The sequence below is a fragment of the Homalodisca vitripennis genome, chromosome X, assembly GCF_021130785.1.
Source record: "Homalodisca vitripennis isolate AUS2020 chromosome X, UT_GWSS_2.1, whole genome shotgun sequence".
NCBI classification, from domain to species: Eukaryota; Metazoa; Arthropoda; class Insecta; order Hemiptera; family Cicadellidae; genus Homalodisca; species Homalodisca vitripennis.
In genome coordinates, this window is record NC_060215.1 from 45,424,043 (window position 1) to 45,496,131 (window position 72,089).

The window sequence follows — 72,089 nt, forward strand, 5'->3', positions numbered from 1 at the left end:
AATACTTACTTGAAAAACATGTTATTCCAAGTTGCTATGCACCATTTTATAACTCACTTTAAATTTTTGCAGTAACGTTTGTGTTTAGCAACAATGTTATGTTTGTGTTAATGATTTTTATTTCCATTAGAAAATACTTCTTTAAATATTAAAAAGTGCTGCATTAGTTACTTTATATAAGACCAAACTATTGGTAGTAACTAGTGGTAGTAAATGAATGTATTTTGTTATTAATATTTGAAAACACTATTTTTCTAAACATCTAAAATAGGTCCAATGATGTTTGGAGGTTTAGTTCTAAGTAACTAACTGATTTTTTTGTTTCAATTAAAGTTAACTGTCATTAAAAACCCGTTGACTTATTTTTGTGTCATTACCATCTTCAAAGTTAACCTTTTAATGAAAAGCGGTTTTACAGGAAAATTGACACAACTCAAATTAAATTAATAAATAATTAAAAAAATAATAAACACAAACTTCATGGTTTATATTAAGCTAATTTAAATGCCCTATATTTAACTGATATAAATAATAAAATGACTTTTGGATTAAAGGTTGCAGTTCTGTTAAACGAAAAACTAATTACAAAAAGCACAATTTTCAAATCGCTCTCCTGTAAAATTTACTTTTTTTGAGTTGTGTCACTTTTCTTCTGAATGAACGATATTAGTATTGTAATGCACTGTATGTAATTATCTTGCAATCACCATTTATATGATGTAGTTATTTATTTTACATGTTACGTTGACGTTTTCCTTGCAATATTTTAGTTATTTCAAGCAAGAGTATTATATGTATATTTTTTATTGTTTTGATAAATTAATGAAGTTTGCAATTTCTTACGCTATTTGTACCTATCTTACCGTGTTGCTAGATTTGTAAAGAGAATAAACTGAATTACATAATTCAATGCTGAATATCGATACATTTTCTATGTAGAATTACTTATAGTTGTTTGCTCATTTGAATGTTAAATTGGATTAGTTTTGATCAATTATAAGTGATAAATAAGTAGATTAAAAAGTATGTCTTACTTATTGATAAGGCTTAAATTTTTAAATTAACCTGCAACACAGAAGAAGAATGTGAACTGTTGTGATTCGTAATACAATTTATGAACAGTCTCGATTTAATTAAATAAGTACAATACACGAAGTAGAGTAATTGGGCAAACATTCAATCACTCTTTTATAATAAATCATAAAAGTTATGTTCAAATTGTTAAAATTATAATCAAGTAATGAGAAGTCAAACAATAAAAAACATAGCAACTATCATTCTTCCCCCATCAGTAATTTCTATCAAGAATACAAAAAAAGAGCAAATATCTGAACTAAAAGCACAGTTACTTTATTGTTTGTTTACTTTACTAAAGTTTTTAAGTAGTTTTATGATTTTTCTACGTAATAGTTTTAGAAATACGCACATAGACTATAATAGTAAAACAAACTAGATATTCGTATTACTCTCACCATTAACACGTTTTACGAAAATACTACGATTTATTTAATTTCTATATTTTACTAAGATTATACATGCTGTATTACATTAAATGATCTTTGAAACAAATATAGGACCAGTATGATGATAAAAACATTAAAGCTATATTTAAAATTACATATTTTAATCTGCACCTCTTAAGATTTCATCAGTAAATACGCAGTTTTTCTCTTCAATCTGCAGAATTGTTTGTAATGTATGGTCTTTGTCCCCTTAGACCATGCTTTCAATATAATTTTTAATTCTTTTCTGAGATAATGCCTAATTTAAGCATGTTGAGATAAGGCTGTTGCTATCTTGGACAACAGGTTGTGCTTTCCCCTGCCCTGTTTAACTGTAGAATCTGGATCAATGATAGCCTTCCCCTTTTCAAAGTAACATGGCTTAGATATAGTGTGCGCGCTATCTTTCTTCATGAGATTTCAACAGGAGGCGGCCCATACCAAACACTTACCAATCCTGAATATCCTATCACTCCGATAGAAAGTGCCAAGGTGGTAATTTTAGGACTAGGAGCAATGAGAAGTTTCTCAATTTTTTGCACTATTGAGATAAATGTATTTTAGATTACCCTAAAGAAAAAAAATACGATTTTAGACGTTTTTCATATAAAATTTCAAATTAGAATCGGTTAAAGATGTACAAATACTATTATATCCGTCTACGTTTGGCTTTATTTATATTAAGGGTTAAAATAACTCTACAGAATCTAGCTGTATCAAAATTTTTGAAAATCACAATGATAAATAGTATCACATAATTGAAGCTTTTTAATTTTTGTAAACACTTAAATGTTAAAAGGGAATATGGGAAGGAACAGATCATTGTTAACAAATTAAGTAAATAACTAATCTATTGGAACCTAGTGGAACATTTTCAGCTTAAGCGGGCTTCACTGTTGTCTGCTGCTGTTTAATCTGTTCTTTCTGTCATGTAATAATAGGTGGGCAAAAGATTAATTCAATTTTTATACAATTAAAACATTGAAATTACTCACTACGATTCACACAAGGTCTAACAAGATATTATTAAAACGGTAGCTAAATTTATTCAGCATTTACAGTACTGCTATAGATTGCCTTTATTTATTAAAATATTATTAAAGAATAAGGTCAATCCAAAAATGCTCCCATGAATAGGTTATACAACAAGTTTATAACATAAGATTACCCTACTAGGTAATAGTTTAGCGCACCAAACAAATTATTTGAATATTAATAAATATTATTTTAATACGGAAGATTTGAGTAAAAACAGTTTCTGGCCAATGTTACGTTGCTATGTAGAATAGTATTATTTATTATAATAATACTATGGTACACAGGTATCGTTGACTTATATAGTTTCAAATTTTACTGAACCCAAATTTAATTGCTTGTTATACAGAGTATTAGTTCAATAATATTTTTATTAAAAATAAAATTGACCATCGACTGTCAGTATTCTATCAATCATAGCTGCAAGGTAATCTTGCCGGTTTCTTGAAATGTGTTGTCCATCACCTTTTTTTAACAAGCAGGGGTTTCATCAGGACAATGCTCCGTCATTTCAGTAGGGAGGGCTTACCGGTTTCATGAAATATTTATAAATATTATAATTGAGTTAGAGAATTAGAGATTCCAATAAAACCGTTTTACCTCAAAAAATTGGCTGTTATAGTTTTTCTTATAAAGCCGCATTGTATCTACATATGTCTCATTGTTGTATGCATACGGGGGTCTCACCAGAAACACTCCCTTAGTCATGTGTGAATTGGACGGTTTTATGCAGTATAATTTCTGTAATCGTTATAAACTTACTGGGGTTTCTTTATCAACTCATTCTCAGCCATTTCTGCTACAAAGTAAATGTAGTTTTCATAACATATATTATCTCCCATCGTTGCAAACACATTGCCAATTTATAAGAAACACTGCCTCAGTTATTATTTTACGGGTGGTACATCGGGTTCGTGAAATATATTTTCTCGCATTGATGTTGACATAATGAGGTTTTATTAGAAACCAAATTTATTAATGTTTGTGTGAAAAACACCGAGTTCATTAGAAGCTGTAACTCAATCATAATATTTAAAATTATTTCATTTTATACTTGTAAATAATAAACCGATCTCACAAGAATCTATGATTCATTTACACTTCTATACAAACACTTTTGAGTTTTATCAAAACACTATCTCAATATTTTCTGTATAGGTGATATATGGGTTTCATTAAAACTCCAAGACCGTTATACCTGTAGAAGAATACACCTATTTTACGAGATTTTATGAATCACTATACCCCTGTACATAAAAAACACTTGGGTTTTACATACACACTGGATTAGTCATCGCTAAAGAGCAAAACACTGGATTCCTGGAAATATGCGACTCGTCCTACACATTTAGGAAACACAATAATTTACTTCTCACAGTCCTTAATTAACAATACTTAGCATTATATTTAAGCCTCTTGCAGTATTACAGTACTCACCAAGAGGGTGTGTGAATGGTGCTGTAAGATATGTTTCAACTCTGGATGGCCGTGGTTTTGACATAATTTTTTGATTTTATGCCAGTTGGAAATATACAAGGTGTTTGAAAAGTCTGGGTACGGCTTAATATTTTACAAACCATAGCAGATAACATCTATAAACTTTGCACAGTGTAATATGGCTATGTAAACTGTTTTTCCTTGCTATTACCATGACATGCCAACCATGGGAGGACGGCCCCCTGAGGAAAACATGGAAATCTTAAATTAAAGCATAGGTCAAGTGAGTTTTAGGTACACATCGTGAAGTACATTATGCGCTGCCATTTCTGACTGGACCGTCTTATTCCGATGCGGTAGGCGGCGTTTCACTCTACTAACCAATGGTTTCATTGATTAGTATTTATAAAAAATAACAAACAAATTTTATTAAAAACAAGTGGTAAGTTAACTATTTCACCAACATAGACCAATGGTAGAACTTAAGTATTGATATTAGCCACTTTAACATTTTTAAATGTTTAAACTAATTTATTTAAGAGGAACTTGGATGTTTACTAATGTAAAAGTTTCCATTCATGGATGCTGTCACTTTCTAATGTTAGACAAAATGACCTGGGTTTTCCCTCCTTATTATTTCAGATTGTTATCAACAACAGACAAAGTCCTACATCTATTAATTCCTGTACAGGAAATCACATTGTCAGTTATCTGTTGATTCAGACTTTTTGTGAGTGCGCGTACAGTGTTAGTTGTTTCTAGTTTAAAATTGTAAAATTTCAAGTCATTACCGAAAGAGAAATGGACTTATCAGAATTGACAGAATTAATATACTCATTATGAGGGGATATGGTGACCTCAAGCGCTCTTACCAAACCGTAGCAGATTTATTTCATGAAAGATTTCCGAACAGACCACCTATTTAAAAAAATGGTATTGTCACCACCGTCCGCCGTTTCGAAGAAAATGCAACTGTAAAAGATCTTCGTCGCAGTGGCAGACCTAAAACAGCGACTAATGAGGACATGGCTACCGACGTTCTTGTAACAGTCATTGAAGAGCCACATTCGACTACCAGGAATCTTGCTAGTATAACATTAGTATATATTCTGTATGGAAAATTTTAAATTCTAACAATTACCACCCTTACAAGGTACATCTTGTACATGAACTATCCGAGGACGATTTTGATAGACGTATCGAATACTGCGATATACCGATGCAAAAGTTAGATATAGACCCGAATTTTGTTAACAACATTGTTTTTTCAGACGAAGCAAGTTTTTGTTAAATGGAAATCACAACCGACATAACTGACGGTACTGGTCAAAAAAAACCCTCACTGAATGATAGAAGCTCATACCCAACATCCACTAAAAGTGAATGTTTGGTCAGGCCTGATAGGATCCAATGTAATCGGTCCTTTTATTATCGATGGAAATCTAAATGGGGATACTTACCGCAACTTGTTGGTTGACAGAATTATTCCAGCTATCCAAAATTTGGGATTGGGATTCTGTTTGGTTCCGAAAAGATGGAGCGCCCCCTCATTATGCTGTAAACGTACGTGATCTTTTGGACCAAACATTTCCAGAACGGTGGATAGGTCGGAGAGGAAAAATAGAATGGCCTGCTAGAATACCAGACCTGTCACCTTTAGATTAATTCTTTTGGGGATATTTAAAAAATAAAGTTTATCAAACCTAGCCTTATGACATAAAATGTTTCAGGCAAGTTAAGGAACTTTTTCCAATACTGTGTGTATTTATTATTTCCAACATAATGCTGGTGACATGAAGATGTTCACAAACAGATATATCCTGACCACATTAATGCACAAGACTACATTTCTCACAAGGCGGTCAAGACAGTAGAGAATATCTTCGTCAGGTATTAGTTTGTGAAACATACTCGTGAATAATTTATTGGAAGATTGTTTTGACGATGGAAGGATTGTGAATGAAACAGGATTTTCCGGTCATTTTCTATCGTTCATTAATAAAAAAAATATTTTTTTTATCACTTAAATATGGAACATGTCAGGAAAAATCCTGTTTCTTTCACATACTCCTGACATATGTGTGTCACCCTAAAACTACATTTGAAGCAGTGTTTCTGATTAATTCCAAGTGTGTTCCTTTGATAGATTAGTGAGTTAGCGGTTATCACGATATCGAGGTGTTCCTAAATGATATAAGCAACTATTTTAGAATGGCGTGTGCCTCCACAAAATCAATAACTAAGACGTATTTTATTTAAAATTAAAACTTTAAAATAAATCATTTTAAATCTTGTATTCTAATTAGGTTAGCTTATTAAGTTTATATCACATCGCATGTGTTATAGCAACTACACCCGGAGGCCTTAGCACATTCAAACTAAAATGAAAGCTCTTTTATGTTTTTGTTTTGTTTTGTCATGAGGACAACTATAAATCGTGAAGAAAATGTGTCTGTCACAAGCAGATGAGTCTGTATTTACTTGACCCACGCCAGCAATCAGTTGAACTGTGAACACATACAGTTAATACCAACGGTGTTAGTCACGTGACAACTATGTTTCGTGACACTTCAACGGGAACAGTGTTGGTCATACGATAATCCTACGTCCTCAGTATTCTAGTGGTTTCTACTTTTTTTAGATTTTTTCACTTAAAACTTCTAACTATAATTTTGGAAATAAATAAATACATGTATAAATTTATGTTTTATTATTTAATATTTTGAAAACTAATACAATTTAAACACCTAACTAATAATTATGAGTAAATCTGAAATATAAAATTTAAGCTGTTACTTGAAGTCAGGATTGTAGAACAATAAAACATAATATCATCTGAAGCAGACTTTAAACTCTATAGTCTACTTTACATTTGCTTTATTACTTAATAGTGATAACAATGAACGTATCACTTGCTTTTTTGTTTACTAGGCGGTCAGTCAAGTGAATAGGATTAACATTTATAGAGGGACTGTTTCATCAAAGGACTAATTAGATTTAAGACTCACACTTTCTAATCTAATATTTGGTTTTATGGATAGATTTAACAATTAAGAAGCCATTTTTTTACCACTGAATGTAAAGAATGTATAAGAAACTGCCAAAAATTTCGTATAGTAACAATATTATTCCACAAAATAGGTTTGATTTCTAATTTGGAATTTTTAGAAAAGTTAGTTAACGCTGAAGAATACAAATTTTAAAACATTTTTGTTAAAAATTATCATAATTAGTGTTAACCACAACATTTTTATGCCTCAATAAATCCAATAAGAGCAGAAAAAGCAATTATCTACTAAAAGTATGTTTCACAATTTCCAATTTTGGTTCGTAATGTGAGTTATCCAATGGCCAATGTGAATGTAGTATCCCGTTTAGTTCCTTGAAGCACATGATCGACACATGCATCATCAAGGACAGCCGAATTATCTATCGTTGTGTAGGCTGGCTGGTCGTATGAACAATGCTATGTTATGTTTCTAAGGTATTTTAAGAGTTTATTTGTTATTTTCATATATTTTTTCAATAATATATTATCACATACAGTATTGGAAGTCAGTGAGTTGGGAGGAGTGCTTGTACATGGTAGCATTTTAAGTCATGGTAAAAAGATGAACAGGTCCCCAAGCGAGTAAAATACTTTGATCCATGCAAACGAAACACAAAAAATATAATGTGCAGTACAATTGAGCCAAATAGTGTCAAAGAAACCATGATAAACTGTGTCAAGTCTCTGATAAAATACTAAAAACGGTGGCTCTGAATAAGTGGGCTTGGATTAGTATACTGAAGAAAAATATTGAATTATCAAATGATATAGGAGTGCCTTCAGTAATGGGAGGAAGAGTTCTTCATAATATTATAAGCAATTAACATTTCTCGCACCCCAGTAATGTTAAATAGACTTATTTCTTTTCTAAATTTGTAAAGCAGGACAAAAGTAACACAATTTTAGCAATACATTTATTAAAAAACGCGTGGTATTTATTGCCAAAGTTAACTATGCCCTTATCTAATGAGACAAAACGAGTTTTGTACAATCAATTCGTTCTTAAAGTGCATTCTCCTAATTATAAAATCATTTCTAAGCAGTAATACAAAATGCCAACAACACTTTAAATCATACTAACTGTGAGACTAATTTGGATTTAACTTTATCGGCATCTAAAACTACGAGTATTTAAAACAGTTGTTTTTTTTAAGAGCGTTTGTGCCTGTGACGAATTACATTTTGATTGTCACTACTAAGCTTGCAATCACGGTAATGTATGTTCTGCTTTTGATCAATCGTTATTTTGGTTTAACTCTGTTCCACCTTTTTTCATCTTTTACAAAATTTTGTGATAAAACAATATTTTACCAAGAAGCTTTTACTGAGTTTCTGCGTCAGGAGAGTTACATAAAAAGTTACTTAAACATAAATAATCATAAAATTACATACTGAGTGATATTATGTAGAGATTTAGTGTAAATATGTGTGGCCTTTTTATATATGTGTATAAGTAAATTTAAGTCCGAAAAATACTTTTTATGCGACTATTTTCAACATGTTTACTTTGATACCAATAATTTTACTGAAAAGTTTGGCAAATTCCGTTCGTTGCCACTAATATTCTGCAGGTGACGTGCCGTTGGCACTCTTCATATTGTTTCCTGCAAAATCTGGTATGGAAATATACTCTTGATCCACTCACTACTTAATACAAATCTGTAGTTCTTATGCTGTTAACAATAACTATGTTTTCTAAAATTGACTCGGATATTTTACATGGGATCCTAATAAAGAATTTTCAACAAATTTACGATTTTTAAATCGTTATAACGTGAAGTACTTGAAGTTACGGTGTGATGAATATACCATATCCGTGCTTGTAACACAATTAAAACATTTTAAGTATAAACATCTTCACGCAACTGTATATCGACCGCTTCTCGAGAGTCATTTAATAATGACATTTTGTTTATGAGTGAACACTTGCCTGGCTAAACCTAATGGTTCTTTCAAGAAACAGTTAGTACTAAGTATGGCAAGGGAAGCCAACAATACTGAAAGTAATGTTAAAAGAGGTATATCGAGTACTAGTACTGCTTTACACTGCATATATGTACTGCTATCAACCCCAAGTGCTGTATTAAGGTGCAGCACATCCTCACACGTTACCTGAATCTCATGAGAAGTGTCCTCTCGGCCTACGGCAATAAATGTAGGTTACGTTTGGAGGTAACCATTAGGATGTAGGATGTAGATAACCGTTAGGATTAACGTGATATCGTGTAAACAGGTCCCAATGTTATGATACCTGATTTGTAAAAGGATTTCTCCTGCACCTTAAGCTCTATCGTTATTCTGCTCGTATTTTATAAATAAACTTTGGACTTGATATATATATATATATATATATATATATATATATTGAGATATATATATATATATATATATATATATATATATATATATATATATATTGATATATGTATACCACTATTACTTTATCATATTATTTTTGGGTTTGCCATACTATAAGGCACCGTTGGATGGGGTAAACTCGTCTGAAGTAATATGGAATACAGGTATATTCCGTTCATTCTTTCACGCTCAACTTCCCTAAACGAATACACATGTAATTTCTGCCTAGCTCACTCAAATGATCTATTTTCCACCCTTAGATAGCGCAAAACTGTTAATTCTATTCAATTCATAGAACAAAGATTTTACATAATTAATGTTGATGAAGCCTACCATAATTAATGTATATGTAGGCTGTGCAATGTATTGACTCTAAACGACATTGGATGATGTGGGAGAGTAGATCTCTTGCTGCTTTCATGTCCTGAGTCGGCAAAGGTTTCCATACATGTCTGTAAGTCTAAGTTCCTCATTTCGTCAAGGTGAAAGAACACGAAGGGATTCAATAAGGTGTTTATTACAAATTCAAACACCTCCTTTGCCCTAAAACGTAAATCTCCCAGTGTCTATATTTACTTTCGGCAGGAATCTCTTAGTAATTATCACTTAGTCTTATTCTTAAAATTATTATCGGTTTGGTCGCTAGGCAGTTAAAATAAAACTCTTTAAGAAACCGAGGAAGCAGAGTTTAGTTACAAGTGTATTTTCATGGCAGATTATATTTTAAGTTCCACTTAAGTTAGGTAAAATTATACCCAGGAAGTGTATGTTTTATAAGATGTTTCATAATTAGACAATGAAAAAATTTTATCATGGTTGAATTTCAATATTTTGTAATTAAAATTAATTATGAAATGTAATAAGGCATACATCGTTTTATGAAGGTAAAATTGAAAAAAGAAAATCGAACACGTACAAGTTCGACACGACAAATTGTGTAGTAAAAATGGAAAAGGTTGTAAGTGCCAAAAATAAAAAAAATGTCTTTTTCGGTGAAAAGCGAAGTAAAAGCCAAGCGTAATAAGATAGACAAAGTAGTAAGTGCCAGAAAAATTGCCCCTAGTTTGTAGAGCAATCGGAAGATGTCAGCACCGTGTAAGAGCCGTGCGGAGTTGAAGTGGAGAACGATGTAAGTCCACCCGCCATGATGTATGTTCCTTGTCTATTCCGTAGTTATTTGCTGTTGCCGGGCGGGCAGTGACGCTACGCATGCTCGCCGCTTTTACGTTTTGTGTTGTTTTACGTAGTGATTATTTTATTTAAGTGTGTTGCGTGTAACAGGCGTTGAAGTATTTATTAGTGCAGTGTTCTATCTTACTAAAAATGGAAGCACCTCCTGTTCGTAAGAAAGTTCTAGTGGAGAGAAGACGAAGGGCTCGGGAAAAAGGAGACAGTTATGTTACTTGTAAAGGAAAGACTATCCCCGCAAAAAATCCCCCACCTCCTGAACGAAGCTGTTCATGTAAGTACCAATGCAAAAACTTGAGTAACGAACAAAAACTGATATTGTTTATGGAATTCTACAAAGTTGACGAAAAAAGCCAGGGAACATATTTACTCAACCACATGCAGATGCTACCTATTGCCCGTAGAAGACACGGGAATTACGATGATCCCAGTGAGAGTAGACGCACCTGCTCGTTTGCATACAACATTCCTGATGGTTCTGGCAAAAACATACAAATTTGCAAAAAAACTTTTGCTATTTCTGAAAGGAAGTTGATTGGTATACAAACTAAAAAAAAAACAGGATGCTTGATTTTCGAAGACAAAAGAGGGAAAACCCCTGGATCAAATGAACACAAGGTGAAGTATACAGAAAATGACCGTAATCTGGTTAGGTGTCATATAAATTCTTTCCCAAGATACGAAAGCCATTATTGCCGAAAAGTATCAAGCAATGAGTTTTTGTCCCCAGACCTGAACAAACACAGAATGTTTATGGCATTTAAAACCCAATACCCTACAAGTCCAGTCAACTATAGTTTTTATACAGAAGTATTAAAAAAAGATTTCCCAAAACTCAAGTTCAAGGCTCTTGCAGCTGATACTTGCAAAAAATGTGATCTTTTTAAAGTGCAGATTTCATCAACTACCAATGAAAGGGCAAAACGGGAAGTTAAAACTAAACAAGAAATTCACCATCGAAAAGCTGAAAAGGCCCATGTCTGCATGAAAGAGGATATTACTTTGTCCCAACTTCCAACTGGTACCGCTACAACATTATGTATGGACTTGCAACAGGTGATGTTCGTGCCCATGCTTACCCATAGCACCATGTTTTACTGCAGACAACTTTCTTGCTATAATCTAGGAATACATGTGGGGGATAATGACTCAGCGTTTATGTGTATGTGGCATGAGGGCATCGGAGGTCGGGGAGCCAATGAAATAGCTTCTTGTCTCTTTAAAGTTGCTACTGTTCAAGGCCATTTTTCTCGGAGAAGACTTGTAATATGGTGCGACAACTGTGGTGCTCAAAATAAAAACAGGATGCTCTTAATGGCAATTATTTACCTAGTTCACAAAGGGTTTTATCGCTCTATTAACTTGAAGTATCTTGTAAGTGGGCACAGTTATATGAACTGTGACAGAGACTTTGGCATTATTGAAAAACGCCGCAAAAATGCAAAAGCAATGGTTCCTAAAGACCTGGAAGATGTAGTTGCAAGTGCAAAATTTAAATCCCCCTTCACAGTTGTTTCTATGAAGACAGAAGACTTTATAGATTTTAAAGGTCTTGCAAATCAGTTCATTAACACAAAAGATCTAGCTATCAGCAAAATTTCCCACTTCCGAGTTTCTCATAAGAATCCAAGCACAGTGAAGGTAGCGTCAGTTTTGGCACTTCAAGATGATGGTATGGTAACATGGAACAAAGTTGACGTCTTAAAGAAAAAGGCCGACCTTGGCAATCTTCCCGACTTAAAGGACTTGCCAAAAATCCAGTTTAAATAAAAAATCTCACAAGAAAAGAAGAACGATCTGATAGGAATGATAGACTACATAGAAAAGGCAGAAGACAAGCAGTTTTATAGAGATCTTCTGGCAGCAGACACCGTTCCTGATGGTGTCATGGAGGTGGATGCAGACATTGAAGACAAGGACTACTAGTTGTATTAAAAGTAAGGTATTTTAATGTACAAGGTCCTAGAGTTAATAATATTAATAATATTACGTATATTATGTAACTTTTTTCAGAAAGTCAAGACTATGACTAAAAGTGTTTTATCTTTTGTACGTATTATCATGTATCCTTGTAACATATTTTGATCTTATGGTGTACATTAAACGCTTCTAAACAATACTGGACTTACATCCTTTTTTTAAACTAACCCTTCACTTACATCATTTATTAAATAAAGAAAGGCACATACATCCTTTTCCACAAAAAAAACCGATTGCTCTTATATCTTTTTCCATATTTTTTTGGTTTCCGCTTATATATTTATAGCAGAAATTGTATTATATGTTATTCCTATTGATTTTATATTTTTATAAATATAAAAAATATTTTATTAGTAAATATTCAATGTTTTAGACATATTTTATTGAATACTGAAAATTTAAGTTTCTGGCACTTACAACCTTTTCCATTTTTACTACACAATTGAGCTTGAAGGATTATACTGAAGTATTTAATTGCAAGAATGATAATATCGATAAGGAAAGATTCCAATTTAATGCTGACAATGTCACTATCAGTTGGTAAACTCTCACATCTTTTTATATATGACTTCAGTTGTCATCATACGTCTAAAGGGCGAGTCTGTAGAGTTTTATTGACTGGTAAATGTAATGGGCCTGTTTCAGATATATATATATATATATATATATATATATATATATATATATATATATTGTATGTGTGTTTTGCAGTGCAACATGTTAAGTTGTTGGCGTATTTCTAAAAAAAATAGCCTGCGTACTATATATAATATTATTAAATATATGGTTAGAAAACTCAACCCATTAACACGTAAACTGCGGCAGACTGTTTACGGCACACACAGGTAGTGGGAGCAGTTGGTACCGCTCCGTATGGACATGTGTTATGCTAGACAGTTATTTTACAGTAATGTAGTAGTAAAGTATCGTAAAGCAGTCAAGTACTTCTTTCGCTTGTCTAAGTTATAAACTAAATTTTTTAAACATACAATTAAAAGTCCTGTAAGCCAATACAGGATCACATTTTTCTCTCGAAGGATAACCTAATTTACGATAGTAATGTTCAAGCTTGACCACTTAAAACCCATTTGAGGTTTATTAGCATTATTTACACTTTTAATACATAAAATAATGAATATAATTATATGTTTTAAATCAATACTCACTTTAGAGGAACCCATTAAGCTGTTTGAAATTTAACTTTATTGCTAGATATTGGCTGATTAAAAAAAAATTATAAATAACTATTATAATGAAATAAAATGCATTTTTATGCATCCATAACATTATACATTTAAATATTTTTAGTTCTACTTTTTTAAATATAAAAAACGTGCAACCACAATCATAACACATATTACCAACTGCCTTCACTTATAAGTATATAAGTGATTTAACACTATGAGACAAACAAACCGATAGACAGACAACCCTCCTTTCAGCCCACATCCTGGTGTCAGCGGAGAAGTAGACGGATGACCAGTTATACAGCAAACGAAGTGAATTCAAACACTACCGCGCTTTGTGACGAGTGTTGAGTCGCAAATGGATGTTCTTGTTATACAAAAATAAAAATACACATTTATATATTGTAAATCTTTTCATAAAGCTTTACTGATTCAACTAGGGCCTAAGATGAACAAATTAATATGGAGTGATTTAAATAAAATCAATAAGCTACGGAATTTACATTCATTATTAACAGTCACTATTTTTACTACTGTGTTTTAATACGAAATGTAAGTATTAACGGACGGATTAAACAAGTAATGTACATAATGTATTTTGATTGCAACAAACTATTTACATACAGAAACCTAATAGCATTTTAGCACCTAATTATTCCTTAAAATCTTTTTTATACGGTACTTATTTGAATGATAATTGAGCTTCATATTGATTTTAAAGTTACTCTAACTATGGCATGAATTTACAAAAGCAAAAGAAGATTGGAACATCTGTATGTGAATATTTCTATGCAAGGACTGTTTATAGTGTCATTTAAAAAGACTATGGTGTCCCGTTTTAAGGAGAAAATTACGCAAAAAGCCACGGGTAACTGATAATGTTTTGTATATGCATTTATTTCAAACTTTTTTGTCTACAGTAATTATTAATTATCTATTTACATTTAATTAACGACATCCACGACTTTGCCTAAGGTAAATTCTTCTGCTTTCTTCCAAAGCGTTAATGCACTTTAAGGAAACTGCATATATATGTGGATTATCTTTTAGCCTTATAATAGCTTGGCACAAAATTATTATAACAGTATAGCATAATTTAAAGGATCTTGATAGGTTTCAACATAAAACAAGTCGAAACCAGTGTATCTTAACTTTAAAAAGCAACGCCTAATAAACATAATTATTGCAGTTAAAAACATTGACACGTGTACAGTAAATATCAATATTACAAAATATTTCTGATGGACCTCTGAAGTTTGAGAGTTAAAGATTTTTAGTAAGAATCTGTCAAGTATTTATAGTTCTAGATGTGTTTAATGACTTGTGTGACTTTTTGAAACCTTAGAATACGGAGGTCTGAAATCGTTGTACACATTGTTTATAAACCAGAACTATGCTATATAATTAATTACTACATAATTTAATGACTCATAATGTTACTAGTTAGTTTTTATTAAAAATCTTCAAGGAATAAGCTTTGTGGATAAAATTCAGGTGTGCGTTTTTAAGTTATTTTAGTGGTTTGTTTAAGGAGTTAGCTTAATAAGTCACTTGTTCAGCCCAATTCTAGCACTGAGCTATGAGTTAATTAGTAGTGATATAGTATTTTGCAGGTTTCATAGCTAGTGTATTATAATTAGAATGTACCGTTATTATGTACTTAAGTATAATATTTAATTTTTATTGTATATTTTTTTTCAAAACCCTGTTATTGGTCACTTGTTATTGGTTAATATTATTATTTGTTCTGATCTTATTTAAACTAATTTTTTGGCGCAATAAAAAAGGAATTGGCACACGTATTATTCTTTTTTCTCCTGAAATCTGTATCTGATCACGCCCCAACCGTGAAGAAGATAATTAAAATTAAAAATTAACGTATTAAAAATTAGCCTTGTGGTATATTTTTAAATATTAAAATAAATTACCAGTTGAAAAGAATGAATTTTGGTTATGAGAACCGTGAGATAATATTTTAGAGGCTCGATTAAGAAGGACCACTTCACACTAGGCAGTGAAGACGCCGAACACACTTATTTCAACAAGAGTTCACTAGGTTACACATAATGAGTTTATGAACAGTGCATATTCAAATAAAGTGCAGAAAATAAACAGTTACCTTTGTTTTCATGAGAGGTACCTAACCGTAGACTGTTGTTGTTGAGGGTAAGGTTGTGATCAGTAAGTGTGGAAATAGGCTGCTGTCTTGTAGGCAGGCGTGAAGTCGGAAGATGTCCTTCACGAATTCACTCACGCACAATACGACCGCAAACGGATAGTTCATAACACTGTGGCCAGTCCTGTAGAGCACGGTAGACGCGGGTGTCCGGGAGCAGAGACGTTCTGGTAGAGATTGCTAATCCAGAGCACTGACTTTAATGTTAAGGTAAATGTACAACAAATAGAGATAAACGAATATTTAAATGAGAGAGTAACACATGGGGGAGAGAGGAAGTATGGTAAGCAGTGCCTAGAGTGTACACAAGTGCCCCAGGCGGGACCGAGAGTATAATGAGCAAGCGTGCCTACGCTTGCAAGGTGGGCAATTGATAAGTCAATCGTTGTGATTGGTTGGTGAGTGTACAGTAAACAGCTGATTCGTGAAACAATGGTTCATTGGTCTGTCGCTGTACGTGAATATTTTAATCCAGTAAGGAATGGTATTGTAGGCACTAGGCCGCAGAAAGAGATATAGAATTAATGCAGTATATACAGTTTAGTAAAATAAAGGCAAATATAGAGTATAAATTGCCCAAAAAATATATACATAATTACTGTTCAATAAAAGTAGTCTTTTCATATTAGGCAATAAAAAACAAGTTATTTCATGCAATAATACTTAACACCAGTGATTATGTATTATTTACCAGATGGTAAAGAATATGTTATGATGAAGTTATTCTGACGATAACACGTTGTAGTGATAAATGGCTAGTCCCGTCACGAATTTGTTTTTGGCTAGTTTCAGCCCTACTTTAAATCATACCTCAAATCCTTCTCATATTCTTAAATTCTTCTATTTTTCCTTCTTTATTTCTGCAACTGCAGCTGCAATATTGAAAATGTCATCGCCGTGATGTGTGACTTCAAGGTTTAAGGGAAGTTAAATATTGGTATAATAAATTGTAAAAGTTTGTACGCAATATTCCAAAGAACATTTGAACCACTAGACGAATTAAAATTTAAGTAATTATTACTATTACTATTTATTAACAGCAACCTGGGAGTCATATTATTATTTAGTAGGAGATGAAGAAATGGCTGTAAGATTCTTCACACACTAAACGTGCATGACACCTTTGCAGTCACAATTATTTATTATTACTACCTAAGACATCTAATTTACTGCTTATCTACATCACAAAATAAATGTAATTTGCAGAACTTTCTTCATTATAGATACTGTCACTCAAAATGCAGTGCAAAATTTGTGACGTATCAGGTCAAATATGTACCGTTTTAGAATGTAAGCGTACATTAAACTTTATTATATTATACTCAGTAAGATGTTTTTTTCCAAGCGTACGTTTAGTCTTCTACACATAAATGTTTATATAGGCCTGTAACTTAAATTGGAATTAAAGATATCAACCTATGAATATTACTGCAACTTTGCAATTTTAGTATTTGTTATATAATGTGTATTGATTTAGGAATTAAAGTTTGTTATCGGTTACTGACTGGTATTTGGCTGAATGTTGACAATTTCTATAAAAAAAGTTATTAGTTTTTTTCCTAATATTTATACTGTTATCTTTAATTAAAACAAGGCGATATCCTCTATGTCGCTCGTATAGGGAAAGTAAGACCTTAGGCCCTATTGTTTAATCAGTTTCTACTTTGAGAAAGTTAGTGGTCATTCTATGGTAATAAAATCACAGCTACAATATTAATACTTCCTAATTGCAATATAAGCTGCCATTAGTCATATCAGCATATGGTTTATAAGAGAAATATACAATTTCTGTAATTCATTTAATAAGAGATTTAGGAGAATTATACTCGACTTAGTTAACTAAAGAATTCACTGGCTTTAAAAACTTGCACAGTGAATTAATCAGTTTGTGTTAACTGCTCTGCGTTAGTTAAATTCATTATCAAATTAAAACTTCAACAGAAAACCATTTCCTAGAAAGTTAATCACTACTGTTGCAGGTACTTGAAGGACATTCTGCATTTACCACACTGCTGAGGTTTGAGTGTCATGGATTGAGTGGTTGAACCTGACATATCGAGTTCTATATTTGACTTCCTGCTTAGATAGTTAGAGGGTACCTTTAAGTTTAAGACTGGTAATAATCTCTTTTACTGCTACTACATCATCTACCCTACTCATTGTTGACTAGATACCTCACAGTGACTGACGAAGAAAGAGAAGTTCGTCACAAGAGAGCATTATGCGAGTAACTGCCATGTGTGATTCTCAATACCAAAGTGAACTTCTTTTAGTACCGTTTAAGGAACAATATCAACAATAAGGTAAAACTGAATCAGTGGCCACTTTACCTTCTTTAGTCCCATTTCCCACTCGGTTGTCACATGTCATTTGCTTGTTCCGCCAAAAAGGATTAAACACCATTTTTATGTTTGCCGTGTAATATTGAAACGAATGCGTCATCATACCTAAGTCATAATGTTGGAAATCTAAGTGTAGTTCAAAGTCTTAGCAAAATTCAAATTGTGTTCACGATAACACTAGTACAATCGCTGTTTTATATCTTTCGAATAAACAAGTTTTTCACTTTTTTCGCAGGTAAATTCCTTCTACTAACTAAAATTTTGTTAAGAAAGGAAATGTTCACAAAATTCTATTCTTGATTGAATAGAAAGGCCTAATAGTTTAAATACTACCTTATACTATTAATTAGGGTTTCCTATTCAGTTGTGTACTACAGTAATTTATTGTTGATTGAAGCCTCTTGACAAATAAACAAATGCAATATTAGCGTTACATGTTAAGCACTTCTCACACCTCTGTTCAAAATCTTTCCTGTTTAGCGTTATGCTCACGTATAATCTCTTTGCGTAAACATTTGCTGTAAAATAAGCTGGGGAATAACATACATTCCGTCGGAGCTAAATAGTCTGATCCAGTTGCAAACAATTTATCTTCTAATTTTCTACATCCACATATAAACTAATCGGAAATCCCTACAAACTTAACCTGGAGTTTCCAAAGATAGTCAGTGTATACGTACAAATATTCTTTGTAACGACCCTCATTCATCCCCATCCTTAATCCTTGTCCCTTTCTAAATGAAACCCTGTTTGCTGGGGTTCGGATTCCCTTATTGAATAAAGAATAAGAATAAAGAATAAAGAATGATTTATTTTCTCATTTTCTTACAGGCTACATACATACATCAGTACGTAACGGTAAATTAATATAATGGGGTTATAATTTCCTAAATCTTGCCAGGTCTGACTGCACCATTACAAAAGACTGGAAATAAAAAATTACTTCTTCAAAATACCTATAAACTAAATTTATAGTTAAAATATAACCTACATCTAAATGCGCTTAGGCCTATACTATACAATAAATGAGAAAATATAGGGCCTCCAAGGCTAAGCCTGTTTGGAGGTTCCTTATTATATTTTAACACATAAAAAAACATCAGCAAACAACTTAATTTAACAATTTAGATCTCTCTTGAGGATATAAATTAATATATTATTTAATCAAAACATAATATAATAATAGTTATAATCAACCTGCTTGTTTGAGTTAGATTAGATTTTTCAAATTATTTGAAAATATATATAAATATGGGCCGTGAGGTAAAAAAACCAGTTACTATGTCTGAATATATAAAATTGAATTTATATCCTCTAGTTCAAACAACCACCTTCCCAATTTTTTTAAAAATACTAATTTGTTATTTGAGTTTTTTATATTGTTAGGTAATTTATTAAAAATCCACGGTGACATAAAAATGAATGATTTAGTAAAAAAAGTATTGTTTGGTTTTGGAACTCTTATATTTCCTGAATTTCTTAGTTTTAAGCTGTATTCATTTGCTTCTAAGTTGGTAGTATTTATCAAATCATAGTATTGTTTTAATACTTTATATATAAATAACATCTTGATAGGGAAAATCCTAAGCTGATTAAATAATGGTCGTGAGTGTTCAAATATATGACTGTGGGTTATTAATCTGACAAAGTGCTTTTGCTGCATAAGTAATGAGTTTAAATTTGAATCATACGCACTTCCCCAAAGAAATATGCCGTATTCAATTCGACTTTGTACAAGCGCAAAATATAACATTCTAAGTATTTTTAAATTGCAAATGTTTCTTAAAAAATAAAAAATTCTTATAATATTATTGAGTTTTTTTGTAATTTTCGATATGTGAATTTTCCAATTAAATTCACTATCCATATGAATTCCCAAATATTTTATAATATCCGATTTTTGTATCGTTGAACAATCCATTGTTAAGCAATTATTGATTTGGCTTGATTTCAAAATACAGTCAGCACATCTATAGAAAACAGGTTCAAATATAATGTCATTTTTTCTGAGACTGAAATTGACATATTTTGTTTTTTCCGTACTTAAAAGCATATGGTTCATTGTGAACCACCACTGAATTATTTCTAGATCTTTGCTCATAGCAACGTGGATATCAGTCCAGCTATCTTTGACATAGCTAAGGGCTGTATCATCAGCAAATGATGTTAGTGTTCCTTGAAATCTGGCATCGCATAGATCATTTATATATATAATGAAAAGGATTGCTCCCAATACTGACCCTTGGGGCACGCCATATAAGATTTTACCCATTTCACTATATGTGGAGTGCATTCTGACACACTGATACCTATCCCGTAAATAACTTTCAAACCAAGAATAAGCTATTCCTCGAATACCACACCTATAAAGTTTTTTTAATAAAAATTGTATGATCTACAGTGTCGAATGCTTTTTTTATATCTAAGAATAAACCACTTATACATTTACTTGAATTTAGGCCATTGTATACATTTTTGGTAAAATTAAATAGAGCGCTTTCGGTATTCATATTTTCTCTGAAGCCAAATTGATTTTTACTAAAAAAATCGGTCTTATTTAAAAAAATTAACAATTTTCTTTTTCATGAGTTTTTCATAGATTTTTGAGAAACAAGAAAGCAATGAGATTGGGCGATAGCTATTACACGTACTGCTTAGTCCACCTTTATATATAGGAATTACAACGGCTGTTTTTAACTGTGTTGGAAAAATTCCTTTTTGAAAACTAAAATTGATCAAATATGAGAGAATAGTGACTATTTCTGGTGCGACAGTTTTTATAGTGTATGAACTAATTTCATCTATACCTGGAGAAGTATTATTTTTCAATAAATTAATTATACCAAGGATTTCTTCCTCATATACAGTTTCTAAAAATATAGTTCTTTGTTGGTGTTTATCTATAAAGTAATTTCTTATGTTTAATTTAGAAAAATCAGATGGAACATTATCGGACAATTTTAATCCACTTACTACATTAAGAAAATACTGATTAAATTCATTTGCTACATACTCTGAATCATATTCAAGTTTGCCATTTACATCTAAGACTATGGTTTTGCTATTTTTTGTTCTTTGGTTTGTAATGTCATTCAAAACTTTCCAAGTGTTTTTAGTATTGCCTTCACACCTTTCTAATTTATTTTTATAATAATCATTTTTCAATATCCTAATTTCCTCTAATAGCTTATTTCTAAAACGTATATAATGATTTTTCAATTGAATGTTTTGAGGATGATTTTTGACTAATTTGAATAATGAATTTCTTTTTTTAATCTTGTAACAGATTGTATCATTAATCCAAGGTTTTAGTTTCTTGAATTTATTTTTTTGTAATATTGATTCTCTGCTACAACTTATACAATTTTTAAATGTTTTAATAAACGAATCAAAAGCTGACGACGGATCAAGTTTATTGTAAACACAAGACCAATCCTCAGCGGCTAACAGCTGCTTTAGATTCACATAATTGATACGCTGGCCGTCCCGGTGGGGCGGAGGAGGGGGCCGGGTCTCCCCCTCCGCCACCCCACCAAGAGCAATGCATACCAGAGAGTGGTCTGTGATACCAGCGTGTATTGTTGTGGCATCGATTGTTACCGAGCGCTTATCATATAAACGCGCATAGACATGATCAATACATGTTGCTGAATCTACTGTAATTCTTGTAGGTTCATTAACAAGACTTTCTAAACCATTTACTGCCATTAACCTTTGATAATTATCTACAAGATAATGATTTTCCAAAATATTTATGTTAATGTCGCCTACAACTAAAAAACTTTTTTCCTTCTTAAAACCATCTAAAATATTAGTAAACTCTTTAATAAACGAATCTATTGTATATGAATATAATCTATATAGAGCCAAAATACAAAGGTCAAAGTTACATAATTTTAATGATATTTTTAATGCGTCAGCTGTTTGCATTTCTACTATTGTTGAATTTATAACAGTTATTGAATTTTTAACATAAATGATAACGCCACCAGCTCTGTAGGTATCATTACAGTTTGAATATAAAACATAATTTGGTATTTCATAAAAATTTATTTCATTACTGTTGATCCATATTTCAGATAAAATAATTATATCGGGAAAAGTATTTCTCTGTTCAATTTCAAGTATAAAAAGATCAAAGTTTTTACGAAGGCTTCTTATGTTTTGATAGATTATTTTTACAGAATGTTGATTAGTCATAATTAAAGATTTTATGTTTATATTTACTTAATACTGAATACAAAATAACTAGTATACTTTTTATTCAAAGTTGACCTACATAATATAATAATAAAATAAAAAAATAACACTTAATGTATTAACATACAAAAGAAATAGATACTGGTACTGAGTTTAACCTTCATACATAAGCTATTTATTTACATTTACCTTTGGCAGGTCAGCCTGGCAAGTTACATGAATAACTTTAGAAGTCTCCTCTTTTCGTAAAAAGATCCTTCCATCCCGCACCCAAACGAACTGATAATTGTTCTCACGCTTAAACTTCCGTGCCTCTGCCATGAGCTTCCTCTTCATCGGTGTCAGGGACTCGTTGATATAGACCGGCTTGTCCATTTCCAGGTTCATGTGCCGCGTCGAGAAGTTACTTTTGACACGTCTTTTTCTTAGCAGCTCTTCTTTATCTAGTCGGCTTACAAACTTCAGCACTATTCCAGGCGGAGGACTGTTGGGCTCAGATCTTTTTCCCAGACGATGGCAGGCATCAATCATTGTATTGGATATATTGAAGTCCAACGCTTTTCCCACCTCCTTTACGACAGACACCACGTCTTCATTTTTTTCCTGTGGGATACCATGGATTTCAACAGTGTTCCTTCTTGAATACTGCTCCTGCTCCTCGATGCGTGCTTCCAGAGAACTGATTTTCTCCCTGAGTATTTTATTCTCATTTACTAGGCCATCAACTATTGCGAGGCATTTTTCCACTTCCTCAGTTTGTATCTTGACGGCTTCGGTACTCTCGTCGATTTTACTGTAGAGTGTTTCATACGACTTATTGAAGTTTTTCTCCATTTCTTTTTGGCTTTCTGCCACTTCAATAATCTTCTTCATAACGTCTTCTATGGTGAGTTTCCCCTCCGTTGCTTGAGACTCGAACCTCATACTCTTTCGCCGTTCTGAAGCACAAGGTTGGCATCTCCACACTAGGTTATCCGCTGTCACACACTCTACATCAGCCTTGCTCATTTTTAGACAACTTGCGTGAAAATCCTTAACACAGTCTTTGCACGACAACCTTATCTGCTTAACCGTAATTGTTTTCAGGCACATCCCACACATAGACATTTTAAAAAATTTAATTATGTGGCAGTCACCAAAATAAAACTCTCCAAAAACCACTAGTATTAACACCGCGCGGCAGGTTGACAATTGATTCACTCGCGAATTTAAGACTCCCAAGAGAGACGTGAGCTCTTATCAGACACAACCTTCCTCAACGAGCGCTGACTCATTACTGACTTATTGCCCTTGACCTTTTTATTTTCCGCCTTCCGCTATTGCCGATGTCCCGTTGTTCCTAACCTATCTTATTTAAGCGCCCCTTCCACGGTCCTACGTGTAGCTCTACACCCTTCATTTTCTTTCCGCCAATAAATCCCTACGTCCCCTTCACCTAATACGTCTCCTCTACTCCCCTCCTATCCTTAAACAACCAGCGACGTCCTAATTCCCCCTGTGTCGTGTTCTAGTTCCACCTACCTCTTTTACTATTTTACCCTGACCTTTGCCTGTACCCTGGCGGTTATCTGTTTCCGCTCATCATTATATATTTCCTCTCCTCGTGTCCTAATAATCCACTTTGAACGACGTCTTCAAGTAGTCGGAGTCGTCATAATCACACTTCCTCTTACAGTTCTTTTCGTCCTGCGCTATAGAAATCCGAGCACCCTTATCCCCTCGCCCGCCAGAGCAATCCAAGCGGAACCTTTTACCCTGCGTTAGAGCAATCCGAGCGCCTCTTTCGCTTTCCTCCCCTAGATAAATCCGATCGGAACCGTTTGTCTTCCTATCCCCCCGTCTGCACTCCTAGTCGTACCCTACTTTGAGCCTTGGCTGTGATGATACTGGGAGTTTGTATTTACTACACATAGGTTAACTCTGCTCTTAACCTGAGCCTTTGGTTTGTCCATTCTAACTACCTTATCACGACCCGTGGGATACTTTACTCCACTTTACGACTGAAGCTTTCTGGATCTGTAAACGACCAGTCACGAAACTCAGGACAATATTCGTTATAATTCTAGTTCATAAAAACTTAACCGTTACGTAATATAAGCAACATAAATTTCTTTTAAGTCTTCAGAGAACACAATTCCTTCCCATATTCATAATATGAGATTTAAAATGTTAGTTAGTCCAAATTTTCGACTAAGTGAATTCCTATCAGTGCCGTACTGAGTTGAGACAATCGAGACTTGTCTGGTAACCACTATGAGAAGTTTTGTAACTTGAGAATAACTGTCTGAAGTATACTTGAAATTTCTGTGTTTCAATTATTAAACTGATTTTACAAAATGTAATATTCTCAGGCCTGAGGGGGGTTTGGAATTTAAATAACATTTTAAAAGGTTCAGTAAAGCTTACGAGATCGATAAGTGAAGAACATAGCCGACTCACGCAATCACAAAACTGTACCCATGGTAACAGCTCCCCTAAATTACTATACTCATGTTTGTATAAACCGCACTTTAGTAATTGTTACGTGATTGAGACACCGTGTTTTCATTAACACAATTTAGTAATAAATTCTAGTAAAGAGCATATTTACATTAAACGTTTTATATTAAACACTGTAAAACTTTCATTTGCTTAAAAACAATCATGATCCACACTCGTGCAACTAGTTTCATATATGTGTAAAATTATGCAAATGTGTAACGTTTGGAAATGAGATTGAAAAATTCAATGATATATTTTTCCCAAAGTAGTCAGACTTATTCAACTTTATTTTAAAGTTGGCCTACCACCTAAGTTGGAAGAATGTTTAAAATAAATCATATAAAGAGTATAAAAAAAAGAGTTATTGAAAAAACGGATATTTGTCTAAATTACCCATATAACAGTTTCATATGGATATAACAAATGACTGCTTACTCAAATACATACTCACATAAATAATTTAAGAAATATATAACTCATCGTGTAGGATATTTTATTGCAAAATTAGAAATTTATTCGGATAAGAACAACCAAGAGTATTATACAAAACTCAAAGACGACTAAATTAGTGAAACCTATATACTTCATGGACGTGGGAACATTATAATTTAGATAGTAAAAATGAATAAATAAAAAGAATAACAAAATAACTCATTAACTCACAAAGGTGACAGCTTACAAATAGTTTATGCAGTGTGTTCTATGCTAATTATATTTCCCTGCTAGCATGCTCTAGTGAAGTGAACGTGATATATATATATATATATATATATATATATATATATATATATATATATTTGCACGCAGTATAAGATTAAAGTACTTTTTTACTGTCCAAAATACGGGAAATCAAAATATAACTGAAAAAATTCCTGGCTGTTTATCAATATTCTAAACTTATCCAGATTGGGAACCTCCATCTTTACCAAATAATCATCCCGTTTTTAGAATTCATAAACTTTGTCCTAGCCAATCTATCAAATTCCTCGTTTCCTAAAAACTTAAATACTACCAAAAACGAATCTGAAAATTAATTTAGAGCAATTAAATCACTACGTGGAAACAAGGACAGAATTATTTTACCCACCTAAAAAGGTAACTCTATCGTTTTGATGAATTCTTTAGATTATATTGCTGAATCACGAAGACAACTGAATGACACATCAACGTATGAGAAGTTAGATGAAGATCATTTTCCTCAACATAATAGAAAAATCCAAAATTACCTTATGAACAACGGTCCTCAAGACGGATTGTCTCAGAAAGCCATTGAACTACTAACACCTAGATACCCTCGAACTCCGGCGTTTTACACTTTACCGAAAACACACAAGCCTACCAGACCACCTCCTGGAAGACCTATCATCTCCAGCTATGGATGCCCTACGGAAAGGGTATCTGCTTATGTTGACGACATCTTGCAGCCGTTCAAAGATCAATTCTTTCTTATATGAAGGACACTAATGACTTTTTAACTAAATTACCTCAAATTAATCAACCCTTGCCTGACGACGTTTTATTGTGTACTGTCGATGTAGAATCATTGTAGGCAAATATTCCTACAGATGATGGTCTCGGCGCTGCCCAAAATTACCGTGATTCACGCCCAAACGATTCCAAACCTAGTACTAATTTCATTCTCAAACTTATGACCATGATTTTAAATTTAAATAATTTTAAATATCAAGACCAAAATTACCTTCAAACTAAAGGAACTGCTATGCGTACACGGATGGTTCCTTCTTACGCCAATCTTTTTATGGGACTATTGGAAAAGAAGTTTTTAACTAGTCAAAATTATAAACCTCTAATTTGGTTCAGGTACATAGATGATATTTTGATAATATGGCAGCATGGTATCAAAGAACTTAACGACATTCTTTTTAATCTCAATAAATTTAGCATTTTAAATTTTACATGGTCTATCTCACCAGATTCAGTAACATTCTTGGATACTGATGTATTTATTGAAAATCGTAATTTGGAAACAAACATTTATGTCAACAACAGTTTGCCCCAAAGACTATATCGGAAAAACCATCACTCCATTAAGAGATGTTGTTCATCAAAATTATGAGAGACCTTTATCTGCTCATGCGATTCAACGCAATCAAAATAAATTAGAAAATTGCTCCTGCGTAAAAGGAACTTACCATTTAGAGCCCAATACCAACCACAATACTAATCTCATAAATTTAAGAAATGTTAAAATCGCACATCAATTAATTTTAAAAATCAAAGTAACCAGATAGGTTGAACCTAAGATGATTCTCTTTTCCTTCTTATAAAAAAATTTTTAGTTCTATGTAAACATTTACAAACATTCTACACACAGCTGATTGGAATCTTGTTGTTTATGGTATTTATTTGTTAAAATTTTATTTTGGTTATTTCTTGTGTTTTTGGTTTGTGTTCTGTTTGTATATATTTAATTCAGTGTGGTTCTGATGAAGGGTTGTGTGAACCCAAAAATTAAACATGAGCACTGAATATTCTGGTCTTGTGTAAACTTAAAGTACTTAGAACAGTATAGACTAAATATCCTTTTCTCCGACTCATGCCAAAATCATTAAAATATGAAAATTCTAGGTTACATGGAGGTAGAATATAATTATGTATAGAGATATATACGCGTGTGTGAGTGCGTGTGTGTGTGTATGTGTGTGCGTACGTTTGGGTATGCGTGTACGTGCGTGTGATAACAGCGAGGAGAGTTAAGCCTTTTTGAAGGTTTTCTGATTCTAAATGTTATAAATAAGTTTCAATGTTCTAATAAGATTCAATACTTTATATTGAATATTGTTTTCGTATGAAAAAGGTGTTTTATATTCCTGAAAAATCTGTAAGTTTTCTTTTCAACTGACTTAAAGCAGTAGAGTAATAATATTTCACCAATTTTAGTCGTACACTACGCTATAAACGTTTTAAAAGATTTTGGAGTTTCAGGATATTTTATAAATTAAATATTTTTTTCATTTATCAAGCATACTTTAGTAGTGTGTAGCGCATAATTTTATATTTGAGGAAGTTACCGTTCTGATATTGAGAGATTATTAAAAAAAATACTATTGATATTAGGAAGTAATAAAAATATATACTAAATTGTGTTTAGAAAAATAAATTTTTCCATGGTTCTTAAGGGACACAGATAACAACACTATCATAATTGAGCATTCTTTTCTGTAGGGTTTTTTTACATTTTATTTATATTCACATTGATTGTGTGGATATTTTAGGGAACGATAAACAAGTGCTAAAATGTGATATGTCACATCATATATTTACTGTGGAAGGTAAAGTCAGGGTAAAGTAAATATACATGTCTATGATTCGCAACTTAGCAATTCGCGGTAGGTCCCCAGCGGTATCGACCCTGCAGGTGTCAACAGAGTTCATTTAGGGATTATATAGCATTCTATTTTTAATTATTTGAATTAATTTATAAATTTTTAATACTTGATCTAAATATACGTTATGTATGTTTAATTCTTATTTATGTTATTATGTGCCTGTTGTGTATTTTCGTACCTCACATATGCCTTGTGATCATAGGTGAAACTTTATTCCGCTGTTATAATTAGAATAAAGAATAATCACTTAACGTTCCCTTAAAAAAGAATAAAATATAAGAGTAGACTTACGAAAGAAACGTTACGAAACACTTCATTTGTGCTAAAGCACAAAACGAGCCCAACACATATAATGAACTGAAACAGTTTAACGTTCATCAACCCATATTATTTCTTGCAGTTTTAAGTTTAGATTACGTAACAATAAATACCACATATATAAGACATGTAGTAATGAATATTACGTCATCAAGATGGCTACCATGGTGTAATTGGGTGTATTGGCTCCTTACAGTATTAGTATTTTTCACGGGTATTTCTTACAATATTTTGTTGAAGTGTTTATTATTGTGCTGTGGTAAATATAACATTTGTAGTTAATAAAAGTTTATTGAGGACCAACACTATTTATGCCCAGAAATAATTGATTTTAAGTTGTACGCTGTGAACCGCCATTTCTCCATATTGCGCTATCATGCCTGATAACACTGAGAAGACATCAAACGTGAAAACTAGAAATATGTCCAAGTCCAGTGAAGATAACGAGCCAACTTTACAATCACTTGATAAGAAACTCAATACTGTACGATAATTAGTGCTATTGAGGCAAACAGTACTGTTATCAAGGTTATTCAGCAGGAACAAGTTGATTTGGCCTCGTCAGTCGAGCTCTGTCATAATAACATTAAGGATCTATCGGAGTCTATTAAGAAGCAAGACGCGAGATTTGATATGTGTGTTAGTGAGGTTGATGGTGTTAAAAACGAGAACATTAAATTAAAGTCTAAGGTTCGTGATTTAGAACGGAAGTTAAATGATCTTGAACAATACTCACACCGGAACAATTTAGTAGTGTACGGTATACCAGAAGTAAAAAACGAAGTAGTATTAAACGTGATTAAACGATTGGCGATGGCAATAAACTTCAAGGACTGGTCCACAAATCTTGTGGATGGTGCTCATCGGATGGGTACATTAGGCGAAGATGGTGAAAGGCCTATTATAATTAAGTTTATCAGCCGACTGGACAAAGATGAATTTTTACAGAAGAGAAAGGCTAAGAAGCACTTACGTGCGGCTGACTTGGGTTATGCCAGTGAATCTAGTATCTATGTTAATGAATCGCTCACATCACCAAATAGGAAGCTACTGCAGAAAACTAGAGAAGCTGCTAGGAAGAAAGGCTACCAATACGTATGGACCCTTAATTGTTCCATCTACGTGAGAAAGGCTACTAACGATAAAGCTGTGAAAATTCTTACTGAAGCCAGCCTAGATGGGCTTTGAGTGGAGGACCCTAGTGTTAGTGTCATGTCATTTTGGTTTGGTGTTTATTGTGTATTTTTATATCGAGAGTGAAATATGTTATTACAAAAAAGGTAGGCCTCCTTATTTGTATTATTCACTGCATGGTGCTAGTTATATTTATACTAGGTTTGTTTACAAGGCTATTAGGTTAGACACTTTAAGCTTAAGCTTGGAACACATATTTAGAAGCTTGAACAATGATAGTTGTAATGTTTATTATTATTATTATTTATGTATGCCTATCATGAGCAGTATTATATTAATGTACAATATTTATACTAAAGTTAGTTGCCTGGTTGATATAGGCCTAGTAGGCCTGTTATATGGTAGTATTATGTGGTTATTACTGAATGAGCCTTATACTGTTATATTATATTTTCTATTCATTTTCTCCAAATGTGCTCTATGTCTAATATGAATAAGTGTAATAAAGTACTTAATATATACTACCAGAATGTAAGAGGGCTTAGGTCAAAAACTACTACTTTTAGAACTAATGTTTTGGCTTGTGATTATCACATAATTGCATTGATAGAAACCTGGTTACTTCCTGAAATAAATAATGGAGAAATGTTTAATAATGAGTTTAGTATTTTTCGTAGAGATAGGGATAGGCTAGTGAGTGGAATGGGCAAGGGGGAGGAGTTTTATTAGCTGTTAGGAATAATTGTTTACAGTCTGAGCATGTGTTAGTTGATCGGTCAGAAGAGATTATATGGGTTAACGTTAGGGATGGGAAGGTGTTTACTTTATTGATTGGAGTAGTATACTTTAGGTGTAATTCTAATTTAGATGCTTACATTAGGTTTTTTGAATTTCTAGAAAGGTTATGTAGTACCCATAAATGTAGAATTTGCATTCTTGGGGATTTTAACTTAAGAATACTTCCTCATGAAGATTTAGAAAAAGGTGACAGCATTTTTAATGAGTTAAGTAATTTTATGAATTTGGGAATTTGTCTATGCATAATTTTATACCTAATCACCAGGGCAGAACATTGGATCTTGTTATTTCAAATTGGCTGGAACTGGGTTTGGCCTATCATTGTGACAGCCCCATTGTTAATGAGGACAATTACCACCCTGCTTTATATTTGGAAGCTAGAATGGTGCATTATGGTTGGAATAAGTCAGGAAATAGTAATAACAACAGCATTAGTAGTTATAATTTAAAAAAAAAAACTAATTTTATAGAGTTGTATCATGGTCTTAGGAGCATTGATTGGTCCTTTTTGTATAATTTTAATGATCCTAATTTGGCTGTGGACTTGTGTAATGTAATTTTTAAAATTTGTTTAATTAATTGTTGTTTTCCTGATTTATTTAAATTAACTCGAGTAACACCTATTTTTAAAAGTGGAAATTCCAAGCTTGTACAGAGTTATCGCCCAGTTGCAATTTTATCAACTCCTGCAAAAATATTTGAGATTATTATTTGTAAAAAAATTGTAAGTTTTATGACACCATTCATGTCTGATAGGCAGCATGGGTTTGAAGCTAAGAAATCAATTGTTACAAATTTGTTGAATTTTACGGAATATGTCTTATTTCAAATGGATAATAACTCTCAGGTAGATGTAATATTTACAGATTTAACTAAGGCGTTTGATAGAGTAGATCACAGTTTAATTGTAAGTAAAATGCATAATTTAGGTTTCTCGTCTAAGTTGGTAATTTTTTTTTCTTCTTACCTTTCTAATAGGTTACAATATGTTTCTTATATGGGGCACAATTCTAGTCAATATTTAGTAACTTCAGGGGTTCCTCAGGGGTCAAACTTGGGCCCAGTACTTTTTAATTTGTTTATCAATGATATTGTTAACTGCACAAAAAATTCACAAATTTTACTGTACGCAGATGACCTTAAACTTTATAAAGTAGTCAATAGCCCTCAGGATTCCAACGCATTACAGGGGGATTTGGATGGATTTTTTAATATTAGTAAGTGCAAAGTAATGTCATTCACAAGGAAAAAGATATCAATTTCTAATAACTATGCCATAAATGGTAGTAATCTTGAAAGGGTATTTGAATTTAAGGATTTAGGCGTAATTTTGGATCCTACTTTAACTTTCAATCCTCATATCTCACCTATTGTAAATAAGGCCTACAAAAACTTGGGATTTATTATTAGACAGTCTTCAAATTTTCATTCAATTTCAACCTTAAAACATTGTATATATCACTTGTCCGATGAAATTTAGAATTTGCTAATATAATATGGAATCCTTCTTTTGCTAATCGCATTAATTTAATTGAAAAGGTACAAAAAAGGTTTTTACGATATTTATATTTTAAAGAAACTGGTCACTTTACCTTCGATATTTCATACAATCAACTTTTAAGCATTTTTGAAATGGAAAGTCTTCAAAAACGTAGAAAATTAGCGAATTTACTTTTTCTTTTTAAATTGCTGAGATGTGAAGTAATGGATTCAATTTGCTTGTCAAAAATTAATTTTTACACTCCATCATTTTATAATAGATCCCAAAATTTGTTTCACATTAATTTTTCTCGTACAATGGCACATTTTTCATCGTAATAGAATATGTATTATTTAGTATTTACTTAGGAGAAAATTATCCATGAGTGACATGCTCAAAGCTTATGGCATTTTTTAAGACAGTTTCGAGTGTTTTATTTAGCAACTGGATGAAAATATGCACGTTGGAAAACCAATTATAAGATGTAAATTGCACTATTTTACAGCATGAGAAAATGTACATATTGCCTGCAATATATTACAAGATCTTACTAACATGACACCTTGTCCATAGCAAAAAAATTAAGGTAAATTAAAAAATTTTATTGCCCGAGAAATAGGGTAATCTTTTATTTAAAATAATAGTGATGATTCTGGAAGAATGTTTGATCTAAAACACAATTCACAACGTGGTTGAAACCTTTTAGCTCCTTAATAAAAGCAATATAGCTTATGGATTTAGAAATGTGTTAATACGAGTTATAAAGATGCGGTGAGCCTAATACTACACATTTTGTTTCCAAATTATTTTATATACATGAATTAATGTGAATTAATCTTTCAAATGTTGGTTTAAACAATTATAGTACTTGGAAAGTTATTATTGGATAGATAATACATAATAAAAATAATTATCTAGTGAAATTTTTTACTATTCGTGCTTTTCTAAGCGTAATATGTGATTTAAGGTTATGTTACAAAACTTATTGAAATTTTTTATTACATGTAATGAAAGGAAATTTCAAACCTTATGGAAATTGTTAGTAAAAATATGTATTTATGTATATAAATTGACTATTTGTTGCAAGTCCTTTAAAATAGTTAATAATTTTACACATATAGAGCCAGTGGATTCAAACAGTCTATATTTCAATTTACATGACCAGAGTCTAGTCTATTGTGTAAGACCACGGGCTTATTTGCAGATTGTTGTGGTTTGACGTTGAATTCTGCAACTGATTGTTTGATAAGCCGCTTGTCTGCGTAAGTGGTCCCAAGTAGATAGATCTCAACTCCCTAGTTAATTAGTTATAGATTATTGAGACTGTGAATTAATTTTGGGTTTTAAGTACACGTAAACATTATTAGATATCACAAATAGTTACGGTATTGGCGTTAAGTATTTTTAAAGTTAAAATTATAGGTTTCAAAATCAAGTAATTGCCATCAACGTAAAACATTAGACATACCTTTGTAGTTATAAGTATTTCCCTGGTGAAATAATGTGTAATTGAAGTTAATTAAGTTAGAGAAGCGTGTATTAAATCAAATAATGTAGTAATATTATATACAAGATTATTACGTCTATTTACAAACAAACACAACCACAGACAAAACAACATAGTATTTGCTGTTTTGAACTCGGAACACATACGAATTGCTGAATACCAAATGTATGTTTGTTAATCAGCTTTATTATCTAATTTCTACTATTTATATACATGTTTATGTAAAATATTCAAAGGAGGTCCAAAATATAATGTTGTTAAAGCCTCATCTCCACCCTGTATTATTGAAGATTTATTTTTTTATAGCTCCGCAATCGTTTATAAAATGTGGAAGAACTTATTAATAGAATTTTAAATAATACGAATTTTGCACATATAACTGGTTTAGTTTTTTAAGCTTCCTTGAATTATTTATAGTATACTTATAATGATACCGACAATAAGTAATACAAATAACATGTATTAAATAAAAAAAAGTCAACATGTCTCAAACATTGCATGACAGCATACGGTTAGTTTAAATTTGTTAAATAGTTCTTTGTGTACGTAATAGTTCATAACATTAGATTAGTGTGACACTAACTTAATCTTAAATTTTATAAATATTTGCAGGATTTATTACTTGTGAAAGCAATATAATTCACTATTATGATAATTAAAACCTTTTTAATTTGTATTTTCATTACAGATCAATCGGTTATCTAACAAAAAACTGTATTTATTTTATGATAACATGTAGAAACGTAAACTCATAGAAAAAAAATCTGTAAAAAGTTCGATATATAGAATAATATCGTTATAATAAAATATTTTATACCCTACCATGTAACAACCTAGATTATAGAGAAATTATATTTTTCGAACTTTATTTTGACTACTATTTTAAAATTGAACATGTTTATAAGATATATTTATATTTCTTTTTGAACTTTAGCTATTCTAAACGAAGAAAGAAGAAAGTATTAATTGAAACGCATACCAAATTATCAGAGTTTATTCATCTTATAATCACGTACCTAACCACTAACAACATATGTGGATATTGATTTGGCCCTCGTTCTCCATAATTTAAAGATTAAATTAAAGTTATATATAAATTAACATACTTGGGAATAATATGAACTTTTTGTAAAGCGATGTGAAAATAGTACTGGAAAATGGCCAAACCTAATCACTAGTCTATTGCTATGGTTATAGAAATGGTCTTCATATTCATTCTTCTAACATGCAGAACACACTTTAGAGTTATCACAGGAAGTGTTCATTTGTGTAAACTGTATAATTCATAATATTCGCATAACAAATCAATGTAATAGTGACTAGATTACCCTATCTACAGTCATGACGGCGAATTTGCAGTTAGTTGCCTGGGTGCCCAGTAGACAATTGAAGAAAAAATCTTGAAAGCGTAAAGTTAAAGGTTGATAGGATTAAATCGACAATCCAGTTTTATAGCCAATATATAACCCTAAGTTCACAGTGGTTGTAGCTCTACTACTATTAACGGATTAAATGAAGGTTATGAAGAAAAGAAACTGAAGTGTACTATGTCTTTGATTCATCATTACAGTTAAAGCTGTTTATTTTCAAATGTGCAAACAAAGTGTCGTAAGGAAAGGAAAATCATATCCAACAAAACTTAATTTTACAGTGTAGCTGGTACTCTATACAATGTATAACATATCCAGATAAGCCGATATACTCTCATTAGAAATTTTATTCCTTAGTTAGACTGCGTGTTTTTTTTTTTTTTAAATGTCCGGCGGTTTCTATTTCCAAAGTTTTTCTAATTATCTATTTATATTTCTGGCTTTCCATGTAACTTTCCCGTGTTACACTTTTTTCACTGTTTCTAAATATTTCCCAAGTTCACCATTTGACGAAGGATGATTTAAGTATTAATACGTTTATGGTGATCTGTTGACAAGGTTCAACAGTCTAAAAAGAAACAGGTGCCATTGTCAGGCACGATAGTTATAGCAATTCCGTATGGACTGATCAGGAGTTTTATTTATTTCATCGAAGCTGCTTTAGTGATGGCTCGTATTTCTGTAGTTGCTGAAAAAGCTTCAATGACAAGCTGAAATTATATGCCCAGAAAAAAGGCAGGCATACTCAAATGTATTCGGGTCCAAGGTGAATGCACTGTGGCGAAGTAGCAAGGAAATTTCTTCGTGGTTGTCGAGCTGCGTAAATTTTTTATAGAGAGCAAGAATGATTCTGTTGGAAAATACCTGCACTTCGATGCCTGCTGAAACCTACGAGTACAATAGATAGGGTGTTGTTAAATGGTACTACCACTGCGGCAGTTAATAATCATTCTATGATTGTTTTCATTGCGTCTGAACATACCACATTCCAAATAATATTTACACCTGTTTTCGACTTGCGTTGAGAGGAGCTACAGATATCAACAAATTATTAAATGAATCGAGAAAAAAATTACTCATGGCGGCAAAAGCTTTATATTTTATATATTTGTTTGGTTCGGGCAAGCATTGGATCTACTTTAAAAAACCACAATTTGTATATATATATATATATATATATATATATATATATATATATATATATATATATATATGTCTTATTTGGATAAGCATAGACCAAATTAATCTGTTACCCGGCATATATGTGCATTTAGAGTAATTTAAAATAAACCTGTATTCTGTTTTGTATTTTAACACTTCTTCCAATATTTTGATATGCTCTTCATAATATTTCCTAATGACAAAACGTCCATTTAATTTAGGCTACTTTCTATTTTGAAAAATAGCAGTCGCAGGTACAAAATTAAAGCAAGGTATGGCGTTACGCATTATATCAAAGAGTTTACTAAGTACAAAAATGTTCTTACTCTCCTCTTCGATAGGTTCTAAACATAAGAATTAGTCAAATCTAAAGTGGAAAATTGAAACAGCCTCCTAAATTTGTTTTTACCTCGGTAGGAATAAGAAGATGGTATATTTCCACTCTTAATGCTTGATATAGCCCAGTGGGGAAATCTTCACATCTTCGTAAATTACTATTAGGATTTCTGACAAATACGCATAGAGGTGTCTACTCCACGGGACAGATCTCTACTAGACGGTCAAGTTCCTCCCTACCTTTCCCTAAAAGGACAACGGGACTGGTATTGCATTTATTAAACTGGTACTGCATAGCCCTTTATGTATAAATGAACTGGTGCTTTAAAAGTTTTACTTTCAAAGGACGAAGGAATTTCTGCATATGTATTACATAATCAACTGAGAGCTGATGATTCTCTATCTGTAGTTACTCCCACGAATCTTTTGGACCACTTTAACTGGATTTTAAATAAACTGAAATCTCGTCAACAACTAAAAGTTATTATACTATTAAATAGCCATAAAATTACAAACATTTTATTTTCAAATAAATAAACAAATAATACAAAAACAGAACATAATGTAAACAAAAAATAAGTTTTTAGTTATATCTTATAAACTATACGCCAGGAACTTTTTCTTAAATTTGGCCGATTTAACCCACGAAGAATGTCCGTTCATTCTAAAGAGATATGGTTTGAAGGGGGTTTGTGCTTATAAGGAGGGACATCTTCTTAACGTACTTCAAAATTTATCAGCATAGGGTCTCAGACGGTGAATAGGTGTATTGTCCTTGGGATATGACAAACAGAAAGCCTTCCCCAGTAGTTTTAGTTTGGTAGCAAATAAAAATGGCAAGTAAAAATGTAATAGTTGTACATCAAACAGGGGAACTTCCAGATAAAGTTATAGTGGTATTTTATAGTCGTTACCATCCGAATATGTCTTGCCTTAAATCCTCAAAATAGATATTTGGCCAGTTAGAATCGGTTCAAGGGATCCGTTGGTCTATTTGCTTCGGTAGAACTCGGAGCATCATACAATGATCTGCTCAGGGGCCAAAGCCAATGGCCGCGTCAGGTGACTTACGTATTTAATACACCTAATAGGGAATTACAGAATGGTGAAGTCAGAAAAGTAGTAGTTGACCGGATCTAACTTGTTTGATCCAAGAGTAATTGTTTTATGACAGGTCCTCATTCATGTTCTCCATATGTTAGCGGTAATATTTTGGTACATGTTTTAACTAATGTGAAAGGTTGTTACTCCTTGGCGTTAATAGGATCAGGAATAACTGATACCGAATCCCTCATGCAAGAATAAAAGTCTAGGTTGAAGATAAAGTTTAGTCAATTTATTTCGTAACTCAACATCTGTGAAAAAGCATGTCTACTAAATGACTAAAAGGAACATGCAGAGCCAAACAAGCCTAAATAGATTGAACTGGTCAAGACTCAATTCGTAATCCTACTATCACTGAAAGTTTCGTATATCAGAAATAATTCTCTCTCAATAGTAATGACTGTATACCTAACACAAAGATAATGTAAAACATGAGCCTTTAAACTGGAAACATCGCTAACGCTACAGAAACCCATGATCAAAAAAAGTTCTATTAAGCTGTTAAGAAAAGGCTGTCACTGATTTAAACAAGTCAAAGCTGAATTTACAATTAATCAAATAATAACTAAAGGACATATATAAATCTGAAGGAGACGCAGATAATTATAAATAGAGTGCAGGAGGACGATAATATTAAGATGAAAAAAAATGGTTTGGGTTTAAATTAAGTTTTGCTTGATTCTCGAAAAAAATAAATTAATTCCTTACAACATTTCTGTAGAACTGTTCTAAATACTTTGTTAAGCGTAAACCATACGTTAATTTCTTTTATATTTAGTTCGCAACACAGAAACTGTTTAATGTCAATAAGTAAAAATACTTAACTAAAAAAAATTATTGGTGTTTTTAAAAATATCACATTTACAAACATTGTTAGTATAAATAAAAATCTTGTGAATTGAGCTAGTAACTGTACAATAAAAAAAAACATCATGGACTTAGGCTATTTAAACTTTTGTAATATATCCTATTGTTAAAATTGAGTTTAAATGTAATTTAGAGTTTCCGTAAAGAACATATATCTGAAATGGTGTCAACTTTGCTGACCTCAGCGTAGAGTAAAATTTCAGTATTAAACTGAAATTAACAGCTAGTAGCCTCCCATAAAGATGTACTATACTGCAAAACCAGGAATAGCAGTAAAATAGTTTTTTCCATTTTATACAGATAAGAGTAGACGGTATTAAAGTAATACCACCCTTTCATGCGCCAAAAAATTAAAACTCTACGCTATACTTAGACGCAACTAAAGCCTATTTTAGCCAGTAGTGAGGCAAATAATACACACTGGTTGAAAAACAAGAATTGGATATTTTCTATACTCTAGACATTTGTAATCTGGGAAAACTACGAATGCCAGAGTCCGTCTTAAAATCTCTGAGAATGTATTGCAAGTATTGGTGGGAAACATCAGCTGCCCGTGATTCATGATGCTGCGCTTACAACAAGATTATTGGATTTCGCTTATAGCTTTGGACTATATCCGGATTCTTGAATGTTATAATTCCTCTGGACATAAAATATAAGATTAATCAGGTTTTTGTCTACAGCGATCCTTGCTTTAAGACTAGCAGGAATATTACTTTCACAAACTCTAGTACCAGAAAAAACTAACCACGACATTTGAACAGTTCCAATATAAATCTTTGACTGATGATACCACATACATTTATTTAACACATAATTGTACCACTACAGTTAACTCCGACATAGTGTCAGGTTCTATTCTATTGGTATACAATGTGTGACTACAAATTAGTGGCATGTTTGTAAATAGTGGGAGATTTCTAGTTGCTAAACTTTACTAGTGACTTTGACTTTGACCTAATCTGTTGATCACATGATCTTTATAATAGAAATCTTTCACTGATACAACCACGTACATGTATTTAACACATTAATTGTACCATTATAGTTAACTCCGACCTAATTTCAGGTTCAATTATATTAGTATGCAATGTGTGAAGACAATTGGTGGGATTGTATTAAGGGTGGAGGATATCTAGTCACGAACCTGTGCTACCCAATTACCTTAATCTGCTGATATCTGATGATCATTGAATTGACACTCTAATGAGAGAGAAATGGCGTACAGAAATTTAATGATTAGTAAATACTTTTGTATTTCTTTCTACATTTGTATAATATATATTCTATGAATATCAATGTAGTTAATTAATGTATCACAAATAAACATTTCATTATAGGAGATGTATGGCATAGTCATATTAAAATAAGTTAATTCTCGAGGTTGTATCGGGGAATTTTAATTAGTGTTCTTCGTTTATTGAAATTATCTATTGCTTTTTGAAAAATTAATTATATGTTATTAACACTGTCATAAGTACTAGATATATCAACCTCATCACAATAGAACTAGAAATCATTAAAACTAATGTAGGGTGTACCGTTTGTTCACAGACTGAGAGTGATACGTAGTGGAGTCAAAGGATATGATATTTTCCAGTTATCAACATTGAAATAAATAATTTTTAAACAAAATACTAGTTAAACCAAAAACTTTTTCAAATATTAAAAATCAAGGTCACTATATAAAAACCACAGTTTTAATGAAAAAAACAGGTCCAGTTATAAAAATGTCTTACGATATTAATTATAATCGATCAAAGTTAGCACTTAAGATGCTGTGGAATACGTAGAATTATTTACGTACGTTTCCAACACTCACCTGTATTGGAAACATTGTGCCTTCATCACCTACACAGTAATGTTTACTCCAATGAATATTGTTTTGGCGATAATTTGGTAAATCAGTTTAGTGCGTGTTTTTAAACTCCAATTGAAGCCACTGCTTTCCAAGCAGTGATAACAGTCCAATAAATATGATCACCTGCAGGAGTTTCTCTGTTACACAGTAAATATTTGAGGTGAGCTATACAACTATGGTATGTAATATTCGGCTTTGGACAAAATGTGTATGTGGGGATTAAAAGTACTCCCGAACCGTACATCACTTTGTAACATCCAGGGAAAATATCAAAATCTACTCGCATGGTAGGACTTCCTTTTTCTTTTCCCGCAGGTTACGATATTCTTAGTTTTTGGAGGAAACAGGGGTAGAGGTTTAGAAAAATTAAATAAGGGATCCCATGACCTAAATGGCATTTTGTAAATTTTCCTGTTTGTTACAACCTCCTTTAGGTGATTTTTTGCCATAGTGGAATGTATTTCTGGATGTTTCCAAATAAATAAATAAAAAAATGAAGTTGTTTTTAAATTTCAATATTTTAAAGTTCCTAACTCATATGGTAATTTCCTTAGCTATAAATGTTTTACCTTTCACTTGTAATTCGGTTAAAAAGGAAGAAATAAAGAACAAAAGAAATATAATTTTTGATTTATAATTTTTTAATATTCACTCCGAGCACAATCAGTACTAAATATGATTAAATTAAAAAAGAATTATAAACTACCAAAACTGGAGATTAAATTTCCATAAATAAGAAAATAATAACTGTTTGAAACAAAACAAACATTTAAGAAAGGGTTTTTCCAAGTTATAGTTTTCATCTGTAATTCCAAGTGTATATGTGTTTGGTAATATTTTCAATCAATTAAAAATGGCTGTTGCTTTTTGGAATTAATACAATTTCATTGAAATATATCGTCAGTGCTAAACGTATTTCTAAAGTAGCGCAATCTAAATAATGTTACGTTTAAAAGTTAAAAACACTTTTCTAAATTGGGAATCTAATTATAATAAAACTTAATGAGCGATATAGTTTGTCGAAGTTAATAACAGTCCTTAGATTTCTATTAGAGTTACAGGACCGTGCGTCTAGGAAAATATCAAATTGGGTGCCAGGAAACATGATCATGGTTATTTATGGTTTTAACATGGTTTTTGATTATATAAAAAAAAACACGTTTTCAACAAGCTAAATAACCAACACAGATTTGTCAATATGATCTACATTATATTCTTAAATTAATTCGAAGCATTTACAATTATGTCTCTTTTTCACCAGTGAATTCACTTTTACAAGTCATTCTTGTTCTATATCATATGAAACAATGAGATGAAAAAATAAGTACATGATTTGTTGCAGTATGTGTCCCTTTAGCTACAGTTACATTACATTTTTACTTAAATTAGGATATAATAAGTATATTTGTAATTCTATTTAACCTGATTTTTTATTATATGTATATATATATATATATATATATATATATTTGTATTACTTTTGGACATTTTACCTAATAAAATTACAGTTTTAGTCATTGAATTTTGCTCCTATACTCTTAATAAATACATAAATTTGAACAACATTATCTTTAAAATGTGTCTATAAAATGTTATACTTATAAATTGATTTTATAATTAATTATTATAATATAATAGTTATATTATTAAATAAAAATAACTTTAGTTCTATAATTTCAGTTGTTTATTTTGGTTAAAATGAAACTACTAAACATTTCATGTTTTGCATTGCCTTGTTTAGTCCTCCCTGTTTAGGAATTATAAAATCTTTTATAATTAGGATATACGCTTAACATATAAAATTACTAAATATTAAGTATAATATTATAGTTTATAGTTATTAATTATATTGGTAAAACAGGACTTGGCCAATAAGCATGATCCTAAGTGGGGCCTAAATTATTGTATGATCTATATTGATAACAAAATTAAATTCAACGTACTATTGTACTTGATGCCGAAGTGAGGAGGTGCTTCATCTTCCTGATATGAGACTGAAGGAAAGTTATGGCCAGATACATTTTCAATAGCTGGGAATATTTCATCGTGATCCATACGAAGATAAATTTTGTAATTCAAATGGCAATCCACATAGAAAAGATTATCACTTCCCGGTAAAAATAGCTACATATCATAACAGTTTTACCCTTTAAATGCTACATCAATTAGATACAGTGTAAGCCAACGTGTGAGTTTTCTTCTATGCAACTAACTTTTGTGATGAGTCATGAAGTAAATCTCCCGACATAGTAATTGCAGCAAAATGGGTATTTTAAGACCTGCAAAGACAGCGTGTTTTAGTTTTAGGTCTGCAGGCTTATGTAGTATGGGTGAAAACATACTGGAACTTTAAAAATGTAGATTAATTCCTTTTTTATAAATTCGGGGAGCGAGGTGGCCATTCAATTGACCCTGCGCAGGCATGAATAATTTGGGAAGTAATTATATATTACATAAACCCTAAACCGTCGTTAAAAATAATGTGGGCCGTTTTGCTGTTAGTATAAAGCTATATCTTGCTTCTCATTTTCAGTCAATTAATTTTAACAGTTTTGAAACACAATATTGTGATACCATTATGTGAATTTGTCTATAAAATTTTAAGTGTATTCATGAGTGAAAACATAATACATGGAGGATCTTTTCAATAATAATAACTCATAAACCTGTAAGTCTCCTATCTTTAATGCAGGTTTATACATGAGTTCAGTATTTAGTGTTAATTATTGGAAGCAAATATTTAATCATACAGTTTTAGGCCACCGGTTCTAGGCTCCATATTGATTGTTATAAGCACATGTCACAATCACTTGCAGTGGCCAGCTGCCGTCGGGCTCGTCTTCTTCTTATAAATGCCTTATAGCTCGGTTCTCTAACTTTGTATTCTCTTCATTCTTAACAGTTTTAGAGGCTACAGTTTAATTCTTTCTTGTGGTATCGCGGTGGAAGGTTCGTGGTTATCGTGCTGCGATTATCTCTCGACCGATAATGTGAAGAATTATCAAGTCTATATATCATTCTTTTCTCCAGTCAAAACCTCAAATCGCTTTTAGGTTTGAGTGTATGAATCCCTATTTTACTCTGTACAATGTTCCAACAAAGACTCTAATCATCTGGGGTCGTGTAAATGTTTCTCAACTGGTAATTATCTTTGAAGTGTAAAGTTTGTCACCAGTCAGAATATCAGTTCCACGAACTGTGCGTGATCCGTATTATTTAATACTTTAATTAACATAGAAGTCTATCGTTCACCACCGCGCAACCACAATCTACATGATTTCTACCGCATTGTCACTGAAAAGGCCCATTCTTTATGTAGAACCTCACTTGAATGATTAAGAGTTAGAATAGATCACTTTAGTTTCAGATATTCCATCTTGATTCTTTATCAACTATTCCAGAAGTAATATAGCCTACCGTGATTTTTTTAAAGATAAAAATGGGATGAAATTCAGTGAATGAGTTGATTTTATTTAGTAACTAGGTAAGTAATACAAGAATATAACAATAAATTGCCTCCAATACTTAGGTGGTCTAATGTTATTTTCGATGAAGTACATATATTATAAATCGATAACCGATATAAAGTTGTATTCCATTAAATTATAAATTTAATGTATTACGTATGAATGCGTGGGATAGTTCATTTGCAATGTCGTGAGATGTATTTATATGGTTTTATTTATTTTGAAAAGTTTTATATTATAGACAAATGTAAAGATATATTTAATATTTTGTATTGAATAAACTAAGCAATTGACTGACAATCTTTCAATAACGCTATATGTTTGTAATTGTACCGATTCATTTACATGGTAAATATTTTCGTCAAATTTATGAGAAACTCTCTATACAAGTTAAATTGTAACCTAACTCTGAGTTATTAATTATGTATTTCTTTCAAGGCAGTACGTATTTACGATTATCATTTATTACAAATTTACAATAATAATAATTTCATAGAAAAATTCAATTATACACATTTCCATGGAAATGTGTATTATTTCTTCAACTTATACTTTTCAGATGACGAAGTTATCTTCAACAAAGTACCTCAATTTTCAGAGGCTTACCTGGATTTAACACTCTCTTTCATCCCTAATGTTTTACAAGGTAGAATTCCTCCAAATCGTCGTTGTATCAAACTTCAACATTCATCGATCCTTTATAACTTTACTATTAGAGTAAGTAGAAATAAGTGTAATATACTTGTAAATAGTTAGAGTATAAAAGTAAGGAAATCTGGTGATTTTATTTAATTTAAATTAAAGCTTTATATTATTTTGATACAAAAAACTTCTGATAGGTAAATGATAAACCTTAATAGTTATGTAAGATGTTATTCTATTTGTAGCTATAATTTGTTGCTATTTAACTATATATATATATATATATATATATATATATATATATATATATATATAAAACTAAAATATAATATATATATATATATATATATTATATTTTAGTTATACTTTACTGATTAATGTTTAAAATTTATAATAAAAACACGAATTCATGGTTTGATAATTTAAATTTACATTTAATTACTCAAAAGAATGAAAATAAAGAAATTTCTCTAACTTAAAAGATCGGTGGGATATTTAGAGTAGGTAGCGAGACAAAATTACACTAAACTAAGAAAGTGTATACTTTAAAGTCAATTTATACATGGCTATGAGAAATTCAAAAGTATGATATAGATTTATCAATTCTTAATAAATTTAAAATTATTAATATCAATGGATATATTTTACAAATTTATTATCCCTATGAAAAAACTATGAATAAAAACCTTTAAGTTAATTATAATAGCTTATGTAATTACTTCTTTTCTAAATAGTTTCATTTCAATCTATGCTATAAGTATCTAAAAGCGAAGGATATACATTTTATAGTGTTTATAAGATAACCCCGTCCTCTGATTACAGTAGCAATCAGCGATCAGAATATATATATATATATATATATATATATATATATATATATATACTTATATATATAATTTAGAAACAAAGGATCTCCTTTTTCCGACAAGTGACGGATGATTTTTTTAATACTTGTAATGTTCTTTAAATAGAATTTAAATATACTCACTTAGCATGAGAAACTTCAGTTTAATTTAGACCGAACAAATTCATGATACAGTTTTAGTAATATATCATCTTAACAAAGTTGTTTAATAACATACAATTTTATAGTAGAAATTTTCAAATTAATTTTACGTGTACTTTTCAAAGAAAGTTTTCATCAATTTTGAGTTACAAATACTTTATAGTTTTGCTCTGAGTAAACGTGACACAATCACATTTGGTCTGTTGACAACTCATATTATAGTACTTCAAAGATTCAACATAATTGATAGTTTGAAGTCATCAAAAATATATACATAATGATTTCTTTGCATTCAATGTTAGCCCTTTATTTAATAAACCATAATCTTAGATAGTATAGATCTTTATGTATTTAGTTTCACATAAGATGTTTAGTATGGATGCTAGTAAGGGGACTCTATAAAGATCATTAATATAAATTTAAAATAATGTGGGGCCCAAAAAAATTCCCCGTAACAAACCACACAGAATTGTGATAGTCAAGCTTTCCAAGCTATCAATGCAAACATACTGTTTTCGCTCACGAGATATTATTTGAACCATTCATGAGCTATACCACGAACTCCCGCCCAATCCAGCTTGTTTAGTGACAGGTAATGACTAACCGTGTCAAAAGGCCTTCCAGGTGTTTTAATTATTCAAATTTAGTTCAACTTTTTATTACAAATAATATGGATCGATTTCCGTTTTCATTCCCTCTCTAAAACAAATTTGTTTTGAAGCAATAACTTATAATGGCATAAGAATTAAGTGACTCTAGTTTTAATGATTTTTACAATAATTTTAAGAAAACTGAAATGTGAGATATTGGCTTGTACTTTTATACAGATTTACTTTGTCCTTTCCTAAATACAGGCACAATTTAGAAAGTTTTAGTTTCCCAGGAAAAACTCCCTCAGTTATGAGGAACTGAGCACTCAGAATACGAATTTACATGCAAAGTCGCGATAAATAGAACATATTATTACGATATATATATACACGTATATATATATATATATATATATATATATATATATATATATATATATATTATGATAACAATTTTTTACTGGTTATTATATTTTGTCCAAGAAATTATTCTTTCTGAGAATGATATCGTTTATCTAAATGGTTGTAAGATTAAAATTAGTTGAATACTTTATGAATATATATATCGATTATGAGTTGTTAACCTTTCAACAATTACGTAGGTTATACAAGAAACATATGTCTAGAAAGTAGTAAAACCCTACTAAACATATAACACACTCATACAGATATAACATTTAAAAAGCTAAGTACAAAGTAAATAATTACTTTATTTCTCAAGAATTTACAATTTATTATTTTCTTTTAACTATTAATTTTCTTTACATACTATTTTCAGTATATTGCAGACAAACGTATTTTCTAATTTTAATATAATATTTTTCCCTTATAAAAGTACACAAACAACTGTACATGGAAGAACCATTACACATTAAGAAAATGTAGTTTATTAAAACCCTCAATGACATAGCAATGCAAAACAATTTCTTCTAATTACTAAACAAATTAAGTAAAGTTACTTCAGTATTCCAGAGAGCGAAAAGCTAAGCCTCAGCGGAAAATTAAACAGTCATTTATCTTGGTAAAACAGATTTCACTTGAAATTTAATAAAATACGTTTCAAAATCCATTTGTTTTGTTCTGCTTTATTGCAGGGCTGTACTGCGCATATTAATGTGTAATCTTTAAAAATAATAATTTGGAATATTACATTCCTAATTTTTCTAGCCGCAGTATCAGAACTAAGGACCGTTTTAGTAAAAGAAAGACTGCTTACATTGCAGAATTTATCATTTTATGCCCCAGCGGAATGTATGCAGCGGGCAGTAAGGTACCACATTCATGTTATTCATTTTGCACAGGTCACCTGTTAGCTTTCCGTAACTGCTTGTAATATATTCCGTCATTACCTAGTATAACATTTTTTTTAATCTGTATAAAAATGAGTTATTTTATATTGCTTAAATAACTATATTCTAACCAATATGTATTGCTACATATTTGTATAGATAAAAATATAACGCTCAGTATATTATGCATATATTTACGAGTACTTAGATGACTGTTTCAAATATACTAAGGCATAGTAACCTATTTCTAAGAAAGGGTATTTGTTTTATAACATATCCATTTAACAAAGATTCAATAGTTATTTACCAAAATACCAATCATTGTACATGCAATTCAAAAACGGCCAATGTTTTTGAATTGCTTAACCATTTTTACATACAACGTAGTATTTCATCAATTTAGTTGTAATTTCTACCAAATAAGAATTTTCTTTGAAAATTTCTAAATTTTTATTTTATGAAAACAGAGTCAATGAGAAAATTGCATTAAAAAGAATCCATATAATAAAAGGAATTGATGAAGCACTCCATCTATCTGAATATACTACATGAAAAATATTCTTGCTGAATATAATGCAAGCGCAGTCTTTAAGTTTAAGAAAATGCTATGTTATGTTTGTTTTAACAACGTTAACTAGTAAAAATGGTGACGTAAATATGTGTATAGAAATTAAAAGAGTACATCGTGAGTCTTCTCTTAACCTATACTTCTTATACGTCATATGAGGTGTCAATTGATACTAAATATTGAAAAAAATAAGATCTCGAACGTTTTATAAAAATATTCCATTGGTCTTTGTTCGTAAATTCGAGTAGTTATAAAGGTAATTTAACATTGGATAATTTAGTAGAAGATAGGCCATTCACCACAAATCTACAATAAGCAATAATTTTAATTTTTTAATTTATATTCTATATATGACAAAATATAGAACTTTACAATAAATGAGCATTGCGTGAGAAGACCATACACGGACGTAATGACTTTAGGTGGGGCTGGGTTATTATTTAAGGTCGGCATAAATGGAGGGATAGTAATTAAAAACAATGTATCAATACTATTTTGTTCAAAAGAATATTGCATTATACAAAACAAAAAATAACTAAAAATATAGTTAGTAAGTGTGAGGATGACAAATCAAAAAGATAAAATAAAGATAAGTATAGAATGAAACTTTGCAGGATGATAAAAACAACAACAATCAATACAATGATTAATATAAACATGGAAATATTGAAATAAAAATAGTTATAATACTCTATCCCATAAAAAATAAGGTAAATTGACTCACATGCGCCCAATTACACACACACACACACACACACACACACACACACACACACACACACACACACACACACACACACACACACACACACGCTCGCGCTCACACACGTACAAAAAACAAATTTATGTACTTATTACATAAGAAAAATAAAATTTGATTGATGTCCACAGTAATATGATTGGCCTATTCCAGTCGTTCATCAGAAGTTTACAGACATTATCATGACTTTGAGGGAATGCTTACCAGCAGAGAATAGCCAGTCAGTAATAACGTTTTATGCACAGCAATGCTGCAGGAGCCCACCTTACTAATTTATGGGTGCATATTTTGATACAAGATGTGTGACAGATAATAAGCGTTTGTTTTATTAATTTTTACACCCTTTTAAAGGAAAAATACTGCAATAGTTATTATCTTAGATTTATAATACTTTTCCTTCGATATAAAAACATTTTACAGATCATGTAAGTTAAATTATTTCAAATAGAGAAAATTGTTTACTTTCTTATGTTAAGTTTATCTGAAATCGACCAAATTAGAATTGCCAACAAGTTGGAAAAGCCGTTGGCAGCACGGTCACTATACTTTGAGTATATGAGAGAGATTGTCAGGTTAAAATCCGGCTTATGATAGTAAAAGTTTTTATCAGTACTGTCCACTTCGCCCTGTACCAATTTACTCTTTTATAAGATCATCGCACAAACTTGAGGCCTAGGAGGATTTACAGTCACTGCACACAAAATCTAGCAAACAAGCGTTGACTCAAAACAGAAAAATTTAGCTATAACTAATGAATTTGTTTCAACCTTGCTATGAATAATTAAAATAAATGTTATCTTTAGGCGTAAATTTCTTATTTTCCTATTATATATTAAATAGCGTATCTTTCTGTGTTTATTTATACATATTTTCGGCCCATTTCGTCCACTGTATTGATGAGGTGAGAGAGGTCATCACTCCAAGCCAGATATCTGCGGGTGATCTTCTTGCCAAGGCTCCTGGTGCTGCAACTCAATTCAAGTGGTCTCCTGTGTTATGTGAGGAGGTGCTGTGTGTGGTGAAAAAAATGAAAGCATCCAAAAGTAAAGATGCGTATGGTGTATCTAGTGAGCTCTTAAAGAAAATTATTTTTTCAATTGTGCTACCTATTACAATTTGTATAAACCAATGTTTGTTTACTGGTATATTTCCGAAGTGTTTTAAAACGGCCTAGGTTGTGCCTATTTACAAGAAGGGTCCCAGGGACCAACCTGGTTCATTTAGGCCCATCTCTTTGCTACCCATTTTTTCTAAACTCCTTGAAATTGTCATGAACAACCAAGTGAGTAATTTTTTCAAATGTAACAATATTCTTTCAAATTGTCAGTTTGGCTTTCGAGCAGGTAGAAACACCGTGAATGCAGTTGAAGTCCTGGTGAAAGCTGTAATAAATAGTTTTGAAGCCAAGGCCTCCACCGTGGCTACTCTTTTTGATCTAACCAGGGCTTTTGACTGCGTTCCTAGGGACCTACTGCTCTCTAAATTGTCTCACTATGGTATAATTGGTACTGAATTGGCATTATTTGAGTCATACCTAACGGGACGTGAACAAAGGGTAAGTGTTGGAGGTTTTCTCTCTACTTCGCGTTGTGTTGAGTATGGGGTACCACAGGGATCGGTCCTGGGTCCCTTGCTGTTCTTAGTTGTAATGAATGATCTCCCTCACAATGTTCAAGCTAACGTGATAATGTTTGCAGATGATACCACTTTTTTTAGTTCTAACTCTAATATAAATAGCTTAGCCACTTTTATGGATGAAAATGTTGTGTATGCTAAAAACTGGCTTAATGCCAATCAACTTCTTTTAAATGATCTCAAAACACAAAATACTTGCTTTACACTGAAAAACATGAGTTCCCCCAGTACTTTCTCTGATAGTGTTAAGCTATTGGGCATCTATCTAGATAATAAGTTATCATGGGTAGATCATATTAACTATGTATGTGGAAGGCTTAGTAGAGTGGTTTTTTTTGTTGAGGCAACTAAAGAAAAATGTTCCTAAGCAATATCTAAGGAGTGCTTATTTTGCCTTTTTCAACAGTATTTTACTGTATGGGCTCCAACTTTGGGGTAATGGTTCAGAAATACATAGAGTTCTGTTAATCCAAAAGAAAGCTGTACGAGTGCTCACTGACTCAGACCAAAGAACTAGTTGTAAGCCGTTATTCATTAGAGAGTCTATACCCACTGTTGTTTTTTGTATATTTATTTACTTGTTGTCAATATGAAATCTAATCCAAGTGATTATGTTATAAGAGGTAGACTTCATTCCTACAATATTAGAAATAGTTATAAAATAAATAAAGATTTTGCTAGACTTAGTAAAACACAGTCAAATGCCAATGCAATGTCAATTACACTTTTTAATAAATTAGGCCATAAAGCCCATACAGTTGATATAAAGAGTTCCAAGAGAAAGCTGACGGACTGGTTAGTAAACCACCCTTTTTATTCTTTAAATGAGTTCATGGACTGTGATATTGCTGACTCTATATTTTGACTTGTTATTGTTATTTCTTTTATTGTTATTGTTCTGACTTGCTGTTAATCACATGGCTGTTATTATTTTTGAATGTATTTTGTCTTTTTTCGTTACTGTTTATATTCATTTTAGAATTGTTAAGTTTTGCTTTTTGACGCACCTTGCTGGTTTGATGACGTAAGCTCTTGCGTTATTGTTGTGTGACAAGGCTGTTGCTATATATTTGTTATTTTTGCTATTTTTAACATGTTTTTATTGTTGTTGTTGTTAAAATATTTTTAAACTGTTAAGTTTGTCAATTTCCAGTGCCTGGGCAAACCGTATTTTTTTTTTTAGTTTTAAGTAAATTAAACACCTGACGATGTCTATTGCTACTATGGCCGAATGGCAAATAAATATTCTTATTCTTACCAATTTTCAATTAATTACTTTTAACAAAATTTTACAGTATTTTATAATATAATAGCTAAAAAATTAGTAGCTTTGTTTAGTTCTAATGATCAGTATGTCGGAGGCGTGAAAGTAAATATCCAACTATTTTTAAACCAAGACCCTCTTAAGCATCAATATCTACAAACAGCTCCGGAGCAGTAGGAAGCTAAAATTTGTTGTTTTTTACTGAAGCATCTGGAATCAAGTGGCATTATATGCACTTAAAGATGCAGATATTTACTATTCGTCGTCCGATGGACTTAGAGATCCTCTCTTGAGGTAATTTCCCTTTGTAAGATACCTCGTTTATATGAAACCACGAATGTCGTTTGAGCTGGTGACATGTATTCTTGCTCTCTTACAGATTTTATGAATAAACATATGGTACGGTTGAGCGAGAAAGATTTTAAGAGACGCAAAATGAAAGTTGTCCATAATGCTGACCAAAGTTGTGTTAAAATCTTTATCTTAAAAGTATTAGCAAGCACGCAAGATCAAGTATAAACTAATAGGTCTGTTAATGTCCTTATCAGAGAAAGTGCAGAGCAGCTGTTACCATATTACTATGTAAATACTGAGGAGTTGGTTTTAGAAAATATACTGTAAGTAGCAATTGCACCAAGTGTGTCTGTGGAGTCTTATTATGGTAAATACTTTAATTAATGTTGAAGTTACGAACAGTATTATATTAATAACTAGCAAGATAAATGACTACCATGAGATTTTAAATTTTCCCAAGGACCTAGACATACAACGTTCTCTCCCAATGATTGCGTCTTACGTGTTCAAGCGGTTGTATCACATAATAAGTCATAAAAACTACATAACGTTGGTGCTATTTAACTACACTGATATCATTATGAAATGTTAAAGGTGGAGATAAAAGCAATTTCTTGAATAATTATTGAACAATTAGGAGCAGCAGTGCAGTCTAGACCCGTCGATTCATCCACCCAAGCTTAGCGGTGGCGACGGTTTTGTGGTTCTTGGGGAGCGTACCTGTGGATAATGTTATATTTAAGTAGTGAAAGTTTAACCTATTCGAAACAGATCAAACGTAATATTATTAATTTCTAGTTTATTTCTGTATCATTTTGAAATAATTAATGTTAACTTTGTAAAAAGTGGGCATTATTTATATAATAAAAAAACAAAATTTAAACAATTGAGTATCGTTTGACATGTATATTTATGAATTAAAATGAAACAAATATAACAGTACTATAGTCAAATGTTTCAGTTAAAATATACGGGTATATTTAGAATTCAAATTTAGTAGAAATTTTTCTCCAAGAATAAATTGCGTTATTAAAATTGTCTTCAAAATTCATGTCCTTTGATCTTTTGAAGATTATATTTTATCTGATTTATTGATTAATTGACATTTATAGTTCTTAATTTGGTTGACTAAATTCAAGGAAGCACTAGTATACTACAATTTAGTGAGGAAACTGCGATGTTGCTTCATTGATTAGGGACAATTTATTACCTGTAAGTTACCTACTTCTGAAAGACCTGAATGTTAACAGACTGCGACTTCTGGTAAGTGAAGCACGATAGGCATTACTACGACGTCTATTGCAGGGTAGGCGTACTCACGCTCGTAACGTGGTCTTGATGGTGGGGGGCGGCATGAGGCTAGCCACCGTCACGGCGGCCAGACTGTTTCGTGGTCAGCGTCAAGGAAAGTTGGGTGAAGACACGGAGTTGGCATGGCACCAATTTCCAGCAGTCGCGTTGACTAAAGTAACATGAAAATAATAAGAAACTATTCAAAAATATATAATCTAAAGTGTAGTCGACAACACAATTTTAAATTTGTTTAAATTGTAATACAGTATGCCGGTCTTAACATGTAATATACAACTACTCTTAATAATGAAAAACGTCAGGAATTCTGTTGGTAGCTTTTATTTTCTCAATTTTATGTTTTTCTTAATATGCTGCACTTATTACAATGTAGCGTCGAATACAATATATACTCATACGCTATACAGACGGTAGTCTTTAAAGCGTTATGTTTAAAAGTTAGTAACCAATAATACTTGAAACATATTTGCATGTGTAATAGGTGAAAATGTTGTATCTAACCTTTATTAAGGCTTATTGAGTAATTTCGTAAACATTTTACTTTTGTCTAAGAACGAAATGCAATCACAAATGTATTTATAGGATCAAGCTCAGAGTAGCTCTGCAGAAGCATATCCAATACCTTTATGAAGATTACTTGATTGGTGGAACAGATTGCTGTTCTCTAATTAACACATGAGATGAGACCAACGCCTTTGATCAGGTTTACTGTCTCTTCTCATTTCGTTACTGAAGAGAAACACAAATCTTTACATAACCTCTTAAGTATTTTGTAGGAATCTTACGATTATTGTATTTACGACAGACAATAACTTTGATGCACATTTCCTACTTTTCAAAGTGACGTAATATAAACAACCAGCAATGATCCTGAGACCGGAGTACATGATGCCTAATTTTGTATTATGAGTGGAATAAATTTATTTTGGTAGGAGTTAAAATATAAGAAATTAAGTAATGTAATGGCATAGCAACTCAGTAACAATGTTTAACCCTATTAGTCAATATCTAAACCGTTTAATTACTTATAAGCAGTGCTTTATAATATATTACTAAGTAATATATTTCACATTTTTAATTACGAAGGTAAAATTTTATCTACTCAATTTTATCTATTCAATGTTATAGTTTTTGTATCATATTTTTACACTAAATGAATGGTAATATGCATTTTTTTTAAATACTGTACCGTTATTTAGTTGCATTTCTTATAGTACATATTTTCGCAACCCAGTTACTTGTAACTGGTTAGTATAAGTTACATCCGATGTTCTTGGAACTAAATTCTTGGCGGATTGATAACCTAATTGGCACGCGTATCAATTTTTACTCCCGGGAACTTTAGCTGCTGTTCCTGCTGCCGAGTAATATCTCGCGCGCCTTGTCCGTAAGTAAAAATTAATATTGTCTTATTATAAGTTAGCCCTATCATGTGAGTCAATGTAATGTAAAATAAAATTAACTTACCTTGAATGTGTTTTATTTGCCAAATCAACTTGAATAATATTTGTGGCGATGTCCTTCTGACGACACTAAATTGTCGTGATTATAAGTTGTCTCGATAAATGACTAATACCGTCGCAATTTTGTTTTAGGCGAGTTGCAGTTCGCTCTTCGAGCTCACTTCTTGGGTTCAAGCCCTATAACTTCATGACAGTAGAAGTTATTGTTATTGGTATTAACTTCCAGTATACCAATCTTCCCCATTTCCGACTACAGCTGCATTTTCGAGCCAAGAATGCTGACGCTAAAGTTTTCATAATTATTAATTTCGAAGGTAAAATCCATAGAACATTAGAATGAATATTTAGGCCCATCCCATAGTATCATATTTTAGTTAATTCATACTCTATTTGGCAGCAACTTGGCAATAATTTATTTTTTTACTAACTAGAAGTGTGCTTTTTTGTTTATTTGCCAATAATACACATATATGTAAACTTCTAATCACGAGTATTCATTACTACGACATCAGCGGTATCCAACCCCATGTATATTGCCTATTCGCTACTATATATATTGGCTTTTCCATATAACTGTCTGTAAAATGATCATTCATTATACAGAAAATTATTATAGTAATTTACAGTAATACAGTGGTAATACATTAATTGTAGAGTAAAGTAGCGTAGTTAACTTGGTAGCTATACGATCAGAAAACCTTTGCACCAAGACGGGGTAGGAAGCTCTAATAGGCTGAAAATTAACTCGTAAAAATTCGTGAGTTAAATTAATTAAGATGTTTGCAAGGTAACTAACCATGTTTCGTCATCATTGGAAACCGGACAATAATAAAATTACTGCTTCGATAATTTTTACTAACAAAATCTTTATTAGTCTAGTGTTGGAACTTAAAATTCGGAATTTAATAGAGTTCAATGAAGAATGGTTTTCAGCAAATAGGTTAAAGCTTAATCCAGTAAAAACTCAATTTCTCCATTTCCATAATTACTACCGAAATTCTTCCTAAAGTGATTCGTCTTTTTTCCCAACAGATTTCAACTTAGTACCAGCAAAAAAAATCTAGGAATCGAAATAGACTCATGTCTAACTTGTCACCACCACATTAATGAGTTACTGATAAAACTTATTAAAGCGTTCTTTACCCTTCTAATTTCAAGTGCTGTTGACATGAAAACTCTTAAACAGGTTAACTTTCCCTATTCTCATTCTCATCTATCGTATGGAAGGATCTTCTGGGGAAATTCCCCTGCCCCTAAAAAAGTGTTTTTATCCAAAAGAAAATAATAAGACTGATCAACTTGGCTCAATTTCGTGACTCATGCAGGAAGCACTTAGATATTTGCAAATACTTCCTCTACCTTCTCTTTTCATTCTTCAGAGTCTTCTTTACGTCAAAGCGAACCAATAACAATCAGCACCACTCTCATTTCACAAGAAACTCACAGCTCCAGTATCCTATTCACAATACAAGCTCTCTGGAAAGGTCACCGCTTTATACGTGTATAAAATTTACAATCATATGCCAGTTTCAATAAAGAAAGGAAAGTGGCTCCGAATTTCAAAACACGTTCAGAAGACTATCTACTTTTTCACTGGTCCTACAGTGTAGCTGAGTACTTGGCTTCTCCGTCAGGACTTTCATTCACCTGACTTGGTATAAGAAAAATAATAATTGTACCGTTTGTTGTGTAATAGTGTATTATAAATTTAGTTTAGTATATAATTTGTAATAATTGACGAGTCTTTGTAAAAGCATTATGCTTTTAAGGCGTCTGTGAAAATTATGTAGATAAATAATAAATAAATATTTTATCATAAAACAAAATGATTTCAAAATAATTTTTTAATTGCAAAATTGCATCATCAGCCGCACTTTACCATGTAAGATATTACACGAAACTTTGCAATATGTTACTTAGGTAGGGCCCTATAAAATTTCCTTTGAATATTTTCCAAGAAAAACCATGAATAATGACGGATGGGTGTAGAATTCCTTAAAAGTTGCCTGATTCTGCGCCCCTTGAGGCCTTACTAGCATCCAAAGGATGACAGACTTTCTATCACTGGGGTATTCCAAATGCACCAGACGCACTTCTAAACTGCTGTCTCAGTATGGCCCCTCCTGGACATTTTCATTCGGATTATGGCTATAATGAGTGCGTACTGTCTTCAGCAGGCAGGGCTTTGGTCAGCCTTGGGTTTCAATAGTGGGTACTGGCAATTTGGTATTTGATTTCGGGGATGCTTTACACCTTGTCTCTGATTTGATGCCACAAATATTTTCATTTTCCAATAAATTCTAATAAACCTTTAGAATTGGGATACTTTCTAGGAAGACTGGGTCGGAGGGAAAGATACCTCATCCACCAGCAGAACTTTAATGGGTTGGCACTAAAACAAAAATGATTCTGGTTCTGGCATTGAGGGTGAAAATGCCCTTGAGGGATAAGTGCATGGAAATAGGCTGCCCGTTAGCAGTAGAAGAAGAGCAACGATTTTCGTGAACATGGGAAATTATTAGTTTCATTATCCCTCCTGCAACCGTATTAACCGGTCTTAATTCCTTTAAAAAGAAATATCGTGTCAAGGCATTGGTTAGATTTCGGACCACTAAAAGGAGGCTATGTGGTCTGAGGAATGGCGCATGTATAGCTTGTTCTCTAAAATTTTGAATAGGTTTTTACAATACATTAGAAATTTGATTAATTGTACATTTCTCATATAAGCATTTTTCCTAAAAGGGAGAACGTTTACAGTATTGATCTTCCGTCTCTGTGCATAACCTAGACCTATTGAAACCTCAGATACTCACTTTCATAAATATTTAGTGAAAGAACTATTATGGCTGGAAGAATAATAACTCCATTTTCCCCTTTTTAGATGCCGCCATCTTGGAGATTTGGAGATTAGTGGATAATTCGTAAAAGTGATATCACGTCTGCATTTTTAGATCAGAAAGAAACCACACACATCAAGTTTCGTGTGAATATGGGGATAGAAATAGTGTTTATGTTTTATATTCTTTACAAAGAAGTGTCAAATGTGCGGAGCAGCCAACAAAATATTTTGGTACCTTAAGTAGATCTCATTTAACTATAAAGATAAGTATATATTTATTTTATAAATGTTGATCAAACCGTGCAGAAATATCAGGAATGGCCACTGACTTTTGGATAACCCTATATATAGTGCTGTTCATAATAAAAATCAGTGTTGGCAACACCTCACTGCTAAATATTTTAAAATATTTAATTTTTTTGTTTATCTTGAAACTTAGAAATTTAATTCGAAAGAAATTATTGGAAGCTATATTGAAAATAAGTCAAATCATTTCACTATGTTGGTTATTTTACTGAACGATTAAACTTTAAGTAAAACCGATGTAGATGTATGGCAAGTTTTAAGTAAGAAAAACTAATAGCCTCATATGAAGAAATGTAATAATTATCTAAGGAATTGTTTACAAGTCAGATTTGAGTGTGTTAGGTAAATTGGAAAAATGCTTATTAGAGTTGGTCCAATTTACAGATTAAGTCAAATACTTTAGATTTTATATAATAATTAATTTATTATATAATTTTCATCGTGACATGTAGTAAAACTAGTAAATCGAAACTTTGTGTAAGGAAATGTTAGGAAATATTTCTTCGTCCGAATTTTACCTTGATTCCAGGAGCAGAGAAAATCTCCCAAATGAGAGTCAAATTCAAATCGTAGCAGTTTACTGGTAGGAAAAATTAGAAAAACTTAATTATCTTAAGCATGTTATACATTAAAATATTTCTCACAATTAGGAGTTTAATGATAAAATTCTATTACATATTTATGTCCTTAATAATATAAATACTCAATTGGCTCATACGAATACTCTTCTTAGTTCCAAATTTATTATTAGCAACTGATGATTTAAAATTATATTTAGGATTTCAGCCATTAACCATTGTATTATGTTACAAATAAGAACGTTACGTTTCATGGATTGAAATCTATTTTCTTGCTCAGGTAAAAAAAACTGAATACATAAGGCTAAACATGCACACACAACTTTCAAGTAAATCATGTAGAAACTATCGTATCTTATGCTAAATTAAATTTTAAAAATGTAAGTCTAAAGAGTTAACCATATTTCCTGAGGATCTGAATTAAGTATATATATATTTTATAATAGAGACTGTGATTTGTTAGTAAAACGTGTAGTTGAAGTAAACAATATTTCATGTTCAATATCTGTATTTTGTAATTATAAAATCTAAGGAACTAACATGTAGGTTAAGTTTTCAAGTCTACTTTATGAGGTTTGTGGACACATTAAATAACAAATAGTAAAAAGTAACTTTGTTAAACTACAAATATTTTTATATTCAAAATTAATTAAGTGACATGTGTCTGTGTATATATTATTTATACATTATATATATATATATATATATATATATATATATATATATATATATATATATATATATATATAGACACACACATCCATTAATTAAGTTTGTATAAATGGCAATGGCCAAATTTATTTTCAATAAACATTGAATCACAAAAAGTACTTGCTTAGGTTACTTTTTAGGCGTATGTTTAACAATATATATATATATATATATATATATATATATATATATATATATATATATATATATATGTATGTATGTATGTATGTATAATGAAGTTAATCTAAATTAAAAAGAGACATGTTTGGCTGAATATTTTGTAAATATTCTACATTAAAAACTGAAAAAATATGCGTGTTAAAGTTGAAGTGTGAACGAGGCGTTCCAAAAACAATGTAATTTATTGAGCACGTCTACGTTTTTACTAACATTTTTCTCTTACCTGCATCTGTAAAAGAGTAAGTTAGTACTGTGCCGTTATTAACACCCCCAAAATATCTCATCGAAGCGGAAATGTAACCTTTTAGTATTGAGACGCCAATAATCCTGAACGACCTTTTATTATTTTGGGAGGACTGAGTATCCAGATAGGCAATTCTGATGAGGAACTTTTTAAACCTGCAAGGCATTGAGTGCAGGATATTTATGCTTACAATAAATTATCAGTTAAATCAAGTCTTCAATGATTAAATAGTCGTTGCAAAAGGCATTGTAGTTTGCTGCTTGTTTTTGTTCAATTTATACATTTATTACAAGGGAGTTACTAATTTACCAGTACGTGTTACCAACACGTGACTGTTTTCTGGGTGCTGACACGTATACTCTTCATCCTTCATATGTGTTTGTATGTATGAATATAATCAGTAGTTACAAAGGAACAGGTGGTATTGTGGGTAGAGACTTCTAATTGCTGTATCACAACTAGGTTTATTCAAAGGCTGCAAAATACTGTTCACGAGCCCTTTAAATTTAACTAAGCCAAAGGACCGATCGGTCATTAGTGTTTGTAGGAGCAACAAGTTAATAAAAAATACTCTGGATATTGACGCATTCTTTACTTTAATTTATTTTCTATTAGTGACTTTTAGAACCATGACATTACCCTGGTCACTGTAGAATGAGCCGCTACGGGTACATAATAATATTTTAGTAGGGATATTTACAGGTTAATTAATTGCAACCGGAAAAAATATAGTTCAATTTTAATGTAACAAAGATAGCAATATTACTTTACACAGCCACAAACACCATCTAATATTAAATGATATATTTATATTTAGTTTATACCCGTTTGCTTGTTGTGAAGTGTAATAAAGCACTTCAAGGTAGCATTAAGGTATCAATTAAATTTTATGGTGTTCCTTGCAGTCCGTTCTGATACCCCTCAATGGTAATAGTCTCACATCACGACTCACAACGTGTCATTTGTTTTATGTAAATAATAAGTTAGATACATTAATTTGGATTATATAATTTTGTTTAAAATCTTAAAACCATTGTCATCAAATACTAGTATATTAAGGGGGTTTTATGATTCAGTTTTAACAAGGAATATAGAATAATATTGGGCTGGAATAATCAGGCTTACCTTATATATATATATATATATATATATATATATATATATATATATATATATATATATATATCTTCAATAAGAATAGAAAAAATTTAAAAAAAGAACATAGAAATCCTCTATATTTCGTCTTAAGACATTTTCAAGAGATATAGGTAAATAAGTAAATATATCAACAAAAAATAATAAACAAAAGAAACATCAAATGTTAATAAAACTAATTTTGAATTACGTACAAAGAGTGAATAATTTTGCTTAATACAAGGAATATAAAGTTATAGTATATTGTAGTTAAGTAATATAAATTTTTAGTTAAATGTTTAATGTTATAAATTAAAATTGTATAGTGTAATTTATACATAGGCTACTGCTATCCATATCTTAAATTTAGACCATCCGGATGTTTAGTTTGTAGCACCCTCTGATGAGCTATTTCTAAATAATTCGTTTTAAGTTTATGGGGGTTCTGAATTTTGTTAATACTTATTAGAGAAAAGCATTCATCGAATTTTTTGTTATGCTCCATTGCATGGACCGAAATAGGATTTGATTTAATATTAAAATTTGTATAGCTGCAATTTTTTTTCATTCTAATGTGCAATGGAGTTATGGTCTGACCAATCTAGTCTTTCAGACAGTCTTTACATGACAATTGGTAAATGACATTGCTGGATTCACAAGTCATTTTACCAATTATCGGATAATTTCTTTTCGTTGTGCTGCTACAGAAAAATGACTATGTTTTTGTTATGTTTTAATAAAGTGATTGCTTTTCTTTCATTATAACTCAAGTTTGTTTTTTTTTTTTTAAGTGAATCACCAAATGTGGGATTTGCTATATTTGATATTATGGTTTTAATGTACTGTTCCACAGGATGATCAGGCGGTAGGCTAGGAAGTTCCCACTCAGAATTTGTCTTGAGCTTTATAATCGAATCATGTATATGAGACTGAAGTGGAATTTGGTTTTGCGAGAAGTAAAATTTGACACGGACATCTCTTGCGAAAGCAAGAGCATCAGCTACTAAGTCAATATGATTGAATTTAGGAGTAGGTGAAAAGGTCAATCCTTTAGAAAGCACATACATTACAGCTTTATTAGGTATGTAGCTAGATAAATTTACAATCGATTTGCTGATATCTGAGATATTTTCAGCTTTTTTACAACTTTCACTAACATTTGTTGCATTTTGTAGATCATTACTTGCTATGACTGGTTTTACTGTATTACTGGTTGATGGATTGTTGAATATATATATATATATATATATATATATATATATATATATATATATATATATATATATATATAAAAGTTCAACACTGTAAATACATATCGATCATACATTTCACAAATATATTATATTTTATAAACGTATTACGTGTACATATATATTACAGACTGGTTAATGGTGCGAAAGAGAGAAATGGTTTAAGGAGGAAACATGACACTATCAGCTTTCTGGTGATCATGGTTTGAAATAGGACTTCAGCCTAGAGTAATGCTGTGCTGTGTTTTGTACTATAGTATATTATCGACACGACACCATCTCGGTGTAGTGCCAAGTTTAATATAAGGTAAACCGACCTAATATCGGATACTTTTTGTTAGGCTTATTTTGTACTACCTAAATATCCTTAGAACACTACCAAAATTGGTCACAACTTCAAAAAAATACCTGGCTACAAGTTTTGAACTTTTAAATATTGAAAAACTACCTACTTACAAAAAAAAATTTCTTTCAATAAAATAATGCACTTTTTAAGATTGAAAAAAAACCGTCCTAATATCGGATAGGGGGGTTCCTAATATCGGATAGAGTTTATGCAGGTATCCGATATTTGGTCGGTTTACCTTACTCCTTTTCCTATAAATAGGTGGGTAGTGGAGGGTGAAAACTAATAATAAAAGCTGCATGCAACGCGTACTTATTTATACAATGTCGAATATATTAACCATTATAGGCCATTCCACATACACAATCAATAATTTGATTCAAATTTTTACCCTATAATTCTTTTACATATTTTAATAACGCAACATAATATAAATTATACAAAATGAACATTCGTACACACAATTTTACATATTTTCCCCTTATTTTAATAAAGTATTTCGTAATCAATCAAACTTACAAATAAAAATATATAATCTAACAATATAAAACTAATATATCAAACTAGATAAACTAAATCGTGCTAATGAACTCTGTGCATTTATGACCGGTTCCAAATATCCTAGAAGCGTTTTGAAAACCAATATATTGTAGCTGTGACGGGAAATATGATATTGCACTTGTTTTAAACAAAGTGTTTGAACCCTTTACATGAGATAGCCAAAGCAAATATAATAACGCTTTGAGTGAACAACGTGAATAGTTCAGCAATCAACGTACCATCCACACCGAGTTGGTTCCAACACGAATATCGAGATTAATTGGCAAGTTCCGGATGATGACATTGAAAATGAAATTGAGATCATTAAGGATCTATCCAATGATTAAAAATTATGTTTATATTTGATTTAACAATAATTTAATTCCATACAACTATAATTGAGTGTGATATAAACATTGGGTATTATTGGTCAGTTTGCCGTATCTTGAATGACAATATAAACTGTATGTCACTCGCCTCCATTTAGTAATTTATCTATTATAAATATTACATTTTTCATGTTGGGTGGTTGAAATAACAATTTATAATTACATTATATTATTATTATACTCAAAATAAGAAACAAAAGGACATACAAATAGTTATTTGTAGGCACGTGACAATAGAGTCAATAATTGTTTAATTTTTCATTTGAAGTTAAGGCTTATTAGGTCTTGTTTATAGTTAAACCAATTTAATTTATTTTCACAATAATAGTAAATTATCTATCCGCCAATAAACTATTACATCAGGGTGGGCTTATGTGTATTTTACGGTTTAATATATAATGTAATTACTTTGTAATCATATATAGTATTTTTCTATTTAAGTAAACGTATACGTTTAGTGGGAATTTATAGAACTAATAAGTTAAACATACCTTATAAAGTATAAGTTTTCTTTTTAAAATACCCATGCCTTTATATTTTATTTTATTCTTTATAATAACCAAAGTTATAAAATACATGTATCTTATAGTAATGCTCTAATTGGTAGTTATTTTTTTACCGTGTAAGAATTATTTCAACCAGCTTTTTTAACATCACAGTAGATCTATGTTTTTTCATTAAATCTGAACAAAAATATTCACAAGTCTTTTTGCATTATTTACTTTTGGCTCTGATTTAGTGTGAACGTTGAAGCAGAACTCACGTGAAATTTTTTCACGTAGGTAGAGATAATATTACAAATAGGATAATAAAACTGGTGATGGATTCGAGACACTGAGCTCTGGAAGCAGGGGTGTCTTCACTCATGACACTGCTTGCCAACACAACGCCACCGCGCCACCGATTGATGTACACTGTACTGACATTTTTGCAAAAATAATAAAAATGTATTTTTTTTTCAGAATTGATAATTTAATTCAATATGGTGTATTGAAATACTGTTTTTATATACACTAATTTCATTTGTAGAAAGTTTAAGTATAAAACAATTTTATAACGGTTTTTGGAAGGTTAAAATGTATAAAGATTTTGAGAACAAAATCAGTGAATGAGTAATCAGAAGTTACCACTAATTATATTTAGACACAATAGGGTGATAATGTTACATGTTATGTTGCAACAACATATTACAACAAATAGGCTTTGACTATTGCTTCTATCTCTTCTTATTACCTTTCCTAATATACTTCTCCTCGTAAGAAATAACTATAATATGTAAGTTTAGTTTACTTCAGTAGCGTCATTATGTAATGTTATAAGTCCCTGTTAGATTTATCTTGATCATATAAAATACATTTTTAACAGTTAAACAATTTGCACTTCCCATGTTATAGACTACACATTTAATTTATTAACTATCGCATGAGTCCATATTCCACCTAATACAGTATAATTCATTTTTATTTCGTAAATCGTGAATGAAATATATAGTTATAAATGTATACGACCTAAAAAAAGAAATTGAAATACTTTAGTATGTAGTAGTGTATGTAGTGCACTAGAAAACCTCAGACATGTTTCTTATCATCGTACCTTTTCATTTCGCAAATGTGACCCTTCATTACCTTTATAGAGAGAGTGTCTTCCTGAATACTAATATCACTGAAATAGGAAAGTCAATGTGTAAGCAACTATAAAGGAAAAGACATTTCCATTGAGGCATTGCGTTAGTAGTTTCTAAAACGTGTACGTTTATTCCTCTAAGTTACGTAATAATTAATAAAGTATTAGAAGAGCATTATTAAAGTAATAATACTTTACAATGCACATTGTAGGTTTTTTTTTATAATTATTGTAAGGTGTCTTGAAATACTCATATACATACCCGACAAATTTACTATTATATATGTAAATAAACACTAATTTACATTAGTAGTAAATTATATTCATCCAAAAATACTAGCATTTACCTGTTTTGGAAACTCAATACATCATTTTTCTGTGAAATAAATAAAGTGATACTAAAAGGCCAAAATAATTTGCAAATATTTTCACGCAGCTAAATGTTAATATAAAAATTAAAACTAAATACTTATTTTAAATATGAAATAATATTTTTATTTCCTTTAAAAATTTAGCTACAAATATTGCACCTTTCCACTGAATTCAGCGTCTGAAATTGAGCATGGAGTATGCGTAAAAACCTTCGGTGCTCTAATGTGATTGAGATCGTTTCTAAAACACCGCAGTGTACTCAATTTGAACCCCTGATAAGACACTAAAAATAAATCTTCATCCAGAGTGCATTTTGTTTGTCTAGTTGTCTTTTTAGACAACTAGACAAGCCTGAAGGTAGAGATAAGGTGAAGTTGAAATGGGTTTTAACTGGAGATTTGCATTAGATATACTTGAATTAACACTCTGTAACATTTTAAATAGTAAGTTTTGCTGGAGTTCACATTCGTTTATTGTGTCTCAGACTTCACTCCTGAAATCTTGAGTCTGAAGAGATCCAGAGAAAATATCTTATTTGACTTAGTACGATTTTCGATACATTATAGCGCGTTATATTTTTTGAGTCAGTGCTGTAGTGTATTTAGTCATAGATTAAATGTATTTGTGTTTCGTGTGTAATAATTATAAAAACATATACAATTTAATAATAAAATCTGGCTATAAGTAGTATGTAAAAGGAGACTATGCGAATATATTGAGTAACATGAAATAAGTTTCATAATGAATAACGTTTAACATGCATATTCCAAATGAGGCTGTCAGTTCCAAAGTGACCTATCTACCATAAAGTGGAATTGGAGAAAATGGCTTCCAAAGTTTTGGCAATTTTTTGTAAAGCTGGTTTTAATTAAATTTTTTGTATATATGTCTGAATAGGAAATCATTAATTAATGAATACCAACAATTTAATATTATTCTACACATAATATTAAACATATCTTAGATTACTAAATACATGGCACATAGCATACTTTGGCTTTTACAGTAATATAGCTGAATGGTGCTTAAGTCTCATTTTTGTGGTGGATGAGAAACTTTGTCTTTATTGTAAATAAAATTAAAACATTTCCTTTTATGAAGATAACAAGTTTTTATTATTTGTACCCACAACAGTGTTCATTTGCTTCCTCTAGGTAAAAAATTACCTTGAAAACATTATTATTACTATAAATTTTACGTAAAAAAGCTACAAGTGGCACTTAGGTTCTTTTGGCATTTTATTAGTACAGTATGTTGGGAAAAAATTGGAACATAAGATTTTAAAGTAAGTTTTATATGCTGAGAATAATGTAATGTGTAACAATAAAAGCTATAAAACAAAACAAGTTCAGTCATAGAATAGTAACTCAAATTATTTTAAAGTATTCTTATTCATTAATGCCTAAGAGGGAGTATTACAGCTTAAAATAATAAAACTTACATAAGAAAATACAACACACTATATAATTAATCATTCGTCATTGGCCAACTTAAGCTAAGTGTATGGCTAACAAAAATGTGCAACAATAAACAATAGCAACACGAAAATTTAATTATTTAATATTACTTATTTAGGGAATTTCAAAAACTACATAATTATATAATTAATAAAATAGATAAAAACTAAGAATTACTCATCCTCATCACTGATTGAGGTGTACAATGCTTCATCAACGTTGTCTCCATGCATAAGGATTTTATAAAACCTTTGAGAAATGGGAGGTATAAATGGCATTAAGTCATCAAGGTCTTTTAGCTTCTTAGAATCTACTGTCCGCCCTTGAGGATACAACAACGGTAGTTCTGTAGGAAGTGTTGCTGTGGCATTTCTTTTCTTAAGGCAGATTGAGTTAAAATCATAATTTTCTTCAAAATTGTACTTGAATAACATTTTAAGATCGGTGCCTTTCTTTATTTGTACGAGACTAAAAACTTATGATCTACTTGTTTTACTTTAAATTTGGAGCTATTTACTACATAATCTAACATTGCAACAACTTTTATATTTTTATTTTGGCCACCGCACTGGTCACTAACATAATAATCTTAGATCTGTCATTGACATGATTTTCAAAACAATGAAGAAGGCATGATGCTATCTCATCTGGTCCCCTGGAGGCTTGTGCCTCATGCCATAAGTAGACGAACACATCATTTGTTGTCAAGTTGTGAACACCAAATAAATAAGTCCATAACTGACGTTTGTAGTAACATATGCCTACATCCAGATCTGGAGTTGGTAAAGTCTTCATGAGATCAAAACTAATCACATAAGTATCACTGCTGGGTTCGCTGCTTAAGTTAGAATCATATTTCATCATTTCCCTGGCTTTTTCGGCAAGTATGTGATGGTTGTCTAATTCTTCTTTAATTTTACATTTTTAACTTTCACTAGATGTGTAATCAAGCTTATTTTTTAAGTAGTTGCATGTTTTACAGGTATCCTTTAAAGGAGGGTGAAAGTGGTAGTTGAAGTCATAATTGAAAATTTCTCGAAATTTAAACAAACTGCAGCTCATCAATTCTGGTGTTTGCTCTTTGCAATACTGCAGATATAAATTATACATAATATTCATGTTTAATGATGGAGACAAATATTTTCATTAATTCTTTTTCCTGGTATAGTGTGATTCATAGACTGGAACATTTTTTATGAACTCCTTCACTTGCTCACGAACAATAATCTTTGTTTTGTTGTGGGGTTCATGTTTTCCACGTAAATCATTGGGTGATTTTTTTGTAATAGCACGTGCAATTCGTTGATCTGAAATCCTTAAAGTGTGTTTAAACACATTTTTGCAAATCCTCTTCTTGTTCCCACTTGAATCAGTAATATAGTAGTGGCGAGAAAAGTGCCTCCTACATACATCTTTGTCCGTTCTTTTCCTGTTAACTTCACATATGCTTACATTAGACTGAATAAACATAGTTTGGAGGTTCCACTCTTTTAGCCCATAAAAATGTTTATGAATATTTTCACGTTCTTCACAAGGAAGGTTTACCAAACATCTGAAGTTACACTTGCATTCAAAAAACCTGAATTCCTTTCCTTCGACTATAGTTCCTTTTACTGATGTGTATTGTTGTCCAGAATTCCTCAATCGCTTGCGAATGTTTTTTTTTTTTGTTGCAGTTTGCTTCTTCTTTCTTTCTCTTTCTTCCTCTATGAGCTAAACTATCTTCCTGGATAATAAATGGTAAACTATCATTGTTAACATTTTCTGACAGTATACGATCATCATTTACTGTACTTTCATTATTCAACTGACGTTGTTCGGGGTCCAACATTATAGTAGTTTTGAAATGATCACTTTCCGTTTCTAAATCATTATTGAGATCCAATGTTACATCTACAGGAATTGCTTCTTGAACACTGTCCATAATCAATACCTCTTCACTAGTTGATTCTACACTAATACTGTGGGTTATATTTACATTTTGGAGATCGTCAAAAAATATTAAGGCATTGTTTGCAGCTTCTAAAATTAAGCTTTGTGAAGAGTTGTTTAGGGCAGTTAACAATAAATTGTCAAAACTATCATTGTTATTTAAAATTTCGCCTTGATTTGGGGCATTCACACAGTTTCCTTTTGTTGTTTCCTCTTGATTATATTTTACGATTTTGGTAGGAATTTCACTTTCAATAATACCAGGAACATTGTAATTTACATCAGAGTCGTCATGTGCATCAAGATTGCAGTGATTTCCTTCTTTGTCTTTTTCATTATTTACCTTTTGATTTGGGCGTTCATTCAAATCTGGAAATAATAATAAAGTTGTAAAAGTAAATTCAAAGACGAATAATGTTTATGCCAAAGTAGCCTAACCGCCAAAATGAACCTATGTGCCCATATCACTGCAAACCGAAAATGCCAAAGTAGCCTATGCGCCAAGACAACTTTAATATTGTTATACTATTCTGTATTATTAATTTTTTCACCTTTAACCAGAAAAATTAGCGTTTTCCATTGCACTCTATTGGTATAACTGGGAGTTAAACATTTCCTCACTTGATTATTTAGCCCAGCAAAGAAAATAGCTAGACATTATTACGATTAGACTAGCCTTTTTATTGTAACATTAATTACAATATTATCTTTATGGCACTGTAATTATGTGAAAGAAAATCATTTTTTCTATAAACCTAGTTTGTTTTAATATGGATATTCAAGTAATTCATCCATGAAAATTACAATCTAAGAGAGCACTGCTCATAACCTAATTCAAGGATCACAGTGTTTACAAACAAAATATATCATATAATTAAACTTACCTGTTTTTGTCACTGTATCAGGAGAATTTTTCATCATCTGCATGATACGTTTTGTACGTTTACATGATTGCACTTAAAACATTAAAGTAATAGCGTTTTAATGGCACTACGAAATCACGTTTTTCCTTATGGCAGAACAACATGTGTTTGGAAGATAGTTCACTTTAGCATATGCATCCTGGGTGGGGGTGCAGTGCTGCGAAAACAAATCTAGTGGGGAAAAAATACTCTACTGCCGTTTTATGTTCCATAAGTCACTTTGGCATTGTAGCTTATCCTTCAAAGACCCCACTAGACACATAAAAGCAAAAATACAAAAAATGTCGCTTAGGTCACTTTGGAACTGACAGCCTCAAATAAAATAATTTGAGAATATTAGGGAGCCTTCAGTGTAGACCTATACAGTAACAGCAAAGGGAGGCACACTTGTAAGAAATTTTTATTAATGACTTATTGTAACTAATGTCATTTGCTACCTGCAAATATTTTAATCGATTGTTAAATTTAATTGGACACGTTTTTAAGACATACCAAACCGCAAAAATGAAAAGCCAAAAAAGACCTACAATGGTTAACAAAATATCAATTTGTATGATGATAGTAAAACGAAATGTTTTACAAAATGTAAGAAACAGAGTGCAATTTAAACTACGATAAACTTACTGTTATTCCATATTAACATTTTTGTTTCTCAACTTAGCAATATTTATTTATTTGATTGATAATTTTAATATAATTTAACTTAATATCTAGTATGGGGTAAAATAAAAATAATTGAAGTTACATCCGGCTTTTTATATGTTTGGACCTTTTGGACAGAATTAAAACATAAATATTTTACATTATTTATTTTGTAATGAAAGTTGTTTCAACGTAAATAATCTACTAGAAATAAATTATATGTCTTTACAAACGCCTTTACAAACGATGGTATTGAAAACTTATATGTTGACAGTACTGATAGCCGATTGGTTGGTATTCTGTCATTCATTAAACATATTCACAAAAACCTTTAAGTAGAAACCCAGGCTACAAAGTCATGTTTGAGCCTTCTGACCTTCCTTGGGCAACTCAAATTTTTTGCTCCATTTTGTTTCACGTAAAAGTTAGAATGAGAACGCCAAAAATAGCGGTCACAGATCATCAAATTTAATAAAACATTCCATACTCTGTTTAAAGTCATATCAAAACCATTGTTTTAGTTTTTCATATCTAGTTACAAACAAAATTTCAATAAAACACAAGTTTAGTAGTAATCAATGTTAACCTCTTTGCGATTTCAAGTTGCTGAGGCTATATAAATATAAAAAATGATCTTACATATTACTAATTAGATGCTTAGTTAACCTCATAAATTAAGCTGGATAAGAGTGGGTTTAGGTTTTATTTCAGTAAAATTAATTTATTGACGTTGTCAGCAAAGCTAAGATAAATATTGACTACACGCAAGCAATATTATTCCATAAGCTGATTATACTAATGAAAGCTTATATTGTCATTTGATTCCAAGTATTTTATCATACCAATAGTTAGCATAGTCTGATATTTTATTTACATCGCTATTAATTACCAGCAGACTCGCAATCATTAAATAGGCTTCCACGTATATGAGCATCTTTTATTTTCATCAACTATATTTCATTCGCCGATGTGGAATTTGCCTTGTTGATACTATCAAGAAATTATGCCAAAAAGTGAATATTTATGGCCATTGTATTTTACTCAGGTCTTAGTATTTTTTTGGGCAATAGTTGGTTTTACCTTCTTTCTGTGATCAAAAGATGTATATACGTACACGAATCTGGGAAGTGTATTTCTATCGAAAGACAATAAATATGGGTTTTATGACAGTATTTAGGTTTATAGTAAAACTTAGATAAGCAATCTGTTTGCTATATATATATTAAAGTACTGATCAACCATTGAAAAATTTAAATTTGCTAAAATGACCCATCATGAGATATAATTAGACTATAAATGTAAAAAAATCAACAGTAATTAAATAAATTTATCATGTGTTTGTTCAGTCATAAAATAATTTTTGCCCAGAACATTTGGTTACATTTAACATGATATTTCAATAGATAACATTTTCCCTGTAATTCCTGGAAATTTAGAGACCAGTGTAATGCAGGACCTAACCCGTAAGAACTTACTCTTTTATGTTTACAAATTAATTTAAATTTTATTCAAACAAATTGCGTGTAGTACTAGTTTTTGAAAATTATAACTAGAAATAAAATGTATAAAAAAAATATTCCAATGGATGGATAGGTCAAAATATAGGTATATGAAACGAACTGGTTCATGAAACGAACCTATTGAGGTTATGTAACAATATAAAAGTATAATAAGTACCAGTACATATTCAAGTACATATATACAATTACATATTCTATTTATTTAAAGTATTCTAGCTATAATGATATGTATACGTTATTCCGATCCAGAACAAAACATCCAGAATGGAGAATGCGTAAGAGATAAGAATACTTTTTGGAAGAATCGTGTGTTTTATTTTCATAAAAAGTACACTAAATGCAAATAAAGAAATAAAAATTTACTTGAGGTTATGAAATACGAGTACATTTAATTCAAAAGTTTACGTAAAATTTTCAATCGAATACACACTTTTATAAACCTCTTTGTATCTAAGTTGCGTAAGGATTGATGTATAGCAATCTAAAGCTCTTGGACTGGATTTCTCAATTTCAACTTTTTCAATTGATACAACTTTCCACGTTTCCTCTGGTTATTGCATTCGGAAAATTGAGTCGTAAAGTTTTCATTACAA